The sequence below is a fragment of the Copadichromis virginalis genome, linkage group LG10 (genome assembly GCF_057382275.1).
Source record: "Copadichromis virginalis isolate Kocher_CV1m ecotype Utaka linkage group LG10, C_Virginalis_male_GT1.1, whole genome shotgun sequence".
NCBI lineage: Eukaryota > Metazoa > Chordata > Actinopteri > Cichliformes > Cichlidae > Copadichromis > Copadichromis virginalis.
This window is the reverse complement of record NC_140627.1, coordinates 16180406-16248928: the sequence shown is the minus strand read 5'-3', so window position 1 is coordinate 16248928 and position 68523 is coordinate 16180406. Positions and strand designations below refer to the sequence as shown.

The 68523-nt window shown below is 41.7% G+C and overlaps 7 protein-coding genes, 1 long non-coding RNA gene and 2 pseudogenes across 11 annotated transcripts; 4 read left to right on the top strand and 6 right to left on the bottom strand.

Annotated features, from left to right (window-relative positions):
• Nucleotides 1-1125, top strand: part of LOC146700138 (kinesin-like protein KIF1B) — an 8673-nt pseudogene extending 7548 nt beyond the window's left edge.
• Nucleotides 1126-10387: 9262 nt separating this feature from the next.
• LOC146700137 (uncharacterized) lies at nt 10388-11828 on the bottom strand. Its single transcript, XM_085471383.1, has one exon. It carries the CDS (start codon nt 11623-11625, stop codon nt 10558-10560), a length of 1068 nt encoding a protein of 355 aa, XP_085327509.1. The 5' UTR covers nt 11626-11828; the 3' UTR covers nt 10388-10557.
• A 1782-nt stretch (nt 11829-13610) lies between these two features.
• On the bottom strand, nt 13611-20951 carry LOC146700136 (uncharacterized). Its single transcript, XM_085470211.1, has 3 exons — nt 20720-20951; nt 19293-19397; nt 13611-14691 (listed from the first exon to the last, which is right to left on the bottom strand). The coding sequence occupies exons 2-3, from the start codon at nt 19308-19310 to the stop codon at nt 13837-13839; spliced, it is 873 nt and encodes a 290-aa protein (XP_085326337.1). The 5' UTR covers nt 19311-19397; nt 20720-20951; the 3' UTR covers nt 13611-13836.
• Nucleotides 20952-21946: 995 nt separating this feature from the next.
• LOC146700135 (uncharacterized) lies at nt 21947-26706 on the bottom strand. The gene is made up of 4 exons (XR_014922514.1): nt 26054-26706; nt 22735-23396; nt 22462-22585; nt 21947-22343 (listed from the first exon to the last, which is right to left on the bottom strand). It is a non-coding gene; the product is annotated as an uncharacterized LOC146700135 (long non-coding RNA).
• On the top strand, nt 26692-39516 carry LOC146700134 (uncharacterized). 2 transcript variants are annotated; one of them, XM_085470204.1, is made up of 20 exons: nt 26692-27111; nt 27486-27520; nt 28294-28519; nt 29105-29311; nt 29414-29524; nt 29759-29858; nt 30839-30906; nt 31006-31076; nt 31168-31250; nt 31336-31447; nt 31564-31704; nt 31919-32019; nt 32203-32368; nt 34794-34878; nt 34969-35527; nt 37429-38210; nt 38407-38711; nt 38805-38913; nt 39082-39220; nt 39323-39516. In XM_085470204.1, exons 3-20 carry the CDS (start codon nt 28303-28305, stop codon nt 39492-39494), a joined length of 3528 nt encoding a protein of 1175 aa, XP_085326330.1. In that variant the 5' UTR covers nt 26692-27111; nt 27486-27520; nt 28294-28302; the 3' UTR covers nt 39495-39516. The 2 variants fall into 2 exon arrangements, with proteins under 2 accessions (XP_085326330.1, XP_085326329.1); XM_085470203.1 differs by lacking the exons at nt 37429-38210; nt 38407-38711; nt 38805-38913; nt 39082-39220; nt 39323-39516 and adding exons at nt 36233-36537; nt 36631-36739; nt 36908-37046; nt 37149-37391 and having other exon boundaries at nt 34969-36036.
• A 2388-nt stretch (nt 39517-41904) lies between these two features.
• Nucleotides 41905-47126, top strand: LOC146700133 (uncharacterized). Of its 2 annotated transcripts, XM_085470208.1 has the most exons (8): nt 41905-43143; nt 43339-43643; nt 43737-43845; nt 44570-44651; nt 44884-44948; nt 45760-45882; nt 46581-46791; nt 46880-47126. In XM_085470208.1, the coding sequence occupies exons 1-8, from the start codon at nt 41973-41975 to the stop codon at nt 46977-46979; spliced, it is 2166 nt and encodes a 721-aa protein (XP_085326334.1). In that variant the 5' UTR covers nt 41905-41972; the 3' UTR covers nt 46980-47126. The 2 variants fall into 2 exon arrangements, with proteins under 2 accessions (XP_085326334.1, XP_085326333.1); XM_085470207.1 differs by lacking the exons at nt 44884-44948; nt 45760-45882; nt 46581-46791; nt 46880-47126 and adding an exon at nt 44014-44152 and having other exon boundaries at nt 44255-44631.
• A 527-nt stretch (nt 47127-47653) lies between these two features.
• On the bottom strand, nt 47654-49553 carry LOC146700132 (U11/U12 small nuclear ribonucleoprotein 35 kDa protein pseudogene; annotated as a pseudogene).
• A 686-nt stretch (nt 49554-50239) lies between these two features.
• LOC146700131 (uncharacterized) lies at nt 50240-60888 on the bottom strand. The gene is made up of 19 exons (XM_085470205.1): nt 60824-60888; nt 59876-60050; nt 59084-59290; nt 58871-58981; nt 58537-58636; nt 57489-57556; nt 57319-57389; nt 57145-57227; nt 56948-57059; nt 56691-56831; nt 56376-56476; nt 56027-56192; nt 53506-53590; nt 52387-53415; nt 51886-52190; nt 51684-51792; nt 51377-51515; nt 50878-51274; nt 50240-50645 (listed from the first exon to the last, which is right to left on the bottom strand). Exons 2-18 carry the CDS (start codon nt 60039-60041, stop codon nt 51103-51105), a joined length of 3165 nt encoding a protein of 1054 aa, XP_085326331.1. The 5' UTR covers nt 60042-60050; nt 60824-60888; the 3' UTR covers nt 50240-50645; nt 50878-51102.
• An 809-nt stretch (nt 60889-61697) lies between these two features.
• Nucleotides 61698-63336, top strand: LOC146700130 (uncharacterized). Its single transcript, XM_085470219.1, has 3 exons — nt 61698-61841; nt 62532-62742; nt 62831-63336. Exons 1-3 carry the CDS (start codon nt 61751-61753, stop codon nt 62928-62930), a joined length of 402 nt encoding a protein of 133 aa, XP_085326345.1. The 5' UTR covers nt 61698-61750; the 3' UTR covers nt 62931-63336.
• Nucleotides 63337-63609: 273 nt separating this feature from the next.
• On the bottom strand, nt 63610-68306 carry bud13 (BUD13 homolog). 2 transcript variants are annotated; one of them, XM_085470209.1, is made up of 10 exons: nt 68147-68306; nt 67904-67994; nt 67383-67467; nt 66771-67292; nt 66270-66574; nt 66062-66176; nt 65755-65893; nt 65471-65652; nt 65238-65319; nt 63610-65005 (listed from the first exon to the last, which is right to left on the bottom strand). In XM_085470209.1, exons 1-10 carry the CDS (start codon nt 68287-68289, stop codon nt 64912-64914), a joined length of 1758 nt encoding a protein of 585 aa, XP_085326335.1. In that variant the 5' UTR covers nt 68290-68306; the 3' UTR covers nt 63610-64911. The 2 variants fall into 2 exon arrangements, with proteins under 2 accessions (XP_085326335.1, XP_085326336.1); XM_085470210.1 differs by having other exon boundaries at nt 66062-66170.
• Between the last annotated feature and the right edge of the window lie 217 nt (nt 68307-68523).

Here is a 68523-nt window from a genome sequence, read left to right as displayed (position 1 = left end):
AGGTCCTGGACACATCAGTGGCTTATGTGCGTGGAGAGGAGAACCTGGCCGGCTGGAGGCCCAGAGGAGATAGCCTCATCCTAGAGCACCAGTGGGAGCTGGAGAAGATGGAGCAGCTGCAGGAGGTGGGGCCTTAAAAGATTCATAAAGAAATAAATCTGTTTAATATCGTAGAGGGAAAAATGACTTTTCAGCTCAAAGACCAAAGTGCTATTCTAAAAAGTTTTTTCTTAGAGTACAGACTTTACATGACTAACCTCCCCTCTTCTCCCCACCTCACATTCGCCCCCATCTTTCGTCCAGGTGGAAAAGACCCGTCACCTTCTGGGAGAGGCGGCTCCCGTGGGAACAGCTCCCACCACCAAGTCCCTGAGTGAGTCTCTGTCCCCCAGCGTGAGCTCCGGCACTCTGTCCACATCCACCTCCGTCTCCTCGCAGATCTCCAGCACCACCTTTGAAAGCGTGAGAAGGAGCTGGCCACCAAGGTGAGAAAAACGTGGGCTTAGTGGGCGTTCTTGTTGCTGCCTTCTTCCTTCTCTGCTCGGAGCTGATCGGTCTTGTTCCTGTTGTGTTGTAGTGCCTGCGCCTTCTGACACACACCTTCAATACTGAATACAAGCAGCTGGTGAACAGCATCAGTGACTGCAAGGTGAGAAATAATACAAAGAAATAAAAAAATAGCCTTTCTGTGTCACATCAGGGAGTTCCTATATTGACGTCTACCTCATCCTGCTGTTGTTTCACTTCAGCTTTCTCTCATCTCACCGATCGGACGTGATCCATCCGTGACGAGCTTCAGCAGTGCCACCCTCACCCCTTCCTCTACCTGCCCCTCTCTCTCGGACTCGCGCTGTGGCTCCATGGGCCAGAAGTAAACATATTTTTAGGAACATTGACCTCGATCTGCAAACGGTTATTGACAGGTTATCTATTTGATTCTAACTTGGTGTGATTTGTGTTAAAGGACCCCTGAGAACAGCTCACGTGCCTCCAGTCCCTCCTGCTCAGACTGTGAAAACTTCCCGATGGTTCCCACTCTGGAGACCTCCTACCTTGCGCGGGCTGCAAAAGAACGAGTTCCTGAACTTGGTGCCTGATATTGAAGAAATGCGACCAGGGTGAGTAATGCCATATTAACCCAAATACTGTCACTATGACATGTGTCTCACAGACCAAATGTAAGTCGACACTCATGTTCTCTAGTTCAAGCAGAAATGATGTGGATCGATTCAAATTCCTGAGCCTGGATGATTTCAGCTGGAAACAAACCAACTCTGCTTCTTCTTCAGATAATTCAATTCAATTCAATTTTATTTATATAGCGCCAAATCACAACAAAAGTCACCTCAAGGCGCTTCATAGATACAGAGAAAAACCCAACAATCATATGACCCCTTATGAGCAAGCACTTTGGCGACAGTGGGAAGTAAAAACTCCCCTTTAACAGGAAGAAACCTCCAGCAGAACCAGGCTCAGGGAGGGGCGGCCATCTTCTGCGACCAGTTGGGGTGAGAGAAGGAAAACAGGATAAAGACATGCTGTGGAAGAGAGACAGAGGTTAATAACAGATATGATTCAATGCAGAGAGGTCTATTAATGCATAGTGAGTGAGAAAGGTGACTGGAAAGGAAAAACTCAATGCATCATGGGAATCCCCGGCAACTATGCAAGTTGTAAACAGTTGTAGGATTAAAGATTATTGAATGTACAGAATGATTATTTACACAGAGCTATACAGTAGTGCAGTTAAGATAAGTGAGGGTGTAGATAGTTTCTACAGAGGCTATATAAAGTGCTAGTGGTTGTGAGTGGTGGTTCACTCCATGTTATTATTGTGTGTTTGAGGGTACAGTTGTCCATTGTGGGGGTGTGTATGTTCAGTGCATGAGTTTAACGTGGGTCAGATGTCAGGAGGCAGAGTTCAGGAGTCTGACAGCTGTGGGGAAGTAGCTGTTCCGGTACCTGGTGGTCTTAGTCCGGAGGCTCCTGCGGCGCCTCCCAGAGGGCAGGAGGGTGAAGAGTCCATGTGATGGGTGACTGGGGTCTTTGATGATTTTCCCAGCCCTTTTCAGACACCGCTTCCTGTAGATGTCCTTTATGGCAGGAAGTGGTGCTCCGGCGATGCGCTGGGCAGTTTTCACGACCCTCTGCAACGCCTTCCGGTCCGAGGCAGAGCAGTTCCCGTACCAGACTGTTATACAGTTGGTCAGGATGCTCTCGATGGTGCAGCGATAGAAGTTCACCAGGATGTCTGAGGACAGGTGGTTCTTCCTCAGAGTCCTCAAGAAGAAGAGGCGCTGGTGAGCCTTCTTGACCAGCTTGGAGCAGTTGGTCGTCCAGGTGAGATCCTCGGAGATGTGGACTCCCAGGAACTTGAAGCTGCTCACACGCTCCACAGCCGTCCCCTTAATGTGGATGGGTGGATGTGGGTCAGCATTCCTCCTGTAGTCCACGATGAGCTCCTTGGTCTTCTCGGTGTTAAGCAGCAGGTTGTTTGTGTCGCACCACTCAGCCAGACGATCCACCTCCTCCCTGTAGGCGGCCTCATCGTTGTCACTGATGAGGCCAATCACCGTGGTGTCATCTGCAAACTTAATGATGGTGTTGGAACCATCAGCAGGTCTGCAGTCGTGGGTGAAGAGGGAGTAGAGGAAAGGGCTCATCACACAGCCTTGTGGTACACCGGTGTTCATTGTGATGGTAGATGAGCAGTGGTTATCCAGCCGGACATGTTGGGGGCGGTTGGTCAGGAAGTCCAGTAACCATTTGCAGATGAGGGAACTGATGCCCAGGTCTGTCAGTTTCCTGATGAGTTGTGAGGGGTGGATTGTATTGAATGCTGAACTGAAGTCTATAAACAGCATTCTGGCGTAGGTGTTGTTGTTGTCCAGGTGTGAGAGGACAGAGTGCAGTGCGATGGAGACTGCGTCCTCTGTGCTCCTGTTCTGGCGGTATGCAAATTGGTGGGGGTCCAGGGTGGGGGGGAGACAGGATTTGAAGTGTGCTAGGACCAGCTGCTCTAAGCACTTAGCTATTTACAGTTCATAACAAGAGACAAGGCACCATTTCTCTCCTTTGTGTTCCAGTCATCACAGCAGATTAAACTTTTAAAATATTTGCAAATAGTATAAAGAAATATATAAAGAAGTAAAACAGTAATTTATTAATACTTAGAAATACTAAAACTTACATTTGTCAGCAAAAACTGCTGCCATCTGAACCGAAACGTTACAAACCAGCTTACCCACAATCTGTGTATTTTTCTATGCTGGCTACTTAAATTGGCATCCAACAAGCTATTTGCTTTAATCTTTTATTAGACAAAGGCTGACTGGTTAGTTCAAGCTTCAACTGCATCCAAAGGACTGAAAATGTTTTAACACAGTGACTGAACTTGATTGAAGTCTCCGTAGTTTGTTGAATCTGTTTCGAGTGACTTATTTTCACAATTCCAGGAATTTTTAAAAGGCACCAAAAAGCATTACAACGCTGAGCTCGAGTCTGTGGACTTCAAAGGAAATGCAGAGGAGGCCAGGGTCCACATCAACAGCTGGGTGGAGAAGCAGACACAAGGTAAGCATAATGTAACTTTAAATGATCTCCACTGTAAATCCTTGGGGATCAGTTGTGTTGTGTTCAGTTGAGACATTATTACCGGATTGTCCACCGTCCACATTATTTTCTGTTTCCAGTTCTTCCAGTCTAATTTCTATTCAGTATTAAGCAGCACTATCTCTGGGTTTTACTGTTTGGTTTCATGCTATTAATAAAACCATCACAGCAGTATGTTGCTGTAAATAGCAGGCCAATTCTTCTATTCTTATTATATTATGTGATGGGTACTTCTACTTTGATCACTTGTGTCTTTAACATATTTTTATTTTTCAGGCCCATTTAGGATTGGCTGCTATTGATTCTATATCTTTATATTATCTTAAGTGCAGCAGGAAATTCATTCATTGTTTTTATAAAAGCGCGATACAAATACAGGCCATTTATAAATCTACCATCTATAATAATAGGATACAAGGACTTTCTATGAGGGTTATAGGACTGTGGTGCCACCTGCTGGAAATGAGACAATCTTAATCCCAGTTGAAAGAAGACATTATTTTTGTAGGAGCCATTTTTGGGTTGATACCTCATGTTGCCGCTAGAGGTAACCTTTTTAAGTTTCTTTTTTTTTCTTTTTTTAAACTTTATTTAATAAACAATGAGTATACAACATACGAACAGGTGAAGTATACAAAACAACAGAACATGAACACAAAAAGCCAAGAGTAAAAGAAAAAGGTAACAATTATAAGAATACACATACATATATTGTTTTGAGAGCCTTTGTGTTGGTGGAGTCTGATATTGATTGTATGTACATTTCCACATCCTTAAAATAATGACAGAAATATGGTGTTTTGTTAGTAAACTTACATTTGTGGATAAAAAATGTAGCTAAAAGTATGAACAAATTCATCATAAAAAACATTTCTCATACTTGTTGTAAAGGCTCACCTTCTAGCACATTCACTTCACCAGATGCACCTTGTTTCTTTTCCTCACCTTTGATTGGGTGTGGTTCTTGGCCTTCCTTCCTCCAAAACATGGTCCTCCGAGCCGGAGTAGCGTTAGCGTCATGGATTCACAGCAGCCATTGACTGAAGATTTGAGACGTTCCGGTCGTGATAGTCGACCTCCTGCCTACCTGCAGCAGTATGACGTTCAGTACCCTGGAGCTAGAAGAGCTACATGTGAGACAGAGAGTCAAACAGAATGCCAACATAGTGACAAAGACACACATGGGCTGCAGGATCCTGTCGGAGAGTCAGAAAGACAACCAGAGACATCCCCTGCTCCTTTACCCACCAATCAAGATGAGGTGATGAGGGAACTCCTGATGACAATGAGGGAGATTAGGCAATTCATGATTCAGTTATCTCCTCCCCATTCTCGCAGTTCCTCCAGATCTTCAATTCACACTGTCTCTGATGAAAGCAAATCCTCTGTTTGCGGTTTACAAGCCATTCCCCAAACACATCAGCAACATGAGCAGTTCCCAGTGATTGATCCAGCAACATGTCAATCACCCTCTCAGCCCCCCCAGGTTAGCCGTCACTCTGGTGCAGTTCTGGCTGCTAGCCCTCCTTTCCCTAATTCAACAATATTAGATGCTGCAGTTCCTTCAAGTGGTTTGCCTAGACCAGTTTTTCCGACACCAGATGAGACTCCTTTTAATTTCCTGGCCACGCCACTGCAAGGTCCCCACCAGATTTCATGTGTTCAACCTGCTTTTCCTCTAGATGAAGACCCCGCTCAACCTCTCGTCTGCATTCCGGAACCAAGGCAGCACCCTCCTGTAAAGCAGCAACCAGCTACATCTGATGGTTTGCATGCACAAAACCCTTCAGTACCCATTACTGCTAGTTCTAGTCACCCTGTTAGCACTAGAACACATGTGTATAAGCTTGAGGGTCCTTCTTTCCCAGACCTTACCAGAGAAGATGAAATCCAGTATAGGCTGTTACGAATGGCCCTTACTAACCTGCTTGACCCTCATGAGACGGAGCACTTTAAATATCATGTCCTCCTCGATCATCTGAAAGTAGACCAAGCTAAACGATTAGCTCTTGCCTTTTCCTATGCTCCTGACCCATACACTCAAGCCATCAAAGCCCTTGATGAGCGTTATGGGCAACCAAGACAGCTGGCATTGAAAGAGCTAAAGAATATACTGGAACTGCCTCCTATCAGAGCAGGTGATGGTCAGAGCCTTGATAATTTTGCTCTTCGAGTACAGGCTTTAGTTGGGTTGCTTAGCACTATGGGAGAACAAGGACGTGCAGAACTAGATTGTGGCTCCCATGTCGATCGCTTGTTAGAAAAGTTGCCCGCAGAGCATTCCAGTCGCTTCAAACGGCACATTTACAGGGAACAAGGAGATATGATGTATGACTTACCTTTGTTCTCATCCTGGTTGCAAATAGAGTGCAAGTGTCAACCAAGAAAGGACAGTCCTGTTTCATCCTTTAACCAGCCACGACCTGCCCATAAGTACACCTCTCCACTCACAACAATATTACATGGGACAAATGCATCCGATCCTGTACAGGCAGCACAACCCATCATAATGACTAAGGCTAGATGTGCATATTGCTGCTCACCTGAACACCACATTAGCAAGTGCCCTGAGTTCATTAACAAGACAAAGGATGAGAAAATAAACTGGATAAAGAGAAACAAACGGTGCTGGCGTTGTGCTAGAACTCATCAGGCTGCGAAGTGTGATCTGAGGAAAGCATGTGCCACCTGCATGGATAGACATCTACAGATCCTATGTGAGGTGAATCAGAGACCTAGAACTGAAACTAATCCTGTAGTGAGGACACTGTACTTTGATAGACCTAGCGATCGCCCTAGTGTCCTTTTAAAGGTTGTGAAAGTGCTCCTGCGTAATGGCAAAAGAACCCTGGAAACATATGCAATACTTGATGATGGCTCCCAACGTACCATGCTTCTGACATCTGCAGCTAAGCATCTCCAACTAACTGGGAAAGCTGAAAAATTATCACTCAGAACTGTCCATCAAGAAGTTGAAACTATTAAAGGTTCTTCTGTAAGTTTCTAGATTTCTCCCATCGCACATCCAGAGAAAACATACACAATTAATAATGCCTTCGCTACAAGTCACTTAGCACTTTCAGACCACACCTACCCCGTATCCTCTCTTCAACGGAGATACAAGCATCTTCAAGGTATCCCATTAACCTTTACTAACAAAGCAGCTCCACTACTGCTCATAGGCTCTGATCATACCCACCTCATACTCTACCATCAGCAGTACCTATGTCGTCACCGGCAGTGCCACTATCACCAGTTCCACCGCCTGTGGCCGCCATTCCGCCAGTGGTCAGGGCGCTGCCTGCTCCTGCATCACCTGGTCCTGCCTCTGCCAAGCCCCGTACATTGCCCCCAGCACCTGCAAAACTGCCCAATGGTCTGCAGGTCTGGGCCTGCCGCTGCATCCCACGTGGTTGGCATTTGGACCTGCTTTGCCGCCACCGCTGGCTACATGGTCGGCCCCCTGAACTGTCTGGCCTGCATTGTCGACCTCTAGGTCGACCCCCTGAACCTATATTAGACCTGTAGCATGTCTGATTCCTCTGCCCCCGCTTTGTGAAAAAGAGCATCTTTAATCCTTTGAACATATTTCTCAGTAGAAATATGGGGGCGGCTGTTGTAAAGGCTCACCTTCTAGCACATTCACTTCACCAGATGCACCTTGTTTCTTTTCCTCACCTTTGATTGGGTGTGGTTCTTGGCCTTAATTGCACTCACCTGTCACTCGTTATATAAGGACTGCACTCACCTACCCCTCACTCTTTCTTCACTCCCACATGGGGCGGCAGCTGAGGTGAGTTTCTCTTTGAGTCTCCTGAGTTCATGTATCATTTTGAGTTACTTAAATCATACTTTATGTCCTTTTTAGAGAGAGCAGTCCATGTGTGTCTTTCTTTCCTTTACCTGTTATACAATAAAACGACAAAACCTGCAAATGATGACTGCTTTTTCTTATTCTAACCGGATGAGCCCATGATGCTGATTGCTTCAGCCCTGAACCTTCCTTCCTTCAAAACAATACTTCTTGGGGAACTTAAACAAACAGAATAAAACATTTTCCCATCGTAAAGAAAACTCCCTTAAAATATGGACAATAACAAACCTGCTAAATTCCTTCCAGAATCTCTGTGTAAAAGAACAGTACCAAAAAAGATGCGTCACAGTTTCTGGATGATCCCCACAGAAAGTACAATTAGTATTTATGTCCCTTTTACATTTGACCATGTAGTGACTGGCTGGATAACATTTATGTAGAATTTTAAATGAGACTTCTTTCACCTTATTTACAATCAAATATTTATGGGGGACCATCCAGACTGTCTTCCACTTGATATCTGGAACATATCGGTTCCAATAAGATGTTATATATGGGAGAGAGACGATATCTTCTTGGAATAACTACGTATTCTCTTATTGCTGTTACCAAGTTCCTGTGAAAAGCAGATTTTTCCTATTGGTGACTCAGCTGGATCAGGGAGAGTGACTGAGGCAGATATTGAGCTGTCAGTGTTTTTATATAACATTAAAGTCCCTGAGGGTATGGCACCAAGCACCACTGAGGATTCCACCTTTTTAAGTTCCTGTATGGTAGGTTTATGTAAGGTATTTAAGGTGGACGCACGTAATCAGCGTCAGGTGTGTTGTTAATCATAAGAAGGCAAAACGTTTGTGACCGCTGCGCTTTTATCTTAAAATGTTTGGAACAAAGACCAAAAAGGACAAGATAAGTACTGCTGGAGTTATTGGACTGTTTAATTAATTCATGCATACCAGAAGCATCGCGTCACCCCCGCTAACAACCACCTCAGTGGCTTCAAGCCTACGCTTGAATTTTTGTTTTTTGTTCCCTGTTATACTGATCATAAAGCTTTTCCCCCCCCTTTTTTTAAAATAAAAACCATCTTGCTGTTGCCCTGTTTTCTGATTTTATAGCTGAAGATGTTGTACAGTAACTAACCCTAACCCCTAAATTTTAAATAGTTTAAAAGCATGTAGAAGAGGATATTTAGGCAAGTCCATTTCTCCTTTTGTTATCAAGAAGCACGGACAAAAAGGAAAAATAACCCTGAATCATTGGTCATTGGTCCCCACCAATGCCAAAACGAAATCTACGCCCACTGTCTCTTCCATTGCCGTTTCACTCCAAACGTAACAAATGTCCAACTCAGACAGTGTTCTCAATTTGCATTCACACACAGTGAAGTTGCAGCTTGTTGGAAATGCATCTCCATCCATCCAGTCATGATGATGGTGTTTTCTCCTTGCTGATGCCTTTTGCACATACTGCTGTTGCTGCTGGACCCCTCGCTGCTCAGGATACTGCTGTTGTCTCGTGACCTGCCATGTTGTTGCTTTTGGATCTGCATTTCTCGACAGTCAAGTGGAGGGTGCGTCTGTCCTCTCAGTAAGTGAGTGAGACAGTAGACAGTGGTGAGGAGGGCTGTGTGAAAGCAAAAACACATAAATATGCCTGACACCCGTAAACGAAGCAGCATCTGGCTGCAGTGTAAAGACTCTTTTGTTTGTCTTGGTCTCGTCTCGACTTCGTCTCATCTTGGTCTTGGTCTCGTCTCGACTTGGTCTCGACTTGTTCTTAGTCTTGTCTTGGTCTCGATACCCTCTGGTCTTGGTCTTGGTTTTGGCAGTCTTGACTGCAAGTCTAGTTGCACCAGTGGTGCCATGAGCAGTATCTATCTGCTGCTCATCAGCTGCTATGCCGTGGTTATTGTCACAATGTGGTGTATTTGGATCACTCGATCCTAAGTGGATATGGATATGATCCAGGATTGGATGTTTTGTATAAAATTTGAAAGGAACAATTGTTCCTTTCCCCTTTGCTGTGTACTCTGCTGATGCTGTTTTCAAAACCTACCACACTCATGTACAGTATCAGTGTCACACTGAGATATTTCAAAGATAATAATAATACATTTTATTTGAAAGCGCCTTTCAAAACACTCAAGGTCACTGTACACATTAGAATAAAAAGCAACATAAAAACAAGCAGTTTACACAATCGTAAAAGCATAAGACATAAACTAATTTAAAAGAGCAGAGTGGAGAGGTTATGTGGGATAAGCTATTTTGAACAAGTGAGTTTTGAGTTGGGACTTAAAGAGAGAGAAGGAAGAGATATTTCTTAAATCAGGAGGTAGGGGATTCCAGAGTCGTGGAGCAGAGCAGCTGAAAGCCCTGCTCCCCATGGTGGCAAGACGGGGGGAGGGGACGGAGAGTGAAAGGGAAGAAGTAGATCTGAGACAACGAGATGGGGCGGTGATCTTAACCAGATCAGAAAGATATGGAGGGCAGAGATGATGAATAGCCTTAAATGTGTACAAGAGTATTTTGAAATTGATACGATATTTGACCGGGAGCCAGTGAAGCTGCTGCAGAACAGGAGTAATGTGGTGGATAGAAGGGGTCCTGGTGATGATACGGGCAGCAGAGTTCTGGACGCGTTGAAGCTTGTGGATGGATTTTTGAGTATAAAAATAACCTGAATAAATACAAATAAAGGGAAAGAGCTGTCCAGACCTCTGTCTCTGACCATCTGTGTTAACACTTGAAATCGGAAACATGTAAATGTAACAAACATGTTAAAACATAAGAAATCAGGAAGGGGCAAAAAAAGCATTTTGCTAAAAAAAGATTTAGAGCAGAAGTTTTTAAAATGAAGATATATTGCATTTATTTACAATTAAAAACACACAGAGCAGAAAGTGTGTTACTGTTTTACATCCACAGACACACAAGAAAAGAAGCCGGCAACGTGAGGTCAAGTTATGGCAATTTTATTTGTGTATTTCAGTACATGTATTCAGAATAGAGTTTTTAAAAACAAACAAACGTCCCAAGTCAAGTTTGGGGGGATTTTTGTGAAAGAAAGGTTGAGAGAGGGGGAAGGAGGAAGAAACTATTGCTCTCCTTAAACTTGATGCTGCTGGGTCAGTTTTTTCTCAGCAGTCTGCTCCAGAATCCACTCCTGTCCTCGGCTTTCTTTTCTTTTTCTTTTGCCTTCAGCTCTTTTAAGGTTTTGTTTAGCTGCTCCTCGGCATCTTTAAATGCTTCTTTCAGCTGCTGTTTGGCCAGTTTGACTTTCTGTTTCAGGAGCTCTTTAGCTTCCTTTTTGTGCTTTTGCATTTCTTTAAGTGCATCTTTGCAGCCTTTCTTGGTCACCTCAGACGCTGTCGTTTCTTTCTTGAATACCTTCAACTCAATTTTCTCTTCTGCAAGTTCTTCTTGCACTTTCATCAGTTTCTTCTTCAGAGTTTCACTTTCCTGTTTTGCCTCCCATTTTCCATGTGTCTCTTTTTCTATTTCTTCCTCTGTTTCCAGCAACTTCTTCCTCATGTTTTGAGTGAAACTCTTTGTATTTTCCATTTCTTTCTTTGCTTCCTGTATTTTAAATTTCTCTTCCTCCAACACTTTTTGAGCTTCCAACAATTCTTTCTTCATATTTTCAATCTCATTTTCTGCCTCATGTTTACGTTTTTTCTCCTCTTCAAGTTGTTGCTTTACATGCAGTAATTCCTTCCTGAGTATTTCAGCTTCAGCCGTTACATTTTCAGCTTCTTGTGCTGCCAACTGCATTTTCCTTTTCTCCCCTTCAAAAGCTTCCTGCACCTCCTGTAATTCCTGCATCACATTTTCTGCCTCCTTCTTTGCAGTTTGATATTTATTTTTAGCTTCTTGTGCTGTGCTTTTCTCTTCCTGCAATGCTTTTTGAGCTTCCAACAGTTCTTTCTTGATGTTTTCATTCTCATTTTCTGCTTGTTGTTTTCCCATCTTCTCTCCTTTAAGCTTTAGACCCACATGCAGTAATTCCTTCAATACTACTTCGGTTTCAAACTTTGAATTTTTAGCTTCTTCTCTTGATTCTTCTGCCACTTCTTTTAATTTGACATTTTCAGCCTGTATTATTTGAAATTCTTCTCGTAGTTTAATCAGCTCAGACTGTTCTGTACTGTATGGTGACGCACTCACCAATCCTCTTCTCGATCTCCCTTGATTCATTTTGGCCTTTTAAACAAAGGAACCAAAGTTTTGTAGAGAAGTGAAGTTTTCGATGTGTTTTTTTTCTTCAACCGTCGTCTGTCCTGCACAGAGATGCTGCTGTAGATGTGTCTCTAGCTGTGTCTGGATAAAATGAAAAATGCTGTAACTAAGTGCTTGTGTTGCACAGTTCTACGAAACATTCCATTCCATGCATGCTCCGCCCACATGGTCAGGAATGTCAGGTGCTGCATCACCAAATGCTGCTCCCGTTGCCTAGCAATAACAGCTGTTTACTTTTTGGGGTCTGGTTCATTATTTAATAAAGAAAACATGTCCAAGTATTGCAACCATGGTGCTGAGGCTCAGTGCATATTCTAGCCTGCTGTGTGGGTGGGCAGCTAGAAATCACTGGTGGGCAACATGAGAGAGGAGAAAACTGGAGCAGCCAAGCAGGGAGCTGCAGGTTGCTGGTTTGAGTCTCTGTTCAGATGCTGGTGTCTCCTCTCTCTGAGATGTTTGCAAACAGTCCCAGATAAAACAATAAGGATAATAAACAAACACGTGACTAAACTAACATTTATGACACTGATATGTTTCATGTGATGGCCTCTATACAGCAGTCACTGCAAGCATCCACATCAGCACACTTACTTTTCTTTAAGCAGGCGTGCTGGGGTCCTCCTAAGGAAAGTTTGAGAACTTCATTTCCTTCATGCTGGTGAACTTTTTACCAAATTTTTTCATCAAAGCTTCTCCATCACTGACAGCGATTGTTTGGATCTTCACACTCATCTCCATGAACCCTAAAAATTGAGTTTCACTTTGCTCATATAATGCCAGGAGTGTCTCCATATTCCACAAAAGTCTATGCAAACATGTAACAGTATCCCATATTCATAAAAATATTATTGATATTATAACAAAAGCTGTCTCCACCACAATTGTCCCAATTGCTTTTTTAAACAGGATTTTCAACCAGAGGATTTCCCTAAAGCTTAATTTTTTAAATATTTTGTAGACAACAGAATCATTTCAGAAAAACTCAAAATGACTGGTGTCAATATTATTTGCCCCACAAAAAAGGTCAAATATAAAAAAATATTGCAAATATTGCACAGTGAAAAGGCACTACAGCTCAGTTGTTCCCACTCGCCTTTGTCCTCCTGTTTCCCCTCCCTCTCCCCTCCAACGAGGAGTTAAACAGTTTGATGGCGTGTGGGACAAAGGAGTCGCTGAATAGGCTCCTCTGATTATTTACGAGCATGTGCAGAGGATGCCCAGCATTTTCCATAATGTCCAGCAGTTTCTTTAATGTCCTTTTCTCTCCCACTATCACCAAAGTGTCCAGCTTCATGCCGACCACAGAGCTAGCCTTCCCGATTCGTTTTTCCAGTCTGGATGAGTCCTTTGCTGTGCTGCTCCCCCAGCTGTTTCTGGTTCTGTTTTGGTTAAGTCCTAAGTAGTCCTGATTTTGAACTGTTGTAGTCCTGTTTTGAGGGGAGAGATGATGAATAGCCTTAGATTACTTACTGGATCCACCCCAGATGAGCTGCTTTTGCAGTTCCAGGAAACCTGTACTCAGACCCTAAACCCTGTGAACCCATTAAAAACCAGGCGCCCAAAACGTGTTCCACAGCCCTGGTTAAATGAATCCACCCAAGCAGTCAGGCGTCAGTGTAGGAGAGCAGAGTGAAAGTGGAAGAAAGACAAATTGCAGGTTTCTTTTGAAATGTTAAAAGAATGTTTCTCAGGTCATTGTGTTAAATTGTCATAATCGCCGTGTTCTTTAAGACTATCAGCTCTACTCTAAACAACCCTGAAAGCCTCTGCTGACACATGTCATCAGTTCCTTTCTTTCTTTGTAAACAAGGTCGAGTCTGTCAGGTCAGCAATAGAACTTCCTACAGATGACCCATCAGTGTTTATTCCATGACTGTAAACATGTTTCCATTTGTCACTTCAGTCTTTACTCTGAAATACAGGAAATGACATCATGGCTCAAAATCTTTATTTAACTTTTTTTTTAAAAACTTTATTTAAGAAGTTAAACAAAAAGAACTTTAACAAAATACATTCAATAAAAACTTGAACAACAGGAAACTGATTTTTCATCCAACCACTGAAAAAAAAGGTAATGACTGAACACAAACAGAAGAACAATTTATAAAGATTAACATGGAACTACAGGAACAGTTTGATTCACAGCCTCATTAGAACTTTAACTTAAACTTAAGGAGAGCCGACCTGAACTCTGTGGAGCCTGATCTCCAGGGTTTTAAGTTGGACTCTGAAACCAGAGGATGTCTCTCTCTCTTCAGATTCACTCTGATCCTGTGATGGGAACGGTTTCAGCCCTGCGTGATCGCGCTGATGTTTGCACAGAGCAGATAATGAAGTGAATGTTTTGGCACAGTGGTAACAGTGAAACAGTTTATTAGTAACGTGGGATCGTTTGTGTGCAGAGTATGAACTGAGATTACTGAAGCTCTTGTCACACTGCTCACAGCTGTAGTTTCCTTCCATGTGTGTACGTTCATGCTCGTTACGACTACCTGACTGTGAGAAGCTTTTGTCACAGTGTCTGCACTTGTATGGTTTCTCTCCTGTGTGGACTCGTTTGTGTGTTTTAAGCTGACCTGCAGTGGTGAAGGATGACCCACACTGATCACACCAGTACACATCTTCTCCGGAGTGAATGCGTACGTGTATATTTCGGCTCCATACCCGGCTGAAGGTTTTTCCACAGATGTCACAGCTGTATGTCTTAACTCCAGAGTGGGTAACTAGATGACTCTGTAAGTTGCTACTTTGAGTAAAAGCTTTGCCACACTGATCACAGCTGTAAGCTTTAACTTCACTGTGGATGACTTGGTGTCTTTTTAGGACATTCTTCCAGGAAAACGACTTTCCACACAAGTCACAGCTGAACGGTCTCTCTCCAGTGTGGATGAGCTGATGTTGTTTTAGTTTAGACTTCCAGGTAAAATCCTTCCCACACTCGTCACAGGTGTATTTTTTCTCTCTCTTTCTTCTGTGAGGTTTGTCGGCCTCCTGAGAGCGCTGACTTCTCGGTCCACGTTGGTCCTGCAGTGACAGAGATACAAGCAGAGGCAGTGAGTGAAATGCAGTCATTAAACAAACTGAAGCTTCAAACTCCCTCCATTAACACTAGTTTTAAACCTCAAGGTGGAGTGTGGCACCAAACACCTTAAAGGTCTCTTATCCCCACCTACTGGTAGTAGTAACACATTACATCCAACCTGCTGTTAAAGATAATTAATCATTGTTCAAACACTCTAAAATCATGCCCATCCCTCCTGCCTGTGCACAAATATTAATGCTAACACACTCAGAATAGTAATAAATGTTTACCAGGTCTGTACTTTTTTATATTTCCTGTTTGTTTCCTATTATATATTTCTATAATTGTATAATTTATTCGATAATAATAAATCATATGTAACAGTTACTAGCTTGGTTCAGTGAAGGATGATGTCAGAGTCTGACTGTAACCTGACGTTTTTTTTTACTTTTACTCGCTACATTAAAAAAAAAATCTGTATTTTCTACTCCTTACATTTTCAACACAGGCTTGTTACTTTTGGTTTAAGTCATTTGAGGGGAGTTATTTCATCACTGCGGGCATCAAAGATTAAATTGATTTGAGCCTAAACAGTAACACATGAAATCCAATCCTGCATCATACACCAGGCTGTGTGGTAAAGTCCTATAAATGGAGCATGTAACGATCACTGTAACACAAACCGTAAATTTTATCTGAGTTTAAAGGTTTAAATCACCATCAATTTCATCCTTCTATGATTCAGAGTTTGGCGACATCCTTATCATACAGAGTTCCGTTGGCTGAGTTGGGGAAAAGTTCTCAATAGAGTTTTTGAGCTCAGCAAAGAAATCTATCAGTTCATGGTGTGAGATTATTATATTATCTTATGCCACGTTATACCCCTAATTAAAGATAGTGAAATTATTACGTAGTTTTAGTTTGCATTATTCTCCTGACTTTGAAGAAGGTGACAACTATTACAGTTATTAAACTGATTTGTATTACATTAGACTGCTGATTTATTGTGAATGAGTGATATTGTTTTATGATGCATTATACTGCTGAGGTATAAGAAATACTGTTTTCAGAGAGTCATGGCCTTATTTGTCTGATTAGAAGAGAACAGAGCATACCGGAGAGGTTTTCTGCCCCATCTCATCAGGAGGAGATAAAACAGGGAGCCAAGGCCGTCACTTAGGCGCCGTAAGAGAGAAAGAATGTGAATGTTTAGGTTTTATGACTAGGTGGAGGGGGGCTGAAGCTATAAGAATGTGAGAAACACTCAGACGCTTCGAGATCAGGCGGACACCCTCCCGCGCTCATCTCCCCTCCGGATGGTTTATGCTCAAAAGTGTTGAATTGTATGGAATAAAAGATTGTTGATTGAGCATTTATACACCGAGTATTGTCCTTCCTTCAGCCCAAAGATCAAAAGAATTGGGAGATTTAACAATGGACATGGCATGTATGATGCAGTGAAGGCATTTCAAGTGAAGCTGTCACAAATGCACCAGTGCAACCTGTCTCACTTTCCCTGTTGCCAAGTAATGTTGAACCAAGTCGGCGCACTTTGCTGATAAACTGAGCGCACTGAGTTCGCGGCGCTTTGGTGACTGTGAAGCACAAAAAGAGAATTTCAAGCTTCTTCTTTACGTGGAAACTGCACCTGTGCAGATTCAGATGGAGCTGCAGTGTAATGGTACACTCAAGGCAAAGTACGACACTGAATGGCCTGCACAGTTTATTAGTTCCATTCCTGCAGCAATGCCCCAGCTCCGTCTACATGCAGCTCCAACCTTGTGTATGTTTTCATTTATTTTTTCTGGGGTTTTTGCAGCATGTTCATATTTCTAACTTGCATAATTTTGACAGGATATATTTTTATGAAGATCAAAACATTTAAAGTTAAAGTTGATTTTTTTAAGTTTATTTATTCTGGAATAAAATTCCTGTCTGTTTTTATTCATATTTCTGTTTAAAAAACATGGTTTTAGTGTGTTCAATAAATGTTTATCTTGTTTGGCCCGCGACCTAAAGTGTGCCTTGAGTTTTGCTCCCTGTGCAGTTGAGTTTGACACCCCTGGTGTAGAGGATGGAAATCAGCCAGGACAACTCATGAAACATCTGCAGACATCTGGTTGAATTCAGTTGTGTACATCCACAGAGAGCAGCAGGTCAGCTGATCACATCCTGTACATTAAGAGCATCGACTGGAGCTCTCAATAGAAATGATTGTGAGCTGTGACTCTTTTCCCCACACTGAGCCACTACAGCTGATTTTAGGGTTGAATCCTGCTGAATCCCACTTTAACCTCTTCCCTGCCCATTTTCCTCTTTAGAGGCAAAGTCACCCTCTACAATGTAGGCATTGTATTATTACATGAATATTACATTACATTAATATAGCACAAGGTTCAGTTAGTTTTGCATAATATATATATCAGTACTTCATCTTTTACCCCTTTAAGACCTACCATAGAACCAAGAGCTTATGTTTATATTTTTACTAGAGATGGCACGATACCACTTTTTTATGTCCGATACCATAAATTTGGATATCTGCCGATACCGATATGAATCCGTATTTTTTAATCAACAGAACTGTTTTTTTTTTAAATATCTTGCTGTTTTTGTATAAGTTCATACTCAAGTTAAAAAACAAAACACTAAAGCTATTCTGTTATACCTGTATGCAAAAAATACACAGCACCCAAATATTTCATAGTTCAGTAATAGTGATCAATCTAATACACTTAATCCTACTCCATCCTCCCTATTCTGGTATTTTAAGGAGTAAGTAACCTAAATAATAGGGCTCTAAAACTCCCAGCAAAAAAAAAAAAATAGATAGGGAATCACCCACCCTCCACTTCATGATGCTTAATCAACATAATCAACTTTAATTTGATGCAGTGTGAAAAAAGATTCACAGAAATCAATTATTTTTCAAGAATAATTAAATAGATTCAACATCTTTCTTCAACAGAATTGCAGACTGCACAGATGGTACCTTCCCAAAGGAAAAAGTAGTAAAGCTTACTAGGGTATATTAGGCTTAGTTACTATATACAGTCATGGACTTCTATACATTTTACATCAGATTAAAACTTTGGGTGTAAGATTCAGATAATTATTTATTAAAATCTAGACATTTTAAATGAGAATAAGAAAGAAAAGGATGTCTTTGTGCCCCCCTTTTCCCTGTTAATGCCCTATCGGCCACCCTGGCTAAACTTTGCTAGATCCGCCCCTGCACAGTTACCAGCCGTCAGCTAGAAAAGGATCCTGGTGTAGAAAGTAATATTAAATAAATTCTAACAACAGCTTATCAAGGTTAAACGTGCTGCTGTTGTTCAGCTGCTGGTTTCCTCTTTCTGGCGCGAAGTGGGCAATAAACAAACAAGAGAGACGGACTCGCGACAGAAAAGCCGATCAGCTGATCATGATTTCATGACTGAAGTAGCAGCAGGAGAGGGAGGGGGAGAGAAGAGGCAGTCGCTCCATATATGTTCCATCGCAGGAATGCTTTACAAACATTCAGAGACGAACTTACACACTTGCTTTACTTCTCTCTGGGATAACTTCCTCGGAGATGAAATGCCGGATTGGTAGCGAGGCTACAAATACACACAGCCGCTCTATCACGTGAGCACACTGCTCCGACGTGCTACGGTTATGAGCCGAGTTACGCCATGTCGCAAGTTTTGTGAGGTGCTTTTTTGAAATTTAATGGATCGGATTACATTTTTTATTTCTCTCCGATATCAGATCCAGTAATTTACGTCAGTATCGAACCGATACCGATACGTGATATCGGATTGGTCCATCTCTAATTTTTACATGCCCTTAATGCAGGGCTCTAGAGTGCGACCAATTTGGTCGCAAATGCGACCTGCGAACTTTATATGCAGAACATTGTAGAATATTTTGAAGGTTATCTGCTATAAAAAGCCAGACAAGGAAAATCTCCTTCATGTTTTTCTGTGTTTTATTCTCAGTTACTTTCACACAAAGGCATCTGCTGTGATGTTCACAATTCTGAAGAAGTCAGTACTGATAAATGATCAGAATTATAATATTTCTGACTGTCTGAGGCTAAGTTGCATCGAATCGGGACTTTGAAAACCGGAATCGAATGGATTATAGAAATCAGTGATGATACCCAGCCCTAGTGAGCAGCCTAGGCACGACAGAAGTGGATGTAGCTGTAATAGGAAAAGAACTATTGCTAACTTTTCTGTTAAGTTAAGGCCTGATCCTTCTGAAATTCATAGCCAGTGCTCTGACACGGTGTCATCAATCTTTGAATGCTGAAAAAGCACAGTGTATCTATTCCAACATAGGAAGTGCTATGAACAGCAAAGCGTGTTTCTGGTATATTATGTTTTTTTGCTGCAAGTGCTTTTTATGCAATTTCTGCAAATACATATGTGGAAGGAAACGTGACCTAGGGCAAGCTGATGGCATAAGATGTAAGTACAACTATTCCTAAATAAAATAATTGTGTTAGCTTAAGTGCAGTTCTACCGGGATTTTAAAATTGTTACGCAAAACGGAGCATTCCTGCTCCAATAGGCCTTAAAGGGTTAATGGAGTATTTCTTAACACTAGTATCTGTCACCTTCTTTGTCGAACTCATTGTTTTCTCTGCAGTGGCTGAGCTGAGTCCAAGTAGCGTAAATGTTCCCCTGCTGCTCCGTCAGACTCTTCTCCTCCTCCTGATCAGCTGGGACACAAAACAGAACTTTGTTAGGCTCCACACTGCACTGAAGAGTCAAAGTGTCTCATATGTTCATCTGAGAGCACAAACAACAAATTTTAGCTTCCCTGGGTGAGCAACTTGTTTAAAACATACACAAAAGGTTTGAGCACCGATACCAAATTCAGCAGTATGGCACACCAGTACCAGGAGAGCAATTCCTCTTTAAAAAAAGCCCTGGCAAAGAACAAAAACAGAACAATCGATGGACCTGCATAAACGAGTACAGTGTTTCCCAACCACTGTGCCGCGGCATATATACGTGTGCCGTGAGAACTGATCAGGTGTGCCGTGGAAGATTATCCTATCTGAGTGGGTGTAGAAATCTGAGCCATGATCTGAGTAACCCTCATCACTCAGTCACACTCCGATTCTCTACTTATATCAAGTCCATTGCACTACTTTCAAGCATTCTGCAACCTGTCCTCTAATTTATTCTTACTGTCTTACTATTTATATTGTTTTCCATGCACAGTTGGTGTGGAGCACCCACAATTTAGTTGAATATGTACAAAGACAATAAAAGACTATTCTATTCTATTTTAAAAACTCTGCAGTACTTTTAAAACACAGATCCCCTCTTGGGGTTCGAGGCTGTATTTGTTTTAAAAATGAATCTCTGGTATCTCTGGCCTATCATTATTATTTTGCTAACAGTTAATCAGGCTCATTTACTGAATACTGATCAGAATTTATCAAATTATCTTTGAAATGATTCTAACAACAGGCCTCTCAGAGTGAGGCCAGTTTTTACAATCACATGCCCTGTGGGCTGACACAACTTTGCTGATAAGACAAAGGCAGCTGTGTTTTAGTCTGGAATACATTTATTTTTTACCTTTCTTTTAAATTGATTTCATTATAGCACTTTTACCGCCAACATATTTGGATTTTTTGGCGCTGGAAGTGACCTTATATTGATGATGGCTGGCGTTAGCTAGCTAGCTAGCTAGCTTGGATAGCGCGCTGCATTCAAAAACTATGCAGGTGCCACACAGTGACAGAGATGCTAACTAGCGCTTAGTAACAGACTAATAAAATAATAGAAACTCTGATTACACTTAGCTAATTTAAAAGCTTTCTTCTAATAATAACACTGTTTTCTTCTCTGTGTTTCATTAGCATTTGTTAATATTTTCTTGTAAATTAGTTTATAGCAGCTTGACTTGATGTAGAGGCTTTTTCTTTCAACTGGTTCACAAATAACTGACAACAGAGACCGAGGAGAGCAACAGAAAACTTCACTCAGGAGCTAAATTCAAGATTGACTGAACTCAGATCAAAGTTACCTTAGTGCTTCACTTTAGATGAGGAAGAAAAATAAACTAAAACACAAACACAATGAAGCGGGAACTTCGCGGCTTCTTCTTCTTTGGGGTTTTTCTTTGGCGGTTAGAGCTTTAAGGTGCATTACCGCCACCTGCTGGACTAGATGGTTCTTAAACTAAAACTAGACATTTAAAAGTATTTTAATAAACAATAAAAACAAAGACAAAATGTTTCAGTGTGTTATATTCATGAACATAAACATCAGATGGCTTCAGCTTACGCTTACCCCCATTTATTTAAGAGATTTTGCTCTCTGCAGGCGAGGATTTTTTGTTTAGAGGATCTTTGTAAGCCTGTATTTACTTTAGAAGAAGGGAAGCACTTCTTCATTCTACAGAAAATGTGACACATTACAGATGAGTTCATAAAAAGTGTCTCTGTCACTCTTTCAAGGCTCTGTCACTTTTTCTTTTTGACTGGAACAGCATGGTAAAGTAGGCCTAGGCTGCCATCTTGTGGCAGTGTGTTGTTACTACAACATATGAAATTGTGTTTCTATTGGAAATATAATTCAGCACCACTGAGCCGCTCTCTCAGTTACAAACTGAACCTGTTTCTTAGACATATAAATCACTAAGTACAGTGAAGCTTTTGGTTTTGTAAAAGTGTTTCTTATTCTAAATGCATGTTGATTTTTATCAGGGTGAAGAGCAGTTAGCAGTGCATTCATGGACATCTTTAAACTATTATTTGAAGAATCTTTGGTGATGATGGCATGAACTAGAAGCGCGAGCTCCAGGTGAGACTGCACAGAACAACAAGTGTCCTTAAACTGCATCAACTGATGACTTCTCACAATTTTATTCCACTGTGTGTTTTTATCATTGAACGTTTCTGTCTTCAGGTTTCTCTCAGACCAAGATTGAATGTGATGACAAGGGTGATGGATGGTGTGACATGTGCTGCTGGCCCACAGAACCAGGTGAGTATGCTGTCCATGTGCTCTGCAACAATGAGGACATCCAACACTCTCAGTTAAGATTAGTTTTCATGATTGTTGCCTCAAGGCCTGAGATCATGGTGGTGGGCTTGTGATGGACACACATGGCTGAAACCTCTCCTGTAGAGGCTAAGCCCAGGCTTGAAACCACTGGGGTGTTCGTTGGCGGGGGTGACGCGATGTCACTGGTATGCATGAATTTATTAAACAGTCCAATAACTCCAGCCTTACTCATCTTGTCCTTCAGATTCTTTATTTCTAGGATTTAACAGCAGCGCAGCGGTCACAAACTGTTTGCTTCCTCCCGATCAACAACACAGCTGCCGCTAATTACGTGTGTCTACCTTAAATATCTTCACAAACTCAAAATGTGACCTCTAGCACCAAACGCTTGCTGCAGTTGTTGGTGTCAGAGGTGACACACAAGGTATAGCACAGATGTCGTTATATTGCTCCAGCTGTGTATTGCTAGCTGTGGGGAGGCTTTTTATCTTGTTTACAGCATCTCTCCTGAGCAGGAAGCTCTGCCAGCCCAGCTCGGCTCTGAGCCAGACGTTATAGTATGAGTGGACCAAGATGATGGTGCTTCCCATCACACTCCACTCGCCAAATACACTCTCTGATACACCACAGCACACGGCAACCTGGTGAGGTAACAAATCACTGACAGTGAGGCAGAGACAGTGCTGATGCATTACATGACAGTGTTGGTTTACAGTCAGAACTTAGCAAAGAGTTGCTGTACGTGTGTGTGACACATACCAGAACCTCCAGCAATCTGTAGGTCCCATTTACACAATATATGACTTCATCCATGTTCTCCACTGGAGCTTTATGAAACTCCTCCACCATGAAGAGAACAACAGGTCAACAGAGTGCCAAGCACCTGGCGGTAGAGTGTTTCAGAGTTATTATGGAATTAAAAAACAAGCAAATATACATGTTTAATTATTATTGGCCTGAACTGTTTGGGTAGAGCAAGTTTAAACTATTTAATTTAATGTTTTTGCACACTGCGATGCGGTTGTGTGTTACCTGGAGAGAGGTGAGGATTGAGGAGGAGATGATGATGAGAAGCCAGAAGTCCGTGTGGAAGAACTGGCAGATCATAAAAGCCATGTACGCTGGAAAGATCAGCAGGAAGGGACAGAGAGAAACTGCACGGAAGTGCTTCCACAAACTCCTACGGGACGGGCAGCAAAACCAGCGTATGAGAAAGCAGTCAGGTTGATAACAGGCTTTGCAAACACACATTCAGTCAGATTACATTTATTGATGTCAAAAAGACAAACTGCCTGTTTAAGAATGAAGAAAGAAGGACAGTACACCGTAGTATTACTTAACTTATGATGTTAGCATGAGTTGTACTGATGACCATAGATAATGAATTCTGTGATAATTAACTAACTGCCCATAGTTATTAATAGTTGTTTATGATCAGTAAAAAATAAAACAAACAGTGGGACACAGAGTTTTCTTAAAAATAAACACATGAAAAAAGTCTTTGGTATATTATCTTAATTGCCTCTAGATGCTCCCAGGGCTAGGACTCAGCTATCTCCAGCATGGACTGCAGGATGGAAGCAACAACAATAAAGAGGATGATAGAGAGGAGGAAGGCTCTGTGGATGACCTGCAGCTCAATGAGGCCAGTTTGGACAGCAAGGATTAGCAAGGTGATCCCTTCAGTCATCCCCCTGCACAGAGAGGAAACAAATTAGAGCAACACACCACAATTATATGCCTTGGCTTTGCACTCAAGTTGGAGATCATATACACGTTTATCCAGACTTGACCTTTGGGTATACAATGTCAATTATTTTATCCTATTAGACAGTTGTGTGAAATGCAGACATCCTTAAAGAACAGTGTAGTAGCGGCCGGTAATAAACCAGTCCTCATAAAGGAACAGTGCTCTTTAATGAATTCAGCACAGACTTTACATCGTAGAGGTAACAGGGAGACACAACAAGTTATCAGTTAGCCATCTAACTATACTCTAACTCTAAAACTTTTCCAACTCCACTTTACTCTTATTTCACGACACCACCCTCTAGTGGTGCAATATGGTACGATCATTACAGGACAACATCTCTCTCTTTATGAAAAGAGTTCACCAAATAGCGTAGTACAGAAATAAAGTAATTCACTGTTTAGCAAGTCACACATACACTTGTGAACTTAAATGTCGCAATAGTTATACCATCAGAATACTACAACTAGCAAAGTTTAATAAGCCTGAAACTATATTGCACTCCTACGTAAAATGAAAAGAAATTATTATTCCAGTTTTTCCATGACAATTTTTTCTTAGTGCATTGGTGGCAGAAAATCAGTTCTTTTTAAACTCAAGATAGAACAAGTAATAACATTTCTCTAATGTTCTTTTTCAAGCAACCTATTATGCTACAATATAGTCTTTGTGCCAGCGAGGCTTGTACTTGACGCGTGGCAGTCTTCTGGCAGTAGGTGAGCCAGTCTGAGTGTGGTGCAGCCTAGCAGCTCAGTAGGTAGAGTGGTGGCCCCATGATCGGAAGGTCGGGGGTTCGACTCCACTAAACGGCTACCCTGAGGTACCCCTGAGCAAGGTACCGTCCCTACACACTGCTCCCCGGGCGCTGCACTGGTGGCTGCCCACTGCTTCACTGGGTGAATGGGTTAAATGCAGAGGAACTATTTCCCTATGGGGACTAACAAGCTCACTTTACACTTTACTTACTTTTACACAGTGTCAGCGTTCTTTTCAGTCACTGGGCGACAGCGTGCTAGATGAGTGGCATTCCAACTCTTTCCATCACTCAGCAAGAAGGCATTCAAGCCTTTGGCTTTTGTTACTGTTACAGGAGGGGTAAATCTGGGATGTCCTTTGGGAACATGGTGGGGTTTCCTTATCCTCACACTCTCTCCTGGTAGAAAAGAAGGTTTCCGTGCGTGACGCCTACCATCAGTGTAACGTTGCATTTTCAACTGATATTTCTGAACTGAGTGACGTGCAACGTATCCAGTGGAGACACAGCAGGAGGCAAAGGGAGTACATCCAGTATAGTACGCATCTTCCTGCCACACAGGAGTTCTTAGGGAGAGGGAAGTAGAGGGAAGTAGTTGCATGCGGTGTTGCACAGTAAACTTGAAGCCAATCCAGCACAGTCGCCTTCCATGGTTTCGACTGCTGGATTGATGTCTGGATACAGGTGCGGAGAACACGTCCTACTGTATTTCAGTACCCCCAATGCATGACAACTAATGTGACCAGATCCAAATAAACGTAGGACCAAATAAATGTGGGACAAAGTGCAGTGACTATAAGGGAGAATGACATGGACATGTTACTCGTACTGAGCAATGGGTTAAAAATGTGCTATATCTGACTCAAACACACACACAATATGTAAGCTAAAGCTTGAGAATCAACCACTCCGTATCGCCATATAACCCCAACAGACCACTTCAGTCTCAGAGTGCTGGCTTACTCATGGTTCCTTGGGCATTTGAAAGTAGAAAGGGAGGCAGAGTCTTTGGCTTTCAAGCCTCTCTTCTATGGAACCAGCTCCCAGTTTGGATTCGGGAGATTTTGTTACCCTGCAATAGGTTTATGGTTCTGGGGGCTTTCCATGATACACAGAGTGTTTCTTCTTCACTCATCTTTTTTCGCTCTCCTTGTATTTGTACACTACTCTGCATCATTAAATATTAATACTTTCTGTCTCTCTCCCACAGCCTGTCTTTGTCCTGTCTCCCTCCAGTCATTCACACACACACACAGGGTCAGTTCAAGTGGCTGCCCCTCCGTGAACTTGGTTCTGCTGGAGGTTTCTTCCTGTAAAAGGAGAGCTTTTCCTTCCCACTGTCGCCAAGTGCTAATTGTTGGGGTTTTCTATGTGTTATTGTAGGGTTCTTACCTTACAGTATAAAGCACCTTGAGGAGGTTGTTCTTGTGATCTGGCGGTATATCAATAAAATTGAATTGACTGTGAAGCACAAATATGCTGTATTTATTTAAATTTCTTTCTCTCTCTCTTTTTTTAGTATACACACTTCTGTAGTCCCCCTTAATCTGGACATAACTGTTGAAAGTGTCATCTATTTCACATGCTATCCGATGGTTAAGTGATGACGTGACAAATCCTACTTCCGGGCCTAAAGTAGTCTGCGTTTAATATGGCTTTTGTGTTGTTAACATGTTTAATGTTTTGTATTTTCTTCTATTTGATCTCAAAAAGCTCCTAAAACAGTCAGTGATCACTGTTGACCTCCCTCGGCTTTTATTACCGCTAATCATTTATTTAAGCTCAGTTTTTAAAACCTTAGAATGTAAATGCAGCCCAGCCCATGCAGCAGTATATGAATGACTAACCTCGTATTGTGGATGGATTATCTCAGTTGTTCTCCTGGCTGAAGTTTGGTCCTTTTACAGCATCCTGCCATGCGATTACATTTGTTCCTGACCACCGAGAAAACTCACGTTAACTTTTATCGAGTGGGAAAAAAGTTAGCTTGTTTATATTATGCTAACATAGCTGTGTTGCTAGCGGTCACGTAGCACATCATTATATAACAGCTAGCCCAACTTCAGTAACCCTACAAACGTCACTGCTGTTTAGCTTTCTGTCTTCATTTATGTTGGAAGTGATAGCAGAGCTGTACATTTTCATTTGTTTCCAAAACCCGGCAGTCAGGACATGCTATATTGTATTTAGATAGAAGCTAGCGAGCTAACTCCCTGCTAACTTCTAACTCCGTTAAATGTCATAAATTCCGTTTTTATGGATGCCTGGATGTTAAACTCAATTGTTACACCTGGTAGAGCAGAACGCTGATCATTTTATTAAAGATGAAAGACTTTAGACAGTTTTTCAACGCTTAGTAATGCCATAGTTATCGTTTGATATATGGACCTGCAGCAGAGTTTAGGTCCAGACACGGCTAGTGACGTCAGACTGAACAAGGAGACGACTAAGCTCCAGTTACATCAGTGCAAGTAAACAAACAATATATATAAGAAGAGTAAGAAAATAAATATACACTTTAGGACTAGGGATAAAGGGATCAATAACAATTTAAAATTTACAGTTTGATGATTTAAAGTCTCACACACAACCGAAAGGGGAGGAGGGGGCGGCTGCTTCCAAATAGAGCGCATTTCATTCATAATGTTGTAAATCCAAGCCCATTATGTATTCATGATTTGAATCCTGGGTTGTGTGAAATCTCAGAAATGCACCCTAGACAAAGTGAATCTGTGAAAGGTGTGTTAGATCATGTTGTGGTGATCCTTGGGTTGAGGGATGGGTGTTCATACTGCAGTGCAAAATTAAAACCAATGGAAGATGGACAAGAAAAGTTCAAAGCCATCAGGTCTTCAGTTTAGAAAAAAGAGAAAAGAAGAGGAGGAGAAACGAGCAAAAGATACAGGTAAGCAGATGTGTCATTGGATAATGGCAGGTCATCCTGAAACAATCAGAATCAAAATACTTTATTAATCCCTAAGGAAATTATGTGGATTACAGTTGCTCCAAGAAGAAATGGTAAAAATAGTAACAGTAACGGACTAAACTCCAAACAATACATTATATTACAGATTTTAATATTAATTAGTCATTGTCAATTGTTGATTTGTTCTGTTCTCATTGTATGACGAATTATGATGGCTGTTTGGTAGCCGTTTGCATACTATGCATACTCTCTCTCTCTCTCTTCATATGTGTGTGTGTGTGTGTGTACAACAGCTTTATGTTAATGTACAAATATGTTTATGTGGTTTCCATGGTTTTTGCATCTTCTTTAAGTGCGCGTCAGTCCATCTCGGAATTCGACAAGACTGGTAAGCTCTCAACTTGCTCTCCGTCTGATATGATCAGGGTTTTTTGTGTGTTTTCTTGAGGTTTTGCGACGCTGCGTGTTAAAGGCCTAGCAGCCGTCATTTAGCCAATGTGAGCCACTCTGTAAGAGCAGGTGGGAGGGAACAGCTGCTTCTGTTGTAAACGTGCTTCCGACTTGGAAATTTCCTCGGTCGAGTGGGTTATCTGGCATTTCCCCTCTTGAGTTTTCTAAACACTAATTTTTGTCGATATTTTAAGTTTGTTAGTTGGACAGAGTTAAATTAGATGTCGAAAGTTACTCTTGTCTACTGGTGTTTGTTATTTAAAAGGAATCTGACAAGATGATTCAAATAAAAACAAACGGTCAAAAACTAATATTTGGCTCTCACTTATGCTAGTCTGTTTTTGAATGTAAACAAATCATCCAATCTAACACAATTTCTGATACTTGTTTGCTGAAAGTTTAGGCGATGGTATGAGGGCAGTGTTTAATATAGCGTTATTTAACTATAAGCTATAAGAGACTTAGAGCTTTTTATTGTCATTGTGCAGTTTTTTGCACATCGAAATTGGGTATAATCTGTTAATGTGGCTTTTGTATTTAGTTGTTGTTGCCCAAACTCACTGTACTGCTACCTAACCAGTGTAGGATTGATGTAGTATTTAAGTTTTCTTTCCCTTTCCCTTTTTCCAAAATAACAATGAGTTGTTGTTGTTTTTTTTGTTTTGTTTTGTTTTCAGTTCATAAACGTATGTGTCTATGTTCCTAATGCAGCTATGAACAATGACCATAGTTGACAGATCTTCAGAAAAGTCTGACCACGAGTCAGCCGGACTCGGACCTGGAGCTGCTGTGTACAACAGTACACCCTCCTCTGAGGACCAGCCCAAGGACCAAGGGGCTGGTCCTCAGAGTACACCCTCCTCTGAGGACCAGCCCAAGGACCAAGGGGCTGGTCCTCAGAGTACACCCTCCTCTGAGGACCAGCCCAAGGACCAAGGTCAGAGCAAAGCCTGGCTTTTTTTCAAAATGTCTTTTTAAGCTGTTTGAAGATTTTTATTGTCAGACAGAATAGTTTTCCAACCAGTTTTAGCAAATATGGAACCACACTTTTTAGCCATTATTTACCCATATTTGTCAGAATTGGTTTTAGTAACGTACAGCTAATCTTTTTGCTTCTGCTTTCACACAAGTTTGACAACTGCTTTTGTGGGTGTTGTGTTGCTGCTTCCCTTCTCCGTTCATTCATCCAGTTATGTAATGCATCCAGCTTTGCATGATCAGTCACTTCAGCTCGTGATGCAATTGCTGTTTTTATATAAAGACCGGCAGCCCAACTTGTTTAGCAGAAACAAAGGAGAAGGCAAATTGTCCTATCTTTCTTCCTGAGGCTGTTTAGGAGTTTTTCACAGTGGCCAGAATCACATTATATAACTGTTAATAGTTGTAGCTATTACTGTGATGTCCTGACATGACTTTGCCATGTGCCAGTGTGTGGTTGTATAAGTAAGGTGGCATTAAATTATCTCCTTTTTAAAATGTATTGAAACAGATTTTTAGTAATAATTGTGGCTCTGTGTGTCAGTGATCAACAGTGGCGATGGAATTGACTTGCCCCAGAAGGTGCTGTTCTCACCAGATCGGCTCAGCCTAAATTGGGCCCAGGTTCACCTCATTGGTGCAGGCCTCCAGAACATGGGGAACACCTGCTTCCTCAACTCAGCCCTGCAGTGTCTCAGCTACACCCCTCCTTTAGCAAACTACATGCTGACGCGGGAGCACTCCAAAACATGTAAGTTTATTTCACCAACAGTGGTGTTACGCAGTCCTGCGCTGATTCTCACATTGTATCACTCCTTACTCACTCAGTATTTTGTCTCTGTCTCTGCTGCAGGTCATGAGCCAGGGTTCTGTATGATGTGTACCATGCAAAACCACATCATTCAGGTTTTTACCAACTCTGGGAATGTCATTAAGCCCATTGGTGTACTCAATGAGCTTGGGTGTAAGTGGATGACTGTTGTTGCTGTGCTCTGTGCAAAGTGTTTACCTATATTTTAATGATAGGAGGCGCTGTGTGACTGTTTACCTTTTGTAATTTTGGAGGGAAATAATCTGGAGGGATTTTGAATTCTGTTTTTAAATAAGTGTAAACTTGCATTTAACTGTGGTATCCTTTACAATAATTCACCTCCTGCTTTGTTTTTTGGTTCTGTTTTTCCTCGTTCCCCTCACACAGGGATTGCAAACCACTTCAGCTATGGAAGCCAGGAAGATGCTCATGAATTCCTGCGGTGCACAGTGGATGCTATGCAAAGGTCCTGCTTACCTGGAACCAAGTGAGTGTCATTTTACATTGCATGCATTCTAAACAAGTTAAACACACAAAAATATTTTTACTTGGGCTTGACAGTGTTTGCACTTTATTATGTAGTAAGATCCATAATTAGCTACGTAGAGGTAACACCGTGACAGTAGGAGAATATGAAATAAATCCTTTATCCTGTTTTTCAGGAAGTGCAGTTTATACTAGTTCCTTTTAACTATTAATGCTTCAATTGCTGAGAGTATTTTTCAGAAATGCAGATTCCTCAGTCTCTTGCCTGACTGACACCTCAGTTTACATACTAGGCAAGCCACTTGATATAATACCTCATTATTATATCAAGTTTTTTAATGAACTTGACTGCTCCAACACAGAAAGTATTCTTACACTGGGTGTGGTAGCTTGTTTTGGTAACAGGGCTTGAAAAGATCAGAAGCGGCTTAAACGTGTAGTAAAACAGGTGTCTGGGATTATGGCAGAGAGCTGCCAGACTTAGTGTCTAGTATAGATTTCTTCTGAGGCAACAGGGTAAGCAGTGTGAGCAGGAGCACTCAACCCCTCAGGTCATCTCTTATTCACCCTAATGGCATTAGTGCTATTATTGCAGCAGCAAAATTCAGAAAATCCAGGTTTTTCTATGTGTTACTATAGAGCTTCGAAGTCTATGTGCACATTTAACCAAAACTACACGTTTAACAGATGCACTGGGCTGAGTGTTGTGCTTCTTGTTAGACTCCTAAAAATAATTTATTAATTCATTTATTTTTTTAAGAACCTAAAGTGTCAATTCTCATCAAATCAATTCTTCCCGTGTAGCAGCAGATGGCCTCTTAAGTAATTAATCGTGCTCCAATTCCTCCTATTGTCTTTTCTGCTACTTGAATACTGTAAAGTGATTGTCTGGTTCCAAAATGCTAAAAAATAAATGGTCAGTCAGTTAACTGTTGCACTGTCCTTATTAGTTAACTTTTGTGCTTTATCTTTTTATTATAGATTGGACAGGCAAACGCAGGCAACCTCTTTCATCCATCAAGTGTTTGGCGGGTACCTAAGATCCAGAGGTAAGTCACTGTTTTTTAAGGTTTGATTTATTTTTCTTTTATTTGTCTTTTTATGTCTTACAGCTTGTGTGATACTCATAGCACTGATTTCTGTTTCAGTTAAATGTTTAAACTGCAAAGCTGTCTCAGATACATTTGACCCTTTTCTGGATGTCACTCTGGAAATTAAGGTAATTGGACAACATTCAAAGTGACGTTGCTACTATGTATTCTCTGCATTATGGAGTGTGAGGTTTTTCCTCTCTCTCTCTGTTCATATAGACTGCTCCAAATGTCTCCAAAGCTCTGGAGCAGTTTGTCAAGCCAGAACAGCTGGGTGGTGAAAATGCTTACAAATGCACCAAGTAAGTCAAAGAGATGCCAAACCATGATGAGTTTTAGTGTTTAGGTGTGATTTTTGTCAACAAGCTGAATGTTTGTTTCCTTCAGGTGCAACAAAATGGTAACGGCCTCAAAAAGATTTACAATCCATCGCAGCGCCAATGTGCTCACCATCTCACTCAAACGCTTTGCAGACTTCAGTGGAGGCAAAATCACAAAGGCAAATGGCCAATAGTGTCTGCTTAAGTCATAAAGATACATGACAGATGCTTTGTTTTATTATAAAACAGGATATTTGCATGTAATGTTTGAATTTTTTTGTTTGGTGGTCATCAGGATGTGAAGTATTTGGAGCATCTGGATCTGCGGCCCTTCATGTCGCAGTCCCACGGGGAGCCCCAGCTCTACAGGCTGTATGCTGTGCTGGTTCACTCTGGATTGAGTTGTCATACTGGACACTATTTCTGCTATATTAAGGTACTGGCTGTGCCCGAATCTGTTTGAATGCTGCTGTTGCGTAGTACAAACAAACAAACACCATAAACAACACATTTCAGCAGAAAACTACTTTGTATGCATTGAAAGAAAGAAAAAAAAGACCCCTATATAACCATAAGATTCTTCTTTTTAGCTCAAATTCAATTCAGAAACTGAATCTGCTGTGTCACATCTCTCTCATTCTGTCTCACAGGCCAGCAATGAGCAGTGGTTTCAGATGAATGACTCGTCCGTGTCAGTCAGTGACATTAGCACTGTTCTCAACCAGCAGGCCTATGTCCTCTTCTACATCAAGTGAGTAAACATCGGTATTTTTAAACATTCTAGGCTTATTCCTTCAGTAGAACTTTTCCCATCATTATTTAATAATGTAGACATGTTTATTCTCACTTTTCTTGTAGAAAATGTATTATTATAACCTAATGTTATAATGTTGATGCTTTGTCATGGTTAATATTCTTTTTTCCATGTCATCAGGTGCACAGATGTGGGAAAAACTGGGGACTACAGCCACTTGAACCATAACGCTGGCATATCTGGTCAGGCATCTCCCCAGCCGGTGGTGAGCCCAGGCACCATCGCCACCATGCCTCACAACAGTGTTGGCTTCATAGGTCCCCAGCTGCCACCACACATGAACAAGGTACTTCCTCACCTGAGGGTACTGATAATGTTGTTGTTTTTGTTAAACCCAGTGTTTCATGCAAAATACATTTGTACCTTTCAATTGTGTCTGTTTGAAAAGAATGAAATGATATCATATATTCCTTATTGGCCTACATTTGTACAAAATTCCAAATTATATACACAAAGTCATAGAAATCACTGCTCCAATTGGTCATCATGATTTTAATATTCTCTTTTTCCATAACAATGAAATACGCCTTGGACAAATATGACACGTCAATATTTCATTAGTGTTGTCACATCACATCCTGTAAGCATCGTCTGTCTGTGTCCTTTCTCTGGAAATTAATATTTCCAGCCAATATAGGCAATCCATCAACATGGCTGGAGAGTTGGTAGTTATATACAGTCTGTATAAGTGTGGTTAATCCAATGAAGATTTGTAAGGAGATGGCAGTTACTGTGAATTTACAGCAGTTACACAGTGATTAGTAATAAACAGAGCCAGTGAGAGTGAGTGGATATAAGAAAGTCAGTGACTCAGGTGTGTCGATTGGTTCTGTTTGTGAGACTGGAGGAGACGTAGAAATCTTTTGTTTTAAATCTTAGTTAGGAAGATTCCTGTTTGAAAACAAGCACTTTTTGTGAGAAATACAAGAAGTACATCTGCAGAAAGCACACAGTTACATTCTGTCCATCATGTGGACAAAATCGAAAATGTTGAGCATTGAAAAACTGAGAACGTTGGGCAAGTTCAAAATACGTGTTTGTAAGAACGAAAAACCAAATTGTTCCTAAAATAGTTATGGAAAGTCACTGTTGTATGTCTGTGTTCTACATGTTTATCTGATGGAAAATAAAGGTGCTATTGTTTTATTGCAGTTTCTTGACAATTCTGAGTGGATTTACACAGTATGGGTCAAAATGACCCGCAACAAAATCAATGTCACTTTTTTGTTTTTCAACATAATACAAGGGTTAATTTCCAAAACTTCCATATGATCTTCAATTTGTAGCAGATCCACTATCACACAGCAGCTGGAGCAGTTTCAAATGGAGGTCAGTCCACTGCTGCCACCTGTGGCCAAATACCACAGCCTACTACTAGATTAACTTGCTATGATGACATTGAGTAGAGGCTGAGTGGCTGCACTTACCCCTGGTACATCCAAATCTACCCACAAACATGTTGAAAGATGCAATGGCAGCAATGTGGCTTGTCAACACTGAAAACAATCAGTAAGCAAAGACAACAGGGATCACTTTTTTCTGTTTATTTAACATGCACAACATTTGTAGTCGCCTTCTGCACAGGGGAAGTCCACACACACTGTGTGGTACCACTTTCCACAGAAGGTGCATTCAATCTACAAGACTGAATGAGAAAGTCAGGGTCATTGTCTGACTGTTTATTACTAATCACTGTGTAACTGCTGTACATTCACAGTAACTGCCATCTCCTTACAAATGTTTATTAGATTAACCACACTTATACAGACTGTATATAACAACCAACTCTAAAATGTTTGTTCGCAGAGAAAAGACACAGACTACGGTAACGACATGTGATGTTACAAAACTAGTGAAATATTAGTGTCATTTCATTCATTTCAAAGGTTTATTTGCATGACGCACAAACAGACACAATTGAAAGGTACAAATGTATTGTGCATGAAACGAATTCAGACGTGCTGCAGATGTGTGTCACAAGTTGATCTGGCTGTAGGCTGTGGCACTTGGCCAGTGGTGGCACTGGTTGACTCGAGTCCATGTTAGTGCACACAAAGTAAACTGCTCGCTTTAGTTGTGAAGCAAAAACGCTGAATTCGGAGAAACAAACCGTGTGAGGGGAACGATAACGACAACAAGAGTCTCCCGATCGTTTACTCTTGTTGTCCTGTGAACAACATCGGCATGGTGTTAATTGTTTGCTGTTTTCGCGATCGCGTCGCGCATGAGGATAACCCTAGGTAAACTCGCCACATTTTTAAACATTTTGTTGTTCAACAGCATCAAGACTGACGGAGTGTGTTTGAGATAACCTCACAAGTGTCACAGATGACACATTTGGCGTTTTTTTGCTAGTCTGTAGGTAGCAGCTCCTGAAACGGAAGTCTGCCACACATCTGTTCGACTAACGCCAGTTGATCTAAACGCCAGTAGATCTGGAACACCGGCAGCCTCGCCTCTGTCAGTGCGCCTCAGGGCGGCTGTGGCTACAATTTAGCTTGCCATCACCAGTGTGTGTGAATGGGTGGATGACTGAACGTGTAAAGTGCTTTGGGGTCCTTAGGGACTAAGTAAAGCGCTATACAAATACAGGCCATTTACTTAATGCTGAAATCTAATCTATTGTATTAAATGGGTATGCTTGTAGTTTGGGTAATTTTGTTATGTCAACAAGTTCTGTTTTAAAACTTAATCTCTTGTTAACTGTTCAGATTGCTGAGGTGATTGATGATCGACCTGAGGAAGTGAAACAGATGGAAGTTTTTAGGACCAGCAACAGATGGAAAGCAATTGGAGGTAAATAAGAAGTCACAGAAGTAGGGGGGGATTTGTGCAATATTAAGTTAAGACTGTTGTTTACTATAGTTTTACTTCCTCTCCTAAAAGTGGATCAAAATGATGACACAGAGGAAGGAAATGGAAAAGAACATCAAAATACAGAGGCTGGCTCATTAAGCAGAGGTCGACATGACTCACCCGAGTTGTCTTCAAAGAGAAGAGGACAGGATTCTCCTGTCAAAAAGACCCGGCATGACTCTCCAGACATCTCTCCACCAAAGAGAAGTCGGAAGTACTCTCCGGATGTCTCTCCTCACAGGACAAGACGTCACGACTCTCCTGATGTCTCTCCTCCCAGGACTAGACCTCACGACTCTCCAGATGTCTCTCCTCCCAGGAGAAGACGTCATGACTCTCCAGATGTCTCTCCTCCCAGGACTAGACCTCACGACTCTCCAGATGTCTCTCCTCCCAAGAGAAGACGCCACGACTCTCCAGATGTCTCTCCTCCCAGGACTAGACCTCACGACTCTCCAGATGTCTCTCCTCCCAGGAGAAGACGTCATGACTCTCCAGATGTCTCTCCTCCCAGGACTAGACCTCACGACTCTCCAGATGTCTCTCCTCCCAGGAGAAGACGTCATGACTCTCCAGATGTCTCTCCTCCCAGGACTAGACCTCATGACTCTCCAGATGTCTCTCCTCCCAAGAGAAGACGTCACGACTCTCCTGTTGTCTCTCCTCCCAAGAGAAGACGTCATGACTCTCCAGATGTCTCTCCTCACAGGACTAGACCTCACGACTCTCCAGATGTCTCTCCTCCCAGGAGAAGACGTCACGACTCTCCTGATGTCTCTCCTCACAGGACTAGACCTCACGACTCTCCAGATGTCTCTCCTCCCAGGAGAAGACGTCATGACTCTCCAGATGTCTCTCCTCCCAGGACTAGACATCACAACTCTCCAGATGTCTCTCCTCCCAAGAGAAGACGTCACGACTCTCCTGATGTCTCTCCTCCCAGGAGAAGACGTCATGACTCTCCAGATGTCTCTCCTCCCAAGAGAAGACGTCACGACTCTCCAGATGTCTCTCCTCCCAGGAGAAGACGCCATGACTCCCCAGACTTGTCACCACCAAGACAGTGTTCAGGAAAGTCAGAAAAAATGCAAAGTAAAGGTGAGTGATCCATTTAAATTGTAAAGTGGAATCTGGTGTGGCATATGAATAAAAGTAAAAAGCAGAGACCCATTTAACATGAGTTTTGAATTGAAATTTATTTTAAAGACATAGCTTGATCTAATAATAAATCTTTAATTTTTGTCCAAAAGGCATTACAAAATGAAAATTAACAAATTAACTGTGTCTTTGTCAGATTCAGCCTCCAACAAAAGCAAGCTCAGCTCATCCTTGTTAAGTAAAAAACGCTCACCGGATCCTCATCGGTCAGCGGTGGCTAAGAAGGGTCAGAATAGACATGATTCAGACTCGGATCCGTCTCCCCCGAGGAAAAGGCCCCTGAAGGGAAACGCCTCAGACTCCGACCAATCTCCCCCAAGGAGGCCCTCAAAAACTAAACGGGGCTCAGACTCTGACCAGTCTCCACCCAGGGGGCAGCCACCGAGTGGAAGGGACTCGGATGGAGATTTGTCACCGCCTCGTAGGCCAGGCCAGTCACAGGTAAGCAGACTGTGTTGGAACAAAGATTAATGTCAAATCCGATTTCACTCAAATGTTATATTTTTCAATTGTCTTTTTTTTTTTTATAACCAGGGCCAAAGGATGCTATCTGGTGGAAAGGCAGGCCTGGTTTCTGTGGACATTTTAAGGAAAGAGCAAAAGGAGAACAGACGCAGAGAAAAACACAATCAGCCACTTGAAGGTTTCATCAACTTTTCTCTCTTAAGATTTTTTTACACCCATTGATTGAAGAGCTTCATACAGCTTTGCATCTCATTTCAGCTTATCATCTATATTGTCGTATTTTATTTAGTCCTAAAGTTAAATAATGAAGTTTCTACATACTTACCCATTCATCCCCTTTGACCAGATGAATCGCGTAAGGCTCAGACGATTTTCAGAGACAAAAGTGGCAAAAGGAGGGATCTGGATTCAGAGAGAAATGAACAGAAAAAGAAAGCTGGTGAAAAAGCGGCAAGAGACGAGAAATACGCTCAGTGGGGAAAACGGTAAATGTGCATGATCATTTCAAATATCACAGTTTATGTGATTATATCCACATAAAAAATTATAAAAGTGGTTCAATGGTTTATGTTAAAATGTATGTATAGGTTGGCACAGATCCAGATGCATCACCAGAAACTTAAGGAAGCGCTGCGCGAAGCCCTTAAGCCACTTCAGGATCTTGACCGCATGTTGAGAGAACAGGAAAGAGAAGGCGATCCTATGGCTGCAATGCGCAGGCGTAAAAAGGACCGTGGCACAAAAACACAAGATATTTAACTCAAAGAGAAGAGGACAGGATTCTCCTGTCAAAAAGACCCGGCATGACTCTCCAGACATCTCTCCACCAAAGAGAAGTCGGAAGTACTCTCCGGATGTCTCTCCTCACAGGACAAGACGTCACGACTCTCCTGATGTCTCTCCTCCCAGGACTAGACCTCACGACTCTCCAGATGTCTCTCCTCCCAGGAGAAGACGTCATGACTCTCCTGATGTCTCTCCTCCCAGGACTAGACCTCACGACTCTCCAGATGTCTCTCCTCCCAGGAGAAGACGTCATGACTCTCCAGATGTCTCTCCTCCCAGGACTAGACCTCACGACTCTCCAGATGTCTCTCCTCCCAGGAGAAGACGTCATGACTCTCCAGATGTCTCTCCTCCCAGGACTAGACCTCATGACTCTCCAGATGTCTCTCCTCCCAAGAGAAGACGTCACGACTCTCCTGTTGTCTCTCCTCCCAAGAGAAGACGTCATGACTCTCCAGATGTCTCTCCTCACAGGACTAGACCTCACGACTCTCCAGATGTCTCTCCTCCCAGGAGAAGACGTCACGACTCTCCTGATGTCTCTCCTCACAGGACTAGACCTCACGACTCTCCAGATGTCTCTCCTCCCAGGAGAAGACGTCATGACTCTCCAGATGTCTCTCCTCCCAGGACTAGACATCACAACTCTCCAGATGTCTCTCCTCCCAAGAGAAGACGTCACGACTCTCCTGATGTCTCTCCTCCCAGGAGAAGACGTCATGACTCTCCAGATGTCTCTCCTCCCAAGAGAAGACGTCACGACTCTCCAGATGTCTCTCCTCCCAGGAGAAGACGCCATGACTCCCCAGACTTGTCACCACCAAGACAGTGTTCAGGAAAGTCAGAAAAAATGCAAAGTAAAGGTGAGTGATCCATTTAAATTGTAAAGTGGAATCTGGTGTGGCATATGAATAAAAGTAAAAAGCAGAGACCCATTTAACATGAGTTTTGAATTGAAATTTATTTTAAAGACATAGCTTGATCTAATAATAAATCTTTAATTTTTGTCCAAAAGGCATTACAAAATGAAAATTAACAAATTAACTGTGTCTTTGTCAGATTCAGCCTCCAACAAAAGCAAGCTCAGCTCATCCTTGTTAAGTAAAAAACGCTCACCGGATCCTCATCGGTCAGCGGTGGCTAAGAAGGGTCAGAATAGACATGATTCAGACTCGGATCCGTCTCCCCCGAGGAAAAGGCCCCTGAAGGGAAACGCCTCAGACTCCGACCAATCTCCCCCAAGGAGGCCCTCAAAAACTAAACGGGGCTCAGACTCTGACCAGTCTCCACCCAGGGGGCAGCCACCGAGTGGAAGGGACTCGGATGGAGATTTGTCACCACCTCGTAGGCCAGGCCAGTCACAGGTAAGCAGACTGTGTTGGAACAAAGATTAATGTCAAATCTGATTTCACTCAAATGTTATATTTTTCAATTGTCTTTTTTTTTTTTATAACCAGGGCCAAAGGATGCTATCTGGTGGAAAGGCAGGCCTGGTTTCTGTGGACATTTTAAGGAAAGAGCAAAAGGAGAACAGACGCAGAGAAAAACACAATCAGCCACTTGAAGGTTTCATCAACTTTTCTCTCTTAAGATTTTTTTACACCCATTGATTGAAGAGCTTCATACAGCTTTGCATCTCATTTCAGCTTATCATCTATATTGTCGTATTTTATTTAGTCCTAAAATTAAATAATGAAGTTTCTACATACTTACCCATTCATCCCCTTTGACCAGATGAATCGCGTAAGGCTCAGACGATTTTCAGAGACAAAAGTGGCAAAAGGAGGGATCTGGATTCAGAGAGAAATGAACAGAAAAAGAAAGCTGGTGAAAAAGCGGCAAGAGACGAGAAATACGCTCAGTGGGGAAAAGGGTAAATGTGCATGATCATTTCAAATATCACAGTTTATGTGATTATATCCACATAAAAAATTATAAAAGTGGTTCAATGGTTTATGTTAAAATGTATGTATAGGTTGGCACAGATCCAGATGCATCACCAGAAACTTAAGGAAGCGCTGCGCGAAGCCCTTAAGCCACTTGAGGATCTTGACCGCATGTTGAGAGAACAGGAAAGAGAAGGCGATCCTATGGCTGCAATGTGCAGGCGTAAAAAGGACCGTGGCACAAAAACACAAGATATTTAACTCAAAGAGAAGAGGACAGGATTCTCCTGTCAAAAAGACCCGGCATGACTCTCCAGACATCTCTCCACCAAAGAGAAGTCGGAAGTACTCTCCGGATGTCTCTCCTCACAGGACAAGACGTCACGACTCTCCTGATGTCTCTCCTCCCAGGACTAGACCTCACGACTCTCCAGATGTCTCTCCTCCCAGGAGAAGACGTCATGACTCTCCAGATGTCTCTCCTCCCAGGACTAGACCTCACGACTCTCCAGATGTCTCTCCTCCCAGGAGAAGACGTCATGACTCTCCTGATGTCTCTCCTCCCAGGACTAGACCTCACGACTCTCCAGATGTCTCTCCTCCCAGGAGAAGACGTCATGACTCTCCAGATGTCTCTCCTCCCAGGACTAGACCTCACGACTCTCCAGATGTCTCTCCTCCCAGGAGAAGACGTCATGACTCTCCAGATGTCTCTCCTCCCAGGACTAGACCTCATGACTCTCCAGATGTCTCTCCTCCCAAGAGAAGACGTCACGACTCTCCTGTTGTCTCTCCTCCCAAGAGAAGACGTCATGACTCTCCAGATGTCTCTCCTCACAGGACTAGACCTCACGACTCTCCAGATGTCTCTCCTCCCAGGAGAAGACGTCACGACTCTCCTGATGTCTCTCCTCACAGGACTAGACCTCACGACTCTCCAGATGTCTCTCCTCCCAGGAGAAGACGTCATGACTCTCCAGATGTCTCTCCTCCCAGGACTAGACATCACAACTCTCCAGATGTCTCTCCTCCCAAGAGAAGACGTCACGACTCTCCTGATGTCTCTCCTCCCAGGAGAAGACGTCATGACTCTCCAGATGTCTCTCCTCCCAGGAGAAGACGTCATGACTCTCCAGATGTCTCTCCTCCCAGGAGAAGACGTCATGACTCTCCAGATGTCTCTCCTCCCAGGAGAAGACGTCATGACTCTCCAGATGTCTCTCCTCCCAGGACTAGACATCACAACTCTCCAGATGTCTCTCCTCCCAAGAGAAGACGTCACGACTCTCCTGATGTCTCTCCTCCCAGGAGAAGACGTCATGACTCTCCAGATGTCTCTCCTCCCAAGAGAAGACGTCACGACTCTCCAGATGTCTCTCCTCCCAGGAGAAGACGCCATGACTCCCCAGACTTGTCACCACCAAGACAGTGTTCAGGAAAGTCAGAAAAAATGCAAAGTAAAGGTCAGTGATCCATTTAAATTGTAAAGTGGAATCTGGTGTGGCATATGAATAAAAGTAAAAAGCAGAGACCCATTTAACATGAGTTTTGAATTGAAATTTATTTTAAAGACATAGCTTGATCTAATAATAAATCTTTAATTTTTGTCCAAAAGGCATTACAAAATGAAAATTAACAAATTAACTGTGTCTTTGTCAGATTCAGCCTCCAACAAAAGCAAGCTCAGCTCATCCTTGTTAAGTAAAAAACGCTCACCGGATCCTCATCGGTCAGCGGTGGCTAAGAAGGGTCAGAATAGACATGATTCAGACTCGGATCCGTCTCCCCCGAGGAAAAGGCCCCTGAAGGGAAACGCCTCAGACTCCGACCAATCTCCCCCAAGGAGGCCCTCAAAAACTAAACGGGGCTCAGACTCTGACCAGTCTCCACCCAGGGGGCAGCCACCGAGTGGAAGGGACTCGGATGGAGATTTGTCACCACCTCGTAGGCCAGGCCAGTCACAGGTAAGCAGACTGTGTTGGAACAAAGATTAATGTCAAATCTGATTTCACTCAAATGTTATATTTTTCAATTGTCTTTTTTTTTTTTATAACCAGGGCCAAAGGATGCTATCTGGTGGAAAGGCAGGCCTGGTTTCTGTGGACATTTTAAGGAAAGAGCAAAAGGAGAACAGACGCAGAGAAAAACACAATCAGCCACTTGAAGGTTTCATCAACTTTTCTCTCTTAAGATTTTTTTACACCCATTGATTGAAGAGCTTCATACAGCTTTGCATCTCATTTCAGCTTATCATCTATATTGTCGTATTTTATTTAGTCCTAAAATTAAATAATGAAGTTTCTACATACTTACCCATTCATCCCCTTTGACCAGATGAATCGCGTAACGCTCAGGCGATTTTCAGAGACAAAAGTGGCAAAAGGAGGGATCTGGATTCAGAGAGAAATGAACAGAAAAAGAAAGCTGGTGAAAAAGCGGCAAGAGACGAGAAATACGCTCAGTGGGGAAAAGGGTAAATGTGCATGATCATTTCAAATATCACAGTTTATGTGATTATATCCACATAAAAAATTATAAAAGTGGTTCAATGGTTTATGTTAAAATGTATGTATAGGTTGGCACAGATCCAGATGCATCACCAGAAACTTAAGGAAGCGCTGCGCGAAGCCCTTAAGCCACTTGAGGATCTTGACCGCATGTTGAGAGAACAGGAAAGAGAAGGCGATCCTATGGCTGCAATGCGCAGGCGTAAAAAGGACCGTGGCACAAAAACACAAGATGTTTAACTCAAAGAGAAGAGGACAGGATTCTCCTGTCAAAAAGACCCGGCATGACTCTCCAGACATCTCTCCACCAAAGAGAAGTCGGAAGTACTCTCCGGATGTCTCTCCTCACAGGACAAGACGTCACGACTCTCCTGATGTCTCTCCTCCCAGGAGAAGACGTCACGACTCTCCAGATGTCTCTCCTCCCAGGAGAAGACGTCATGACTCTCCAGATGTCTCTCCTCCCAGGAGAAGACGTCACGACTCTCCAGATGTCTCTCCTCCCAGGAGAAGACGTCATGACTCTCCAGATGTCTCTCCTCCCAGGAGAAGACGTCACGACTCTCCAGATGTCTCTCCTCCCAGGAGAAGACGTCATGACTCTCCTGATGTCTCTCCTCCCAGGAGAAGACGTCACGACTCTCCAGATGTCTCTCCTCCCAGGAGAAGACGTCATGACTCTCCAGATGTCTCTCCTCCCAGGAGAAGACGTCATGACTCTCCTGATGTCTCTCCTCCCAGGACTAGACCTCACGACTCTCCAGATGTCTCTCCTCCCAGGAGAAGACGTCATGACTCTCCAGATGTCTCTCCTCCCAGGACTAGACCTCACGACTCTCCAGATGTCTCTCCTCCCAGGAGAAGACGTCATGACTCTCCAGATGTCTCTCCTCCCAGGACTAGACCTCATGACTCTCCAGATGTCTCTCCTCCCAAGAGAAGACGTCACGACTCTCCTGTTGTCTCTCCTCCCAAGAGAAGACGTCATGACTCTCCAGATGTCTCTCCTCACAGGACTAGACCTCACGACTCTCCAGATGTCTCTCCTCCCAGGAGAAGACCTCACGACTCTCCAGATGTCTCTCCTCCCAGGACTAGACATCACAACTCTCCAGATGTCTCTCCTCCCAAGAGAAGACGTCACGACTCTCCTGATGTCTCTCCTCCCAGGAGAAGACGTCACGACTCTCCTGATGTCTCTCCTCCCAGGAGAAGACGTCATGACTCTCCAGATGTCTCTCCTCCCAAGAGAAGACGTCACGACTCTCCAGATGTCTCTCCTCCCAGGAGAAGACGTCATGACTCTCCAGATGTCTCTCCTCCCAGGAGAAGACGCCATGACTCCCCAGACTTGTCACCACCAAGACAGTGTTCAGGAAAGTCAGAAAAAATGCAAAGTAAAGGTCAGTGATCCATTTAAATTGTAAAGTGGAATCTGGTGTGGCATATGAATAAAAGTAAAAAGCAGAGACCCATTTAACATGAGTTTTGAATTGAAATTTATTTTAAAGACATAGCTTGATCTAATAATAAATCTTTAATTTTTGTTCAAAAGGCATTACAAAATGAAAATAAGAAATTAACTGTGTCTTTGTCAGATTCAGCCTCCAACAAAAGCAAGCTCAGCTCATCCTTGTTAAGTAAAAAACGCTCACCGGATCCTCATCGGTCAGCGGTGGCTAAGAAGGGTCAGAATAGACATGATTCAGACTCGGATCCGTCTCCCCCGAGGAAAAGGCCCCTGAAGGGAAACGCCTCAGACTCCGACCAATCTCCCCCAAGGAGGCCCTCAAAAACTAAACGGGGCTCAGACTCTGACCAGTCTCCACCCAGGGGGCAGCCACCGAGTGGAAGGGACTCGGATGGAGATTTGTCACCACCTCGTAGGCCAGGCCAGTCACAGGTAAGCAGACTGTGTTGGAACAAAGATTAATGTCAAATCTGATTTCACTCAAATGTTATATTTTTCAATTGTCTTTTTTTTTTTTATAACCAGGGCCAAAGGATGCTATCTGGTGGAAAGGCAGGCCTGGTTTCTGTGGACATTCTAAGGAAAGAGCAAAAGGAGAACAGACGCAGAGAAAAACACAATCAGCCACTTGAAGGTTTCATCAACTTTTCTCTCTTAAGATTTTTTTACACCCATTGATTGAAGAGCTTCATACAGCTTTGCATCTCATTTCAGCTTATCATCTATATTGTCGTATTTTATTTAGTCCTAAAATTAAATAATGAAGTTTCTACATACTTACCCATTCATCCCCTTTGACCAGATGAATCGCGTAACGCTCAGACGATTTTCAGAGACAAAAGTGGCAAAAGCAGGGATCTGAATTCAGAGAGAAATGAACAGAAAAAGAAAGCTGGTGAAAAAGCGGCAACAGACGAGAAATACGCTCAGTGGGGAAAACGGTAAATGTGCATGATCATTTCAAATATCACAGTTTATGTGATTATATCCACATAAAAAATTATAAAAGTGGTTCAATGGTTTATGTTAAAATGTATGTATAGGTTGGCACAGATCCAGATGCATCACCAGAAACTTAAGGAAGCGCTGCGCGAAGCCCTTAAGCCACTTGAGGATCTTGACCGCATGTTGAGAGAACAGGAAAGAGAAGGCGATCCTATGGCTGCAATGCGCAGGCGTAAAAAGGACCGTGGCACAAAAACACAAGATGTTTAACATTACATATGTTTTATTTTATTTATGACTTTATTTTATTTCACCAGGTCAATCCTTGTAAGAAGCTTTTAAATAGCAGCAGTTTTGTTTTTGCTACTGTTTGTATTTTTATTTATTTGTATGTTTGTTTTGAGTTTTTGTAGAGAAACCTCGATATAAAGGCCCTGCTCCACCTCCAAACCGGTTCAATATTCCACCGGGGTACCGCTGGGACGGAGTTGACAGGTAGAGTTTGTGCATCGGTGACAGAGGAAAACTGTTGAGGACAGAACTGTAGTTTAATATTGAATGTTTTTAATACACACATCAGTTTGTCATTTTGCACATTAATGGTAAAGAAATTGTGATCATTTTTTTCCACGTCTATATTAAATTTGCGCCTAATTGAATGGATTGTCTTTGGCCTTTTAGCTTGTCGTATCATAATTAATAGGGTTATTTTATTTGTGTCTTGCAGGTCAAATGGTTTTGAACAGAAACGCTACCAGAGGATAAAAAGGGGCGAACCACCAACAGTGGCAGGTAAAGTCCTGCTGCTCCTTCATACCAGCAACAGATAAAGTTACTTATGCTCTCAAATCCTCCACTGTCAGCTTTAATCATCTAAATTAGTGTTTGCAAAAAAAGCTCAGTGGCAAAGGAAAAAAAGAAAGAAAGTTCAAACACTGAAAAGAGTAAAACAGAAATAGAAACAATGTCCTAGTCAAGAAATAACAAAAGGATTCAAAATTACCGTCATTATTTCTGATCTCGCTTTAATCTCGGTGCACATCACTAAATAAACAGACAGAAATAAAACTTTGTTTTGTTGTCACAAAAATCAGGTCTGTGTGAATGATTAATTGTCACTGCCATTACGCATATTTTATAGAATTTATATGCAAAGTAAACAAGCTGTGAAAAAGAGACCTAACTGGAAAGATTTCAGAAACTGTGAAACTTGTAAAATATGTGTACACACACACACACACACACACACACACACACACACACACACACACACACACACACACACACACACACACACGTAGGAAAATATTTAGTATACACATCCAGAAATGCATATACTATTATATATTGTACATATATTTATTAGTTTCAGATGTAGCCATTCTTGTGTTTTGCTTGTTTACATTATTGTATTTTGCACAACTCTGTTGCTTGTGAAGCTCGCACACAAGAATTTCACTCACATGTGCTGTACCAATGTACCTGCACATGTGATGTGACAATAAAAGTGATTTGATTTGATTTGATTTAACTGGAATCACTCCAAAGTAGTGGGTTAAAAAAGGGGAACAAGAGTCAACAGTCTACGTTTCACCCTTTTTAGGATTCCTCCTCTACCCGGACACACCTGCTAAGATGGAGACCACATCACGTGAGGCTTTCTGCTTCAGGCCTATCCCAGACCAAGATCCAGGCAAAGGTCAACAGACTTGGCTCACCCTAGAGAGTAAACTCATCATGTCTGTATAAAGATAAGACTCATTTATGATGGCACAGTGCACGCAAGGCTGTGGCTTTCTGTTCAGTGCATGTGTGTGTCTTGGAAATGGTTTGGGCAGTGTGCTATGAGTGAGAAGGCAGAGATGGTAGAGATTATAAAGGTGATTTTGTGATTAAAGCTTAGATTAAAAAAAAACCCTACACTGCCATTAAACTGAAAAACACTGTAATAAAGTATTTAATACCTCAAATAGAACATAAGAAAGACCATATAAGGTTAAATGTGAAAATGCTGTTATAGACACAGAGCATCTGGAGGAGTGATATTGTTTTCTCTGCTGTGCAGTGAAATTCCTGCCACTCTTACTCACAGACACAGGATTGGATTGCCCTCAGCAGTAATTATTTGTGTATGTGTTCCCGTGTCCTTCACACAGCTCTGCGACATCCAAAGCAAATGATTTATATTCATAAGAACATTTCATCTCATTTATGTATAAAGTATTATTCTCTCAAGATTAAAATGAAAAAAGCAAATAGTGTAATACATGTAGTATGATCAAGAAAGTAAGAAAGTTTATTTATGGAAAGTGTGATTACTGTTGATGAAATTCTGCCTTTAGCAAAGTTCTGATTACCCTTCAGCAGGCTGTAACACACAACAGGAATCTCACCATTCTCCTCCTGCATCCTCATGATAAACAGGAAGAGGAAACAGACGCGAGGACAGAGAAGTGAGAGGGAATGAGCAAGAAGGCAACCGTGATCACATGTCAGCAGCAGCAAAAAACGAACAGGAAACAGCCCAGATGCAGTCTCAGTATCAGAAAGACTTCCCTCCCCCATCCTCCTGCCACAGGAGGCGGACACCTGCTTTCCCGCAGCCTGACAACATTGGCATCAACCCTGCGTTCAGGTGAGAGCAGGTTTATCATCATCACAGTGTCCTTCATGTAGGGAGCAGCTACTCTGTGTCTGCGTGCTCTGATTCTTCTGATTCACAGGATCAACTTCAGCACGGTCCAAAGAGAGACTTACCCAGGCTGGCCCATCGTGAATGTCGGGTACGGTGGAAGGCAAAGACCAGCTAAGCATGACTTCTAAGTGGCAGTGGAAATCATCTTGCATGTTTGCATACATGCATGATTAATATTAAATGTCAAAGTCATATTTAACAAATGCTTGAAATTTGTCTTGTCCCAGCATGTATTCCCAATAATCATACAGTAATAAACACAAACCAGTGGAAAAAAGCCTCAGTTTTCAGTGTGTTTGACGTATATGTGTTTGCACTAACTTCATTGTCTCTTCGTATAAATAACACTACAATTGACAGCTTACTACTCAGAACATACTTGGAAATAAAAGTCAGTTCTGCCTCTTGTTTTTTTCTGGTACATTAGAGAATTACCTTTTAATGAAATAAGAGATTCATTTCCCGTCATCTTTCATATTGATGACTTCAGAAATACTTGTGCACAGTTTAAGAATCCACCCAGTGACCCATAACTGAAAGCTGATTGACCTCACTGGGCAGGACCGAGGATCAGATGGCTGAGTAAGAGCTGAGTAAGCATTTGATTCAAATTCCTGAGTTGCATGTATATGGAAAAAGGAGTAAATGTGTTTGAATACTGAGTTTTCTTCCCTCAAGTATAAATCTTGCACAACACATCATTACCAACTCTGAAAACAGGGGTCACATGAGGCTACACTGGAAAACAACCCAACTTGGGAAATCTTAAACATGTTGCAGCACTTTGACAAACAGTAACACCTTAGATTTCAAAACAATGACGAATTTTATTGTTTATGATATAATCTGATTTACTTTTTTTTTTTTTTAAAGAAATGGGGCTGACAATGTGCTCTTAAACTTATGCTTTTTTAAAAACAAAACAAAACTGCAAACTCATTTTACATTGCGAGTCACATATAGCCTTTGACCTTGAGTGGGCCGGACCAGCGAAACTTCCCTTTCTGTCAGTGAAAAGAAGTTTAACTATGCATTTAATCCCTGGAATATCTTAATATCAGAAAAAGAAATGCAGTTTTGTTTGTCTCAGTTTATCTACATGATAAACAACATTCTGTAGTAAATGGGGAAAAAAGTCTGTTGGGACTTAAATTGCAAGAAATAAAATTTGAATTGTATATGTGGGGTAATAATATTTATGATAACTGTATAAAAGTACAGTTCCGATTTCCCAAAGCAATCCAATTGGACTCTTAAGCAGTGATTCTGGCTGCTGGCGCTCATGTTTGACATGATGGATGTAAGTCTCATTTGGCTGGACACCACCCGTATTGTAATTTTTTCGCTAGAATAAAGACTTGTAAAAAAAAAAAACCCCCAACAAAACACAACAACCCTACTTTGTCATTCCTGAGACTTCCCTGAGAAGAACTGAATATGACAGCCACAGGCAGAGTCCTGATTACCATACAGTACAATCTGAAGAATATCAGCATACAAAAAAGTAACCTTTCACACAAACAGTTATCCAAGTCACACACTCATTCACTGTCCTCCTTTGAAAGCTGAAGTGCTGAAGTGCAGCCACATGCTTCATCTCCGGTCCCGGTGCCTGCTCCTGTCTCCGTGCCTGCGGTCATCCCACTCTCGGCCTCTGTCCCGGTCATCTCTCCTTCCTCTGTTGCCCCACTCTGCTGTTCTGTGTCGGTCCCGATCGTCTCTGGCTCTCCCGCTTGGTCTGTCCCACTCCCTCCCTCCACCACCACCACCTCGTTCCTGCACCGGGTCTACCCCGAGATTGATGGGTTTACGGAAAGGCCTGTCCCTGCCGCCGAACCGCAGCTGTCCGGATTCCTTTTTCCCTCCAAGCCCGCCGCCGAGCCGCCGCGGCACCCATCCTTTAAGAGTCCTCTCTTGCTCAAAATCCACGAACACTTCATGCTGGTCGACCACCAGCTTGTTGGCGTCCCGGCGGGCCCGGACCACAGATCGCTCCTCTTTGTACTCAATGAAGGCATATCCTTTGGAGAAACCCGTGACAATGTCCCGGACCAGCCGGAGCCGCTGGATGTCTCCGTACTTAGAGAACACTTTGTGTAGTTTATCTTCGGTGGTCTGTGGGTTCAAGCGGGACACAAAAAGCGTGAGCAGTGGGTCTCCAACGACGCCTTTGTTGGGCTTGTACCGGGCACCCATGGCCCTCCAGACCGCTCGATCATGGGGTTCCACGTCTGTGCCGTCGATGCTACCAGCTTTCAGCGGGTCGTACACCTTCGCTATCGGACTCCAGTCAGCCATTTTAAACTAGAACGATGGCACAGGAGACTGGCGGGCTTTACAAACAGTTTTCAGGGCTAATATTTCTCTGCATTAGTCGCCAATTACGCGTTAAACCACACCAGTACCGCTGAATCTATTCACTCTTCCAAGTGCATCAACAAAAACATTCCGTAATGAAACGGGGTCCAGTGTGTCACATTTTAAAGTCCCCCTACTCGCCCGACTAAGGATACTAGAGTTCCGCTGTGCTAAGATACTTAGACCAACTTAAAACTTAAATTAAAAATAGATAACGTAGATTAATTATAGCATCAGTCGACAAATTTGCAAGTATGAAGTAAGGTTAATTATTATTAATAATAAATAATACTTTTTATAAAAATAAAAAGTTTATAAATAAAACTTTTTATTCATTGCACAATACTGTCACTTTAAAAAAATTTTTTTTTTATATAATTACACCATAATCAATAGCATAGATAGTGACAGATTAAAGGCAATAGCATTGTTGTGTTATTAAGCCATTGGTCTAGCATGTGCAACCAGGACACCGATTCCTTGATTCTACAAATCATTCTTCCATAATTCTTTTTGACAGTGCTGGTGGAAAGTGCCTTAAAACTTTTACAGATGTTAGACTGAATCGGACATTGCTAGAAAAAATATTAGAGCCCAACCTGATTCCCTCACTGTGAGAGTCACAGCATCCTGTCAGTGTATGTACTCCCTGATTAATATGGCAAGGAATGACTTATTTGAATGCCGCTTTTTTCACATCTCTGTAGGTCAGTCTTTTTTAGCTACACCACAGAACTCTCAAATGTGCATTTATCTTGTACACAAAACCCTCACAGCTATACCATACCATCGACAGTCAGCTGTGGACACTCTCTTTCAGCATTTGGTTGCTGTGCACTACGTTTCATTTTGGAGTCATGAGGGACATGTCTCTATTTCTATGTCCAGGACCAAAATATGTTGGTTGTAACAAGCGGTTATTTGAGTTACTGTTGCCTAATAAAATGGGTGGTAAGTGTATAAAATTATCTAAAAAGACTGAATGTCAAATGCTATCCAAGTTACAGGTGCCTGAACACTCTTGGGACAATGCATTACAAAAACATTCTTTAATAAAACACTGAAACCACAACAGCTTCTGCTCCACGGTGAATAACTTCTTACAAAAATTGTGAACATGCTTCACTTCATTTTTCTGTACAGTTCCATCTGATACACATGGTACAGTATCAAAAGGGTTTGGAAAGGTGAAACAAATTCTTCTATGTAGTTTATTTAAAAAAGAACTTTTGCTGCGTAGATGCATCTAGTCTTGTTGTTCTAACAGCATAACAATTATACATAAAGGTTGAGAAGGTGTGCTCTTTAGCTCTGCTCCAGATTCATCATTTTCTGAAAGCCTTTACATATCCTCCACACTCCATTTATAGGCCGCTTCCTGCACAGCCTTTTTATCTGCCATCCTCTGGTAGCGTTTCTGTTCAAAACCATTTGACCTGCAAGACACAAATAAAATAACCCTATTAATTATGATACGACAAGCTAAAAGGCCAAAGACAATCCATTCAATTAGGCGCAAATTTAATATAGACGTGGAAAAAAATGATCACAATTTCTTTACCATTAATGTGCAAAATGACAAACTGATGTGTGTATTAAAAACATTCAATATTAAACTACAGTTCTGTCCTCAACAGTTTTCCTCTGTCACCGATGCACAAACTCTACCTGTCAACTCCGTCCCAGCGGTACCCCGGTGGAATATTGAACCGGTTTGGAGGTGGAGCAGGGCCTTTATATCGAGGTTTCTCTACAAAAACTCAAAACAAACATACAAATAAATAAAAATACAAACAGTAGCAAAAACAAAACTGCTGCTATTTAAAAGCTTCTTACAAGGATTGACCTGGTGAAATAAAATAAAGTCATAAATAAAATAAAACATATGTAATGTTAAACATCTTGTGTTTTTGTGCCACGGTCCTTTTTACGCCTGCGCATTGCAGCCATAGGATCGCCTTCTCTTTCCTGTTCTCTCAACATGCGGTCAAGATCCTCAAGTGGCTTAAGGGCTTCGCGCAGCGCTTCCTTAAGTTTCTGGTGATGCATCTGGATCTGTGCCAACCTATACATACATTTTAACATAAACCATTGAACCACTTTTATAATTTTTTATGTGGATATAATCACATAAACTGTGATATTTGAAATGATCATGCACATTTACCGTTTTCCCCACTGAGCGTATTTCTCGTCTCTTGCCGCTTTTTCACCAGCTTTCTTTTTCTGTTCATTTCTCTCTGAATCCAGATCCCTCCTTTTGCCACTTTTGTCTCTGAAAATCGCCTGAGCGTTACGCGATTCATCTGGTCAAAGGGGATGAATGGGTAAGTATGTAGAAACTTCATTATTTAATTTTAGGACTAAATAAAATACGACAATATAGATGATAAGCTGAAATGAGATGCAAAGCTGTATGAAGCTCTTCAATCAATGGGTGTAAAAAAATCTTAAGAGAGAAAAGTTGATGAAACCTTCAAGTGGCTGATTGTGTTTTTCTCTGCGTCTGTTCTCCTTTTGCTCTTTCCTTAAAATGTCCACAGAAACCAGGCCTGCCTTTCCACCAGATAGCATCCTTTGGCCCTGGTTATAAAAAAAAAAAAGACAATTGAAAAATATAACATTTGAGTGAAATCAGATTTGACATTAATCTTTGTTCCAACACAGTCTGCTTACCTGTGACTGGCCTGGCCTACGAGGTGGTGACAAATCTCCATCCGAGTCCCTTCCACTCGGTGGCTGCCCCCTGGGTGGAGACTGGTCAGAGTCTGAGCCCCGTTTAGTTTTTGAGGGCCTCCTTGGGGGAGATTGGTCGGAGTCTGAGGCGTTTCCCTTCAGGGGCCTTTTCCTCGGGGGAGACGGATCCGAGTCTGAATCATGTCTATTCTGACCCTTCTTAGCCACCGCTGACCGATGAGGATCCGGTGAGCGTTTTTTACTTAACAAGGATGAGCTGAGCTTGCTTTTGTTGGAGGCTGAATCTGACAAAGACACAGTTAATTTGTTAATTTTCATTTTGTAATGCCTTTTGAACAAAAATTAAAGATTTATTATTAGATCAAGCTATGTCTTTAAAATAAATTTCAATTCAAAACTCATGTTAAATGGGTCTCTGCTTTTTACTTTTATTCATATGCCACACCAGATTCCACTTTACAATTTAAATGGATCACTGACCTTTACTTTGCATTTTTTCTGACTTTCCTGAACACTGTCTTGGTGGTGACAAGTCTGGGGAGTCATGGCGTCTTCTCCTGGGAGGAGAGACATCTGGAGAGTCGTGACGTCTTCTCTTGGGAGGAGAGACATCTGGAGAGTCATGACGTCTTCTCCTGGGAGGAGAGACATCAGGAGAGTCGTGACGTCTTCTCCTGGGAGGAGAGACATCAGGAGAGTCGTGACGTCTTCTCTTGGGAGGAGAGACATCTGGAGAGTTGTGATGTCTAGTCCTGGGAGGAGAGACATCTGGAGAGTCATGACTTCTTCTCCTGGGAGGAGAGACATCTGGAGAGTCGTGAGGTCTAGTCCTGTGAGGAGAGACATCAGGAGAGTCGTGACGTCTTCTCCTGGGAGGAGAGACATCTGGAGAGTCGTGAGGTCTAGTCCTGGGAGGAGAGACATCTGGAGAGTCATGACGTCTTCTCTTGGGAGGAGAGACATCTGGAGAGTCGTGAGGTCTAGTCCTGGGAGGAGAGACATCAGGAGAGTCGTGACGTCTTGTCCTGGGAGGAGAGACATCTGGAGAGTCATGACGTCTTCTCCTGGGAGGAGAGACATCTGGAGAGTCATGAGGTCTAGTCCTGGGAGGAGAGACATCTGGAGAGTCATGACGTCTTCTCCTGGGAGGAGAGACATCTGGAGAGTCGTGGCGTCTTCTCTTGGGAGGAGAGACATCTGGAGAGTCATGAGGTCTAGTCCTGGGAGGAGAGACATCTGGAGAGTCATGACGTCTTCTCCTGGGAGGAGAGACATCTGGAGAGTCGTGACGTCTTGTCCTGGGAGGAGAGACATCCGGAGAGTACTTCCGACTTCTCTTTGGTGGAGAGATGTCTGGAGAGTCATGCCGGGTCTTTTTGACAGGAGAATCCTGTCCTCTTCTCTTTGAAGACAACTCGGGTGAGTCATGTCGACCTCTGCTTAATGAGCCAGCCTCTGTATCTTGATGTTCTTTTCCATTTCCTTCCTCTGTGTCATCATTTTGATCCACTTTTAGGAGAGGAAGTAAAACTATAGTAAACAACAGTCTTAACTTAATATTGCACAAATCCCCTCCTACTTCTGCGACTTCTTATTTACCTCCAATTGCTTTCCATCTGTTGCTGGTCCTAAAACCTTCCATCTGTTTCACTTCCTCAGGTCGATCATCAATCACCTCAGCAATCTGAACAGTTAACAAGAGATTAAGTTTTAAAACAGAACTTGTTGACATAACAAAATTACCCAAACTACAAGCATACCCATTTAATACAATAGATTAGATTTCAGCATTAAGTAAATGGCCTGTATTTGTATAGCGCTTTACTTAGTCCCTAAGGACCCCAAAGCACTTTACACGTTCAGTCATCCACCCATTCACACACACTGGTGATGGCAAGCTAAATTGTAGCCACAGCCGCCCTGAGGCGCACTGACAGAGGCGAGGCTGCCGGTGTTCCAGATCTACTGGCGTTTAGATCAACTGGCGTTAGTCGAACAGATGTGTGGCAGACTTCCGTTTCAGGAGCTGCTACCTACAGACTAGCAAAAAAACGCCAAATGTGTCATCTGTGACACTTGTGAGGTTATCTCAAACACACTCCGTCAGTCTTGATGCTGTTGAACAACAAAATGTTTAAAAATGTGGCGAGTTTACCTAGGGTTATCCTCATGCGCGACGCGATCGCGAAAACAGCAAACAATTAACACCATGCCGATGTTGTTCACAGGACAACAAGAGTAAACGATCGGGAGACTCTTGTTGTCGTTATCGTTCCCCTCACACGGTTTGTTTCTCCGAATTCAGCGTTTTTGCTTCACAACTAAAGCGAGCAGTTTACTTTGTGTGCACTAACATGGACTCGAGTCAACCAGTGCCACCACTGGCCAAGTGCCACAGCCTACAGCCAGATCAACTTGTGACACACATCTGCAGCACGTCTGAATTCGTTTCATGCACAATACCTTTCTGTACCTTTCAATTGTGTCTGTTTGTGCGTCATGCAAATAAACCTTTGAAATGAATGAAATGACACTAATATTTCACTAGTTTTGTAACATCACATGTCGTTACCGTAGTCTGTGTCTTTTCTCTGCGAACAAACATTTTAGAGTTGGTTGTTATATACAGTCTGTATAAGTGTGGTTAATCTAATAAACATTTGTAAGGAGATGGCAGTTACTGTGAATGTACAGCAGTTACACAGTGATTAGTAATAAACAGTCAGACAATGACCCTGACTTTCTCATTCAGTCTTGTAGATTGAATGCACCTTCTGTGGAAAGTGGTACCACACAGTGTGTGTGGACTTCCCCTGTGCAGAAGGCGACTACAAATGTTGTGCATGTTAAATAAACAGAAAAAAGTGATCCCTGTTGTCTTTGCTTACTGATTGTTTTCAGTGTTGACAAGCCACATTGCTGCCATTGCATCTTTCAACATGTTTGTGGGTAGATTTGGATGTACCAGGGGTAAGTGCAGCCACTCAGCCTCTACTCAATGTCATCATAGCAAGTTAATCTAGTAGTAGGCTATGGTAGGCTTGGTACTTGGCCACAGGTGGCAGCAGTGGACTGACCTCCATTTGAAACTGCTCCAGCTGCTGTGTGATAGTGGATCTGCTACAAATTGAAGATCATATGGAAGTTTTGGAAATTAACCCTTGTATTATGTTGAAAAACAAAAAAGTGACATTGATTTTGTTGCGGGTCATTTTGACCCATACTGTGTAAATCCACTCAGAATTGTCAAGAAACTGCAATAAAACAATAGCACCTTTATTTTCCATCAGATAAACATGTAGAACACAGACATACAACAGTGACTTTCCATAACTATTTTAGGAACAATTTGGTTTTTCGTTCTTACAAACACGTATTTTGAACTTGCCCAACGTTCTCAGTTTTTCAATGCTCAACATTTTCGATTTTGTCCACATGATGGACAGAATGTAACTGTGTGCTTTCTGCAGATGTACTTCTTGTATTTCTCACAAAAAGTGCTTGTTTTCAAACAGGAATCTTCCTAACTAAGATTTAAAACAAAAGATTTCTACGTCTCCTCCAGTCTCACAAACAGAACCAATCGACACACCTGAGTCACTGACTTTCTTATATCCACTCACTCTCACTGGCTCTGTTTATTACTAATCACTGTGTAACTGCTGTAAATTCACAGTAACTGCCATCTCCTTACAAATCTTCATTGGATTAACCACACTTATACAGACTGTATATAACTACCAACTCTCCAGCCATGTTGATGGATTGCCTATATTGGCTGGAAATATTAATTTCCAGAGAAAGGACACAGACAGACGATGCTTACAGGATGTGATGTGACAACACTAATGAAATATTGACGTGTCATATTTGTCCAAGGCGTATTTCATTGTTATGGAAAAAGAGAATATTAAAATCATGATGACCAATTGGAGCAGTGATTTCTATGACTTTGTGTATATAATTTGGAATTTTGTACAAATGTAGGCCAATAAGGAATATATGATATCATTTCATTCTTTTCAAACAGACACAATTGAAAGGTACAAATGTATTTTGCATGAAACACTGGGTTTAACAAAAACAACAACATTATCAGTACCCTCAGGTGAGGAAGTACCTTGTTCATGTGTGGTGGCAGCTGGGGACCTATGAAGCCAACACTGTTGTGAGGCATGGTGGCGATGGTGCGTGGGCTCACCACCGGCTGGGGAGATGCCTGACCAGATATGCCAGCGTTATGGTTCAAGTGGCTGTAGTCCCCAGTTTTTCCCACATCTGTGCACCTGATGACATGGAAAAAAGAATATTAACCATGACAAAGCATCAACATTATAACATTAGGTTATAATAATACATTTTCTACAAGAAAAGTGAGAATAAACATGTCTACATTATTAAATAATGATGGGAAAAGTTCTACTGAAGGAATAAGCCTAGAATGTTTAAAAATACCGATGTTTACTCACTTGATGTAGAAGAGGACATAGGCCTGCTGGTTGAGAACAGTGCTAATGTCACTGACTGACACGGACGAGTCATTCATCTGAAACCACTGCTCATTGCTGGCCTGTGAGACAGAATGAGAGAGATGTGACACAGCAGATTCAGTTTCTGAATTGAATTTGAGCTAAAAAGAAGAATCTTATGGTTATATAGGGGTCTTTTTTTTCTTTCTTTCAATGCATACAAAGTAGTTTTCTGCTGAAATGTGTTGTTTATGGTGTTTGTTTGTTTGTACTACGCAACAGCAGCATTCAAACAGATTCGGGCACAGCCAGTACCTTAATATAGCAGAAATAGTGTCCAGTATGACAACTCAATCCAGAGTGAACCAGCACAGCATACAGCCTGTAGAGCTGGGGCTCCCCGTGGGACTGCGACATGAAGGGCCGCAGATCCAGATGCTCCAAATACTTCACATCCTGATGACCACCAAACAAAAAAATTCAAACATTACATGCAAATATCCTGTTTTATAATAAAACAAAGCATCTGTCATGTATCTTTATGACTTAAGCAGACACTATTGGCCATTTGCCTTTGTGATTTTGCCTCCACTGAAGTCTGCAAAGCGTTTGAGTGAGATGGTGAGCACATTGGCGCTGCGATGGATTGTAAATCTTTTTGAGGCCGTTACCATTTTGTTGCACCTGAAGGAAACAAACATTCAGCTTGTTGACAAAAATCACACCTAAACACTAAAACTCATCATGGTTTGGCATCTCTTTGACTTACTTGGTGCATTTGTAAGCATTTTCACCACCCAGCTGTTCTGGCTTGACAAACTGCTCCAGAGCTTTGGAGACATTTGGAGCAGTCTATATGAACAGAGAGAGAGAGGAAAAACCTCACACTCCATAATGCAGAGAATACATAGTAGCAACGTCACTTTGAATGTTGTCCAATTACCTTAATTTCCAGAGTGACATCCAGAAAAGGGTCAAATGTATCTGAGACAGCTTTGCAGTTTAAACATTTAACTGAAACAGAAATCAGTGCTATGAGTATCACACAAGCTGTAAGACATAAAAAGACAAATAAAAGAAAAATAAATCAAACCTTAAAAAACAGTGACTTACCTCTGGATCTTAGGTACCCGCCAAACACTTGATGGATGAAAGAGGTTGCCTGCGTTTGCCTGTCCAATCTATAATAAAAAGATAAAGCACAAAAGTTAACTAATAAGGACAGTGCAACAATTAACTGACTGACCATTTATTTTTTAGCATTTTGGAACCAGACAATCACTTTACAGTATTCAAGTAGCAGAAAAGACAATAGGAGGAATTGGAGCACGATTAATTACTTAAGAGGCCATCTGCTGCTACACGGGAAGAATTGATTTGATGAGAATTGACACTTTAGGTTCTTAAAAAAATAAATGAATTAATAAATTATTTTTAGGAGTCTAACAAGAAGCACAACACTCAGCCCAGTGCATCTGTTAAACGTGTAGTTTTGGTTAAATGTGCACATAGACTTCGAAGCTCTATAGTAACACATAGAAAAACCTGGATTTTCTGAATTTTGCTGCTGCAATAATAGCACTAATGCCATTAGGGTGAATAAGAGATGACCTGAGGGGTTGAGTGCTCCTGCTCACACTGCTTACCCTGTTGCCTCAGAAGAAATCTATACTAGACACTAAGTCTGGCAGCTCTCTGCCATAATCCCAGACACCTGTTTTACTACACGTTTAAGCCGCTTCTGATCTTTTCAAGCCCTGTTACCAAAACAAGCTACCACACCCAGTGTAAGAATACTTTCTGTGTTGGAGCAGTCAAGTTCATTAAAAAACTTGATATAATAATGAGGTATTATATCAAGTGGCTTGCCTAGTATGTAAACTGAGGTGTCAGTCAGGCAAGAGACTGAGGAATCTGCATTTCTGAAAAATACTCTCAGCAATTGAAGCATTAATAGTTAAAAGGAACTAGTATAAACTGCACTTCCTGAAAAACAGGATAAAGGATTTATTTCATATTCTCCTACTGTCACGGTGTTACCTCTACGTAGCTAATTATGGATCTTACTACATAATAAAGTGCAAACACTGTCAAGCCCAAGTAAAAATATTTTTGTGTGTTTAACTTGTTTAGAATGCATGCAATGTAAAATGACACTCACTTGGTTCCAGGTAAGCAGGACCTTTGCATAGCATCCACTGTGCACCGCAGGAATTCATGAGCATCTTCCTGGCTTCCATAGCGGAAGTGGTTTGCAATCCCTGTGTGAGGGGAACGAGGAAAAACAGAACCAAAAAACAAAGCAGGAGGTGAATTATTGTAAAGGATACCACAGTTAAATGCAAGTTTACACTTATTTAAAAACAGAATTCAAAATCCCTCCAGATTATTTCCCTCCAAAATTACAAAAGGTAAACAGTCACACAGCGCCTCCTATCATTAAAATATAGGTAAACACTTTGCACAGAGCACAGCAACAACAGTCATCCACTTACACCCAAGCTCATTGAGTACACCAATGGGCTTAATGACATTCCCAGAGTTGGTAAAAACCTGAATGATGTGGTTTTGCATGGTACACATCATACAGAACCCTGGCTCATGACCTGCAGCAGAGACAGAGACAAAATACTGAGTGAGTAAGGAGTGATACAATGTGAGAATCAGCGCAGGACTGCGTAACACCACTGTTGGTGAAATAAACTTACATGTTTTGGAGTGCTCCCGCGTCAGCATGTAGTTTGCTAAAGGAGGGGTGTAGCTGAGACACTGCAGGGCTGAGTTGAGGAAGCAGGTGTTCCCCATGTTCTGGAGGCCTGCACCAATGAGGTGAACCTGGGCCCAATTTAGGCTGAGCCGATCTGGTGAGAACAGCACCTTCTGGGGCAAGTCAATTCCATCGCCACTGTTGATCACTGACACACAGAGCCACAATTATTACTAAAAATCTGTTTCAATACATTTTAAAAAGGAGATAATTTAATGCCACCTTACTTATACAACCACACACTGGCACATGGCAAAGTCATGTCAGGACATCACAGTAATAGCTACAACTATTAACAGTTATATAATGTGATTCTGGCCACTGTGAAAAACTCCTAAACAGCCTCAGGAAGAAAGATAGGACAATTTGCCTTCTCCTTTGTTTCTGCTAAACAAGTTGGGCTGCCGGTCTTTATATAAAAACAGCAATTGCATCACGAGCTGAAGTGACTGATCATGCAAAGCTGGATGCATTACATAACTGGATGAATGAACGGAGAAGGGAAGCAGCAACACAACACCCACAAAAGCAGTTGTCAAACTTGTGTGAAAGCAGAAGCAAAAAGATTAGCTGTACGTTACTAAAACCAATTCTGACAAATATGGGTAAATAATGGCTAAAAAGTGTGGTTCCATATTTGCTAAAACTGGTTGGAAAACTATTCTGTCTGACAATAAAAATCTTCAAACAGCTTAAAAAGACATTTTGAAAAAAAGCCAGGCTTTGCTCTGACCTTGGTCCTTGGGCTGGTCCTCAGAGGAGGGTGTACTCTGAGGACCAGCCCCTTGGTCCTTGGGCTGGTCCTCAGAGGAGGGTGTACTGTTGTACACAGCAGCTCCAGGTCCGAGTCCGGCTGACTCGTGGTCAGACTTTTCTGAAGATCTGTCAACTATGGTCATTGTTCATAGCTGCATTAGGAACATAGACACATACGTTTATGAACTGAAAACAAAACAAAACAAAAAAAACAACAACAACTCATTGTTATTTTGGAAAAAGGGAAAGGGAAAGAAAACTTAAATACTACATCAATCCTACACTGGTTAGGTAGCAGTACAGTGAGTTTGGACAACAACAACTAAATACAAAAGCCACATTAACAGATTATACCCAATTTCGCTGTGCAAAAAACTGCACAATGACAATAAAAAGCTCTAAGTCTCTTATAGCTTATAGTTAAATAACGCTATATTAAACACTGCCCTCATACCATCGCCTAAACTTTCAGCAAACAAGTATCAGAAATTGTGTTAGATTGGATGATTTGTTTACATTCAAAAACAGACTAGCATAAGTGAGAGCCAAATATTAGTTTTTGACCGTTTGTTTTTATTTGAATCATCTTGTCAGATTCCTTTTAAATAACAAACACCAGTAGACAAGAGTAACTTTCGACATCTAATTTAACTCTGTCCAACTAACAAACTTAAAATATCGACAAAAATTAGTGTTTAGAAAACTCAAGAGGGGAAATGCCAGATAACCCACTCGACCGAGGAAATTTCCAAGTCGGAAGCACGTTTACAACAGAAGCAGCTGTTCCCTCCCACCTGCTCTTACAGAGTGGCTCACATTGGCTAAATGACGGCTGCTAGGCCTTTAACACGCAGCGTCGCAAAACCTCAAGAAAACACACAAAAAACCCTGATCATATCAGACGGAGAGCAAGTTGAGAGCTTACCAGTCTTGTCGATTTCCGAGATGGACTGACGCGCACTTAAAGAAGATGCAAAAACCATGGAAACCACATAAACATATTTGTACATTAACATAAAGCTGTTGTACACACACACATATGAAGAGAGAGAGAGAGTATGCATAGTATGCAAACGGCTACCAAACAGCCATCATAATTCGTCATACAATGAGAACAGAACAAATCAACAATTGTTATAAACACTGAAAAGTTATAAACACTGAAAAGAGTAAAACAGAAATAGAAACAATGTCCTAGTCAAGAAATAACAAAAGGATTCAAAATTACCGTCATTATTTCTGATCTCGCTTTAATCTCGGTGCACATCACTAAATAAACAGACAGAAATAAAACTTTGTTTTGTTGTCACAAAAATCAGGTCTGTGTGAATGATTAATTGTCACTGTCATTAAGCATATTTTATAGAATTTATATGCAAAGTAAACAAGCTGTGAAAAAGAGACCTAACTGGAAAGATTTCAGAAACTGTGAAACTTGTAAAATATGTGTACACACACACACACACACACACACACACACACACACACACACACACACACACACACACACACACGTAGGAAAATATTTAGTATACACATCCAGAAATGCATATACTATTATATATTGTACATATATTTATTAGTTTCAGATGTAGCCATTCTTGTGTTTTGCTTGTTTACATTATTGTATTTTGCACAACTCTGTTGCTTGTGAAGCTCGCACACAAGAATTTCACTCACATGTGCTGTACCAATGTACCTGCACATGTGATGTGACAATAAAAGTGATTTGATTTGATTTGATTTAACTGGAATCACTCCAAAGTAGTGGGTTAAAAAAGGGGAACAAGAGTCAACAGTCTACATTTCACCCTTTTTAGGATTCCTCCTCTACCCGGACACACCTGCTAAGATGGAGACCACATCACGTGAGGCTTTCTGCTTCAGGCCTATCCCAGACCAAGATCCAGGCAAAGGTCAACAGACTTGGCTCACCCTAGAGAGTAAACTCATCATGTCTGTATAAAGATAAGACTCATTTATGATGGCACGCAAGGCTGTGGCTTTCTGTTCAGTGCATGTGTGTGTCTTGGAAATGGTTTGGGCAGTGTGCTATGAGTGAGAAGGCAGAGATGGTAGAGATTATAAAGGTGATTTTGTGATTAAAGCTTAGATTAAAAAAAACCCTACACTGCCATTAAACTGAAAAACACTGTAATAAAGTATTTAATACCTCAAATAGAACATAAGAAAGACCATATAAGGTTAAATGTGAAAATGCTGTTATAGACACAGAGCATCTGGAGGAGTGATATTGTTTTCTCTGCTGTGCAGTGAAATTCCTGCCACTCTTACTCACAGACACAGGATTGGATTGCCCTCAGCAGTAATTATTTGTGTATGTGTTCCCGTGTCCTTCACACAGCTCTGCGACATCCAAAGCAAATGATTTATATTCATAAGAACATTTCATCTCATTTATGTATAAAGTATTATTCTCTCAAGATTAAAATGAAAAAAGCAAATAGTGTAATACATGTAGTATGATCAAGAAAGTAAGAAAGTTTATTTATGGAAAGTGTGATTACTGTTGATGAAATTCTGCCTTTAGCAAAGTTCTGATTACCCTTCAGCAGGCTGTAACACACAACAGGAATCTCACCATTCTCCTCCTGCATCCTCATGATAAACAGGAAGAGGAAACAGACGCGAGGACAGAGAAGTGAGAGGGAATGAGCAAGAAGGCAACCGTGATCACATGTCAGCAGCAGCAAAAAACGAACAGGAAACAGCCCAGATGCAGTCTCAGTATCAGAAAGACTTCCCTCCCCCATCCTCCTGCCACAGGAGGCGGACACCTGCTTTCCCGCAGCCTGACAACATTGGCATCAACCCTGCGTTCAGGTGAGAGCAGGTTTATCATCATCACAGTGTCCTTCATGTAGGGAGCAGCTACTCTGTGTCTGCGTGCTCTGATTCTTCTGATTCACAGGATCAACTTCAGCACGGTCCAAAGAGAGACTTACCCAGGCTGGCCCATCGTGAATGTCGGGTACGGTGGAAGGCAAAGACCAGCTAAGCATGACTTCTAAGCGGCAGTGGAAATCATCTTGCATGTTTGCATACATGCATGATTAATATTAAATGTCAAAGTCATATTTAACAAATGCTTGAAATTTGTCTTGTCCCAGCATGTATTCCCAATAATCATACAGTAATAAACACAAACCAGTGGAAAAAAGCCTCAGTTTTCAGTGTGTTTGACGTATATGTGTTTGCACTAACTTCATTGTCTCTTCGTATAAATAACACTACAATTGACAGCTTACTACTCAGAACATACTTGGAAATAAAAGTCAGTTCTGCCTCTTGTTTTTTTCTGGTACATTAGAGAATTACCTTTTAATGAAATAAGAGATTCATTTCCCGTCATCTTTCATATTGATGACTTCAGAAATACTTGTGCACAGTTTAAGAATCCACCCAGTGACCCATAACCGAAAGCTGATTGACCTCACTGGGCAGGACCGAGGATCAGATGGCTGAGTAAGAGCTGAGTAAGCATTTGATTCAAATTCCTGAGTTGCATGTATATGGAAAAAGGAGTAAATGTGTTTGAATACTGAGTTTTCTTCCCTCAAGTATAAATCTTGCACAACACATCATTACCAACTCTGAAAACAGGGGTCACATGAGGCTACACTGGAAAACTACCCAACTTGGGAAATCTTAAACATGTTGCAACACTTTGACAAACAGTAACACCTTAGATTTCAAAACAATGACGAATTTTATTGTTTATGATATAATCTGATTTACATTTTTTAAAAAGAAATGGGGCTGACAATGTGCTCTTAAACTTATGCTTTTTTAAAAACAAAACAAAACTGCAAACTCATTTTACATTGTGAGTCACATATAGCCTTTGACCTTGAGTGGGCCGGACCAGCGAAACTTCCCTTTCTGTCAGTGAAAAGAAGTTTAACTACACATTTAATCCCTGGAATATCTTAATATCAGAAAAAGAAATGCAGTTTTGTTTGTCTCAGTTTATCTAAATGATAAACAACATTCTGTAGTAAATGGGGAAAAAAGTCTGTTGGGACTTAAATTGCAAGAAATAAAATTTGAATTGTATATGTGGGGTAATAATATTTATGATAACTGTATAAAAGTACAGTTCCGATTTCCAAAAGCAATCCAATTGGACTCTTAAGCAGTGATTCTGGCTGCTGGCCCATGTTTTGATAGTGCTGGTGGAAAGTGCCTTAAAACTTTTACAGATGTTAGACTGAATCGGACATTGCTAGAAAAAATATTAGAGCCCAACCTGATTCCCTCACTGTGAGAGTCACAGCATCCTGTCAGTGTATGTACTCCCTGATTAATATGGCAAGGAATGACTTATTTGAATGCCGCTTTTTTCACATCTCTGTAGGCCAGTCTTTTTTAGCTACACCACAGAACTCTCAAATGTGCATTTATCTTGTACACAAAACCCTCACAGCTATACCATACAATCGACAGTCAGCTGTGGACACTCTCTTTCAGCATTTGGTTGCTGTGCACTACGTTTCATTTTGGAGTCATGAGGGACATGTCTCTATTTCTATGTCCAGGACCAAAATATGTTGGTTGTAACAAGCGGTTATTTGAGTTACTGTTGCCTAATAAAATGGGTGGTAAGTGTATAAAATTATCTAAAAAGACTGAATGTCAAATGCTATCCAAGTTACAGGTGCCTGAACACTCTTGGGACAATGCATTACAAAAACATTCTTTAATAAAACACTGAAACCACAACAGCTTCTGCTCCACGGTGAATAACTTCTTACAAAAATTGTGAACATGCTTCACTTCATTTTTCTGTACAGTTCCATCTGATACACATGGTACAGTATCAAAAGGGTTTGGAAAGGTGAAACAAATTCTTCTATGTAGTTTATTTAAAAAAGAACTTTTGCTGCGTAGATGCATCTAGTCTTGTTGTTCTAACAGCATAACAATTATACATAAAGGTTGAGAAGGTGTGCTCTTTAGCTCTGCTCCAGATTCATCATTTTCTGAAAGCCTTTACATATCCTCCACACTCCATTTATAGGCCGCTTCCTGCACAGCCTTTTTATCTGCCATCCTCTGGTAGCGTTTCTGTTCAAAACCATTTGACCTGCAAGACACAAATAAAATAACCCTATTAATTATGATACGACAAGCTAAAAGGCCAAAGACAATCCATTCAATTAGGCGCAAATTTAATATAGACGTGGAAAAAAATGATCACAATTTCTTTACCATTAATGTGCAAAATGACAAACTGATGTGTGTATTAAAAACATTCAATATTAAACTACAGTTCTGTCCTCAACAGTTTTCCTCTGTCACCGATGCACAAACTCTACCTGTCAACTCCGTCCCAGCGGTACCCCGGTGGAATATTGAACCGGTTTGGAGGTGGAGCAGGGCCTTTATATCGAGGTTTCTCTACAAAAAATCAAAACAAACATACAAATAAATAAAAATACAAACAGTAGCAAAAACAAAACTGCTGCTATTTAAAAGCTTCTTACAAGGATTGACCTGGTGAAATAAAATAAAGTCATAAATAAAATAAAAAATATATAATGTTAAACACCTTGTGTTTTTGTGCCACGGTCCTTTTTACGCCTGAGCATTGCAGCCATAGGATCGCCTTCTCTTTCCTGTTCTCTCAACATGCGGTCAAGATCCTCATCGTCACGGTGACGTGCCAGTGGCTTCTGGGCTTCGTGCAGCGCGTCCTCAAGTTTCTGCTGATGCATCTGGCTCTGTGCCAACCTATACATACATTTTAACATAAACCATTGAACCACTTTTATAATTTTTTATGTGGATATAATCACATAAACTGTGATATTTGAAATGATCATGCACATTTACCCTTTTCCCCACTGAGCGTATTTCTCGTCTCTTGCCGCTTTTTCACCAGCTTTCTTTTTCTGTTCATTTCTCTCTGAATCCAGATCCCTCCTTTTGCCACTTTTGTCTCTGAAAATCGTCTGAGCGTTACGCGATTCATCTGGTCAAAGGGGATGAATGGGTAAGTATGTAGAAACTTCATTATTTAATTTTAGGACTAAATAAAATACGACAATATAGATGATAAGCTGAAATGAGATGCAAAGCTGTATGAAGCTCTTCAATCAATGGGTGTAAAAAAATCTTAAGAGAGAAAAGTTGATGAAACCTTCAAGTGGCTGATTGTGTTTTTCTCTGCGTCTGTTCTCCTCTTGCTCTTTCCTTAGAATGTCCACAGAAACCAGGCCTGCCTTTCCACCAGATAGCATCCTTTGGCCCTGGTTCTAAAAAAAAAAAAAAAAGACAATGAAAAATATAATAACATTTGAGTGAAATCAGATTTGACATTAATCTTTGTTCCAACACAGTCTGCTTACCTGTGACTGGCCTGGCCTACGAGGTGGTGACAAATCTCCATCCGAGTCCCTTCCACTCGGTGGCTGCCCCCTGGGTGGAGACTGGTCAGAGTCTGAGCCCCGTTTAGTTTTTGAGGGCCTCCTTGGGGGAGATTGGTCGGAGTCTGAGGCGTTTCCCTTCAGGGGCCTTTTCCTCGGGGGAGACGGATCCGAGTCTGAATCATGTCTATTCTGACCCTTCTTAGCCACCGCTGACCGATGAGGATCCGGTGAGCGTTTTTTACTTAACAAGGATGAGCTGAGCTTGCTTTTGTTGGAGGCTGAATCTGACAAAGACACAGTTAATTTGTTAATTTTCATTTTGTAATGCCTTTTAAACAAAAATTAAAGATTTATTATTAGATCAAGCTATGTCTTTAAAATAAATTTCAATTCAAAACTCATGTTAAATGGGTCTCTGCTTTTTACTTTTATTCATATGCCACACCAGATTCCACTTTACAATTTAAATGGATCACTGACCTTTACTTTGCATTTTTTCTGACTTTCCTGAACACTGTCTTGGTGGTGACAAGTCTGGGGAGTCATGGCGTCTTCTCCTGGGAGGAGAGACATCTGGAGAGTCGTGACGTCTTCTCTTGGGAGGAGAGACATCTGGAGAGTCATGATGTCTTCTCCTGGGATGAGAGACATCAGGAGAGTCGTGACGTCTTCTCTTGGGAGGAGAGACATCTGGAGAGTCATGATGTCTTCTCCTGGGATGAGAGACATCAGGAGAGTCGTGATGTCTTGTCCTGTGAGGAGAGACATCCGGAGAGTACTTCCGACTTCTCTTTGGTGGAGAGATGTCTGGAGAGTCATGCCGGCGTCTCCTCAGAGGTGAGACATCTGGAGAGTCATGCCGGGTCTTTTTGACAGGAGAATCCTGTCCTCTTCTCTTTGAAGACAACTCGGGTGAGTCATGTAGACCTCTGCTTAATGAGCCAGCCTCTGTACTTTGATGTTCTTTTCCATTTCCTTCCTCTGTGTCATCATTTTGGTCCACTTTTAGGAGAGGAAGTAAAACTATAGTAAACAACAGTCTTAACTTAATATTGCACAAATCCCCTCCTACTTCTGTGACTTCTTATTTACCTCCAATTACTTTCCATCTGTTGCTGGTCCTAAAAACTTCCATCTGTTTCACTTCCTCAGGTCGATCATCAATCACCTCAGCAATCTGAACAATTAACAAAAGATTAAGTTTTAAAACAGAACTTGTTGACATAACAAAATTACCCAAACTACAAGCATACCCATTTAATACAATAGATTAGATTTCAGCATTAAGTAAACGGCCTGTATTTGTATAGCGCTTTACTTAGTCCCTAAGGACCCCAAAGCGCTTTACACGTTCAGTCATCCACCCATTCACACACTGGTGATGACAAGCTAAATTGTAGCCACAGCCGCCCTGGGGCGCACTGACAGAGGCGAGGCTGCCGGACACTGGCGCCACCGGGCCCTCTGACCAGTGGTGTCCCAAATCATCAGGCGCATTTTTATTGTTTAAAAGAACCCCTCATATACAGGAACATATATAGCATATGTTTCCGTAATCATTTCAACTGAATGAATGGATAGGTTAGCCAGGTAGCTAGCTAACGTCATCTTACCACCGGAGCTTCTTCTTCATCCTCTTCCTCAATCTCCGTCTGCTGTGTGACCATCTGTTTCCAATCTATGTCATCGTCCACTATTTTAAGTCTTGAATCAAAGAAGTAAACACGAGTAAGTTATTACATTAGGCAGTGAGGAAAACAGCGCTGCACAACAACAGAGTTGTTAACTAGCTTAACGGCTAACAAATACAGCTAAATCTGCGGCAAAAGTCGACTAAACCGTCGCCACCGGCTCACCCCTTCTCGGGAACCTTGCGCCGCTTCTTTTTTGCCTTTCCTTTAGATTTCAGGGAATCATCGTCGGCTGATAAATAACGTTTTAGGTACTCAGCCTTGGAGAGTTCCTGTCCTTTCTTACTGCCTGTGGAAGCAGCCATCATTGTGTTGTTAGAAACTACGGGTGGCGCTGAGGTTCAAGAATGCCAGTTCGGATAGAGGATGCAAAGGATAGACTGAGATTGAGGCAGCCAAGCAAGCATGCCTAAATTGTAAACAATAATATTATTAATAAATTCGAAATAAGGGCAGTATAGTTAGCAAATATAATAATAATACAAATAAATTAATACAAATAAATCATGAAAGGGTTTTGAGGAATTTACCATTGTTAAATC

Coding starts and splice junctions, on each gene's coding strand:
- LOC146700133 (XM_085470208.1), top strand. CDS start 41,973: ATGTTTAACTCAAAGAGAAGAGGACAGGATTCTCCTGTCAAAAAGACC. Junction 43,144..43,338: donor AGAAAAAATGCAAAGTAAAG/GTCAGTGATCCA, acceptor TGTCTTTGTCAG/ATTCAGCCTCCAACAAAAGC. Junction 46,792..46,879: donor GGCATCAACCCTGCGTTCAG/GTGAGAGCAGGT, acceptor TCTGATTCACAG/GATCAACTTCAGCACGGTCC.
- LOC146700134 (XM_085470204.1), top strand. CDS start 28,303: ATGACCATAGTTGACAGATCTTCAGAAAAGTCTGACCACGAGTCAGCC. Junction 35,528..37,428: donor TCTCCAGATGTCTCTCCTCC/CAGGACTAGACC, acceptor TGTCTCTCCTCA/CAGGACAAGACGTCACGACT. Junction 38,712..38,804: donor GTAGGCCAGGCCAGTCACAG/GTAAGCAGACTG, acceptor TTTTATAACCAG/GGCCAAAGGATGCTATCTGG.
- LOC146700130 (XM_085470219.1), top strand. CDS start 61,751: ATGGAGACCACATCACGTGAGGCTTTCTGCTTCAGGCCTATCCCAGAC. Junction 61,842..62,531: donor GACTTGGCTCACCCTAGAGA/GTAAACTCATCA, acceptor CATGATAAACAG/GAAGAGGAAACAGACGCGAG. Junction 62,743..62,830: donor GGCATCAACCCTGCGTTCAG/GTGAGAGCAGGT, acceptor TCTGATTCACAG/GATCAACTTCAGCACGGTCC.
- LOC146700137 (XM_085471383.1), bottom strand. CDS start 11,625: ATGAATCAAGGGAGATCGAGAAGAGGATTGGTGAGTGCGTCACCATAC.
- bud13 (XM_085470209.1), bottom strand. CDS start 68,289: ATGATGGCTGCTTCCACAGGCAGTAAGAAAGGACAGGAACTCTCCAAG. Junction 67,468..67,903: donor ATGAAGAAGAAGCTCCGGTG/GTAAGATGACGT, acceptor TTAATTGTTCAG/ATTGCTGAGGTGATTGATGA. Junction 66,177..66,269: donor GTAGGCCAGGCCAGTCACAG/GTAAGCAGACTG, acceptor TTTTTTTTTTAG/AACCAGGGCCAAAGGATGCT.
- LOC146700131 (XM_085470205.1), bottom strand. CDS start 60,041: ATGACCATAGTTGACAGATCTTCAGAAAAGTCTGACCACGAGTCAGCC. Junction 53,591..56,026: donor TGCCACCACACATGAACAAG/GTACTTCCTCAC, acceptor TTAACTGTTCAG/ATTGCTGAGGTGATTGATGA. Junction 51,516..51,683: donor ACACAATCAGCCACTTGAAG/GTTTCATCAACT, acceptor CCCTTTGACCAG/ATGAATCGCGTAACGCTCAG.